Below are 72,089 nucleotides of genomic sequence, written 5' to 3'. Positions count from 1 at the left end.
ACAACATGTATCCCAACAACACATTCAGTACCTGAACTCAGAATGTTTTAGGGTACTTCAGGAAGACAAAAGGAAAGAAGCAGGAAATTACCAGTGCTCTTGTTCCCTGCAAGATCAGCAGTACTGCTGGTATTGAAATTCCCAAGTATGTGTAAAAATTTCCATTTATTTAGCTATCTGTTAAGTTCCTGAACTTTTCTTTGTTCCTTTACATTTTTCCCTGAACAAGTGTTTTCTGATATTCCAGTCTTTACTCATTTATACATCTGCAAAAGTCTTGTTTATAAATCACCGAGATCCCAAGGCCATATAAAATTTTGATGAGATGTTTTCTTGAGGATTCAGCATTTCACCTGAAAGTGCCTCCTCAGTCAAAACTAGGCCACTTCAGTCAATCGACTCTCACGGGGCTGAGACAGCCACCTATGCTTCCCATTTGGATCAGCTTGCTGATAAGTTTCTGCTCTGAAAAGTGGCTATCTGAGAGCAGCTGCCCACCTTCCCGCTGCCCAAACTGCTTCCAGCAGATGTGGCCAGTCAGAAACACGTCTCTGCTTTGAGCTGGTTTAGCGTGGACCTTCCTACCCATGTGTGGTGGGACTGCTAGCATGAGAAATGACTCCCCACTGTAGCCTTTCTGCCCTGGCAAAGCGCCGGACCCCTGCTGACCTAGGAATCAGGTGTCCTGCCATCCCAACCCCACAACAGCACTGAAGAAAATAGCTTTTCACTAAAAGAAATGCAGAAGAGGCCCAGGTCAGAGCTTCGGAAAGCTGCCCAAGGGTGCTTTTCTGTTGCCCTTGCCACTGGTGACTTTGGCACCACCTTTCCCTGGGGCCTCTGTGCAGCTACCCCTGCCTCACCCACAAGGCAAAGCCGGATTTATCTCTGGGAGGATGTGGACACCAACAGGAAGCAATGCTGTGGTGCAATCCTCAACCCAGCATGAGACACACACATCAATAACACCCAGGCAGATGATAAAGGAAGGCACCATAGCTCCCACTCCCAGTCCTTGCCTGCTTCTCCTTGCCAGTTTTTTACCAACTGCAGAACCTGTGTTCTCAAAAGGAAAAGGTATGGATTTTATTGCTTTCAGTGGATTGCCAATAGAATTACTTCCTGAGCTATAATTACAGGGCTAAGTTACATCTCTGCAAAACTACAGCATGTCCTAGTGTGCATAAATTTATCAGAAGGCAGAAATAGACTCTGCAAATCCAAACATTTCACTCCTGGTTGTACTTGTAGGGCTAGCACATAGAGGAAACTTGTTTTTACTTATTTTGCTGTGACTGTGTCACATCTTTTCATTTTAAAGTGCAAGGCCTGCAATATTATTTTGTGCAGTCTTATTTTTAGAGTGGAACTTCAAGTATTTGCAGTTGCACCACCATCTTGTGATTTTGATTTCATTTTTGTTTAATCTTTAGCCAGTATATATAAAAAAATCCTTTGAAGTAGCCAAATGATTCTTCTCCATGTGTTGATCTGGACATACAATAATCAGAGACAGAGAGCGGGTGAAGACGCTGGAGTAGAAATATAGTAGTAGTAGTTTGCCACTATATACCTCAGGAGAGACTCTGCTCAGGTTTTGACTTTAGTTTTACATGCTTCCCCCACACTCCAGGAAAAGGCAGTAGAAGTATGAGGACCTCAGTCCATGAAGTCCTTCAGTTCCCCCTACTACTGGCCTAAGACCCAGCAACAAAATCCTTACTATAAGGTCTGCCTCACTTGTGCAACCTTCTCTGTTTAGTCGTTTATCTGCAGAGAGCTCTACTCCAAGGCATTTCCGCAATGTGTCAAGTGATCAAACCCATAGCGGACATCCAAGGTGTGACCGTAACAGCAAGAATCGGAGGCCAGCCCAGGGCACATTCCAGCTGTGGAGGGGATGGCTGATCTGGAGCCACTGAGCTCCACTCATCCCTCAGGAGATCAGCAGGGATCCTGCTCCCTGCCTTCAAGGTCCCACTGCTCTCCTCCCCACCGGCAGCAGTAAGTCTCCCACTGATGCGACGGGTGGCAAGGATTTCGCTAGAACAGCGTGTGCAAACAGAGAGGAAAAGGATCAGCTCAAGGTGGATAAGCACGGGCTGCAGCTGCTCATCTGCAGCTACTACGGTTAGGATTCAGGATCAGGTGGACCGGTGGTATTCTCTGTGTCTGCTGCCTCTCGTAAGAGTGCCTCGAAACCCAACCACCCGCTGCATAAGTACTCCGCAAATGCAGAAACATGCCGAATAAACAGCTGCAGCTCCGAGGAAATGACGCCAGCTAAATGGATTTTCCCTTTGCTTAGAATAAAAGTGTAACTAAGGAACTGTTTGGATTAGAGGAGAGCCCGAAATTAATGGTTCTTATCTCATTTTCATCTCTCTCTCAGACGATCATGGTGCCCATGGCACTGAAAGATGCGAGATGGTTTTATATTTCTCTAAAGTTATCTTTCATACTTCAGAAAGCCTAAAAATTCCCACATGCAAACCAGATCACACGAATGTGGAAAGTAAAGCACTGCTTTACCTCCACAAACAATGCGTTGCTCAAGCTGTGATTTTCACTTCATTCTCATGCCAGAACAACCTGGAAACAATTTATTTTGCAAATACAGTCATTAAATCATAAGTGCAAGATAACAGACACTAGAAATAAGTGTTGCTGTCCCTTATAGTCCAATTCAAATTGACTTTAAGTATGTTAAATGACTTTCAAACTGCTATGAACATAACTATATGTGTACTTCAGGCATTTAAATTTCCCCTTGTGACTCACTCACAGAAGACGTTATTCTTGAGCAAGATTCTGTGGGTTTCTACCGCAATGTATACACATTCCATATTCTAAATACAGCATAAATGTGAAGGATTATAAATCAGGCAAATTATTTGTATTTCAGCATTCTTGTTGCTGCGCTACAGAGCGCAGGAAAGGACTTTGGCATGGAAAGATAGCAACGCTGGGTCACTCTGCAAGCACGGCGCGGCGGTGCTGGTGCTGTCAGGAGCAGCCTCACGCACCTTCAGCCCCCAGGATTTTGTGTATGCGGAGGGTGTGCTCGGGTGAGTGAACCAGATTTGAAGACTAGCCTTTCAACAGGGAATCTCGTTTCTTGATACAGCTACCATTTATGAGTGAAAATGTCCTGACTCTGAAGAAACTTGAGTCCAGACTATTTTTATGAGAGAGAGGCCAGCTGGGCCTGGAAGAGAAGAATACCAAACGAAAGTTGGGATGTCACATTGCAGTAAAAGTGAACAAAAACTGTAATGAGCACTTAATGGATGCAGGGAACTTGGTCAAAAACACGCAACTCGTGATCAGCTATGGAGACCTCACAAAGGAGGAGCTCAAGTTCAAAACCATTTTACTTTATTTAGATATTCATCATCCTGATGATTTCTTCGGGTGGCATATACAAGTATTTGCACCAGGCTAACCTGCAAACCTGATCCCTTGTCATTTGTGCTCCGTCTGTTCATTAAAACTGAGTTAGTGTGAAAACGCTTCAAAGTTAACAAGGAACCAGCTTAGGTTATTCTGGGGAACTTGTGTGGGCTGCAGAGCAGAATATATACAGCACGAGTCCAGAATTCAGGAGCTCTGGGGAAAACTGGGACAAATGTATTAAAAAAACAAGGCCGAACGGGACTAAATAAAAATGTGATGTTTCATTTTCTCGATGGTGGTGGAAATAGCTGCATGTCCCATAAGAAACTGAGGGTTTCTTTCCTCTTAAGCACATGGTAGATATTGTACCATCAGGTAAATTGGAAGGCCTCTTAAAACACTGCGTAACCTAACACTAAAAGTTCCTTTATGTATGTTAACATTGGGAATATGTCAGAGAGAAAGCGGGAGATATTGTCCTGGTAACTGATGCTGTTAATTGTAACAATATATCATTTAAAGGCTGGAACTTGGTATTTGCTAGGGAATTTTTTCATGGCTTTGAGTTCTCTACAGCTTTCTAGTCTTCTGAACTGCTGATACAGAAAATTCCCCTCTGTTTTTGCCATAGCCCCAGTGAGACAGCAGATAACAATTTTTAAAGTGCAGTGAAGGTCTGGCTTTACTGTCAGTCAGCTGTAGCAAAAAGAGGGTAAGGGAGGGCTTTAGAGAGAAGCTTGCAAAATTACAGTTCCTGGAAAATGTGCACGGTTTAAGGACAGAAAATTATAAGAAGCTCAAATATTTTCTGGCTTTTGGCTTCAGAGACAATGAGTTTTGGGCTACCTTCATAAACATGTGTGCAAAAATCCAAGTAGTAAAAATCCCAGATTATTGTTCAAGTTACATATTCTAAACAATTATGTTTCTCAGACTTGGCCTTTTCTTTTTAAAGCAACTGGTCGTTAGGATCTTGAGAGTCCCAGAAAAGTGCATTAGCTGCAAGAGCACCTCCCTTTCCTTTGGCCTTGATGACTACAGCCCTAAATGAGATATTTTAATGTTTGGAGCAAATTCTTGATGCAGCATAGTTAGTACTCATGAAAATTAAGAAAATGTGATCAACCAAGAACCACCTCTTCAAAAAGGTGGTCTTAATAGTAGAAACAGATTTTTAAAGACCCACATCTGAGGGACCTTTGAATTTTAAACATGATGGTCTAAAATTTACTAAAGCCCTGCCTCAACAGTAGTGAATAGTGAGCAATTCTACTTACTTGGTTCCCTGGGGGACCAAATCACTCTGGCACAAGCTACAGGTACTCTGAAATAAATCAGCTTACATCTACCCCTGTTAAGGCTGCACTTGGAGCCTTTCATCCCTCTCTACCCTGAGTCTTCCAGTTCTCCAGCACTTCACTTGCTGAACTTCACCATGTTAAAATTCCCAATTCCCTGGCCCTTCCAGCAGTTTAAGTTGCTGCAAATCCTGCCTCCTGCAGGTCCTACACACCTACAGCTTCTCCCTCCTGAGGTTTTATCATACTTACCGTCCAGAGGCTTTGAAACTGCTGGCTTCAGAAGCTTAGGATTTTGATAGTTTGCTCGATTGCTCTTTTACAAATACCTGTCTTAGCTCATGCTGTGCTTCCATCAGCCCCTCCACCCTTTAATTACAGAGAAACACTTACTTACTAGTGTGCTCATTAAGCAATACGAACTTCTGTAACACATACAGAGGAAAGAAAAGCCATTGAAGATCAGCTTAATATGAATGTATAAATACAATACCTCTCAAATACAGTATTTACAAAGCTCGGTCACAGCTGCAAGGACAGGACTGCTCTGCAGCACTATCTAGTGAAACTAAGTGCACTTTGCTTGCAATCAAATTGCACGTATTCGGGCATCAGCTATTGTATCAGCCCAGATACGGTGCAGTCTTGGCTTTGGGCTGGGAACACATGTTCCAGGATTCACCTTGGGCCATAGGACAGCACCACTATGCAGTTATTCAAGGAATGATTCATATGTGCCTGTTTAGAAGGTGTTTTTCAGTCTAAGCCACGTTTCTCATTTTTGTACTGCTGCTAAAGATTCCTGGTGTCCAGTGGAGCAGTGCTCCAGCACCCACTCAGTTCGGTAATCCTGCAAGGCAACGCAGCATTTAACAAGTATTTCCAAATGATTCAACAAAGACCAAGCTGACTGCTTAGTATATGATCACAGCAAAAGGGTTTTTCCGTAAGGAGGGCTTGGTCTTACATCCTTTTCCTGCTGTATCACGCTGCAGGAGACATAAGTGATACCCTGGAAGAAGGAGCAGAAGTCAGGCTCACGTTTGCCGGCCGCTCTGTGGAGGGGAGAGCGGCAGCCGCCGGCCCCGCCGCTGCGGGTACTGCGGGTGCTGGGGGTGCTGTGGGTGCTGCGGGTGCTGTGGGTGCTGGGGGTGCTGCGGATGCTGCGGATGCTGCGGGTGCTGGGGGTGCTGCGGATGCTGGGGGTGCTGTGGATGCTGGGGGTGCTGGGGATGCTGCGGATGCTGTGGGTGCTGTGGATGCTGCGGGTGCTGGGGGTGCTGCGGATGCTGGGGGTGCTGGGGGTGCTGGGGGTGCTGCGAGTGCTGGGGGTGCTGCGGGTGCTGCGGATGCTGGGGGTGCTGTGGATGCTGCGGGTGCTGCAGATGCTGCGGGTGCTGCGGGTGCTGCGGGTGCTGGGGGTGCTGCGGGTGCTGGGGGTGCTGCAGATGCTGCGGGTGCTGGGGGTGCTGTGGGTGCTGTGGATGCTTCGGGTGCTGGGGGTGCTGCGGGTGCTGCAGATGCTGCGGGTGCTAGGGGTGCTGGGGGTGCTGCGGGTGCTGGGGGTGCTGGGGATGCTCGGTTCCCAGACATGCCCTGCCCTCTTGTGGTGTCCTGCTGGCCTCCCGCTGCTGCATTTCTTGCTGCCACCCTAGGAAATGAGTGGGGAGCCGAAGCTGGCAGTCGTCCCCAGGCATGTGGCTGGGAGTCAACATAGTTTCCCTTGATTATATCATTATTTTCCTTTTCCTAGCCCTTTCAGATGGCCCCAAAAAATCCATTTTTCTTTCCATATGACAGATGTATATCCCTCTTCTTTCTCCTTATTTCTCAGTCTGACTTCTTTTATTCTTTGGCTATCATCTTGCTTGCTTTTATTTTCTTCAGTGCAATTTTGCCCCATCGATTTCTCTCACCACTCCAGGATTTCAATTGACTCAATTAATTTTTTTCACAGGATTTCTTTTTTATTTTCTCTCATCCTTTATACCTTTTTGTAGCTGTTGTGTTGCAGTATGTGTGTCTCCCCTTGCTGCCTGATTTGCAGAGGCACACTTAGCCCAGGTGCTTGAGGGGAATTATCCTGTGCTGAACCTCATTTATAGAGACCTGCTATACAGCCGAGTGGCATGAACGTTTCATGGCATTTCATGTACAGATCATAATTTCAGCAGTTCTTCCATGTGTTAGCAAAGATTTCCCATATTTGCCAGGGGAAACATGTTGGCTGCAGCAACAGCTATCTGTGCTCCAGAGAGCACAGAAAATCCCCTAGTAGGACAGGGCAACAAAACAGAAGCTGCAGAAGGACTCCCAGGAGGACCAAAGTGCCTCCTCTTGGAGCAATCTGTGGGCTGGAGGGAGAGAGGACCAAGGTTCACCAGAGCACAGCTCACGCTGGAGGTGTTGCAGTTGGGGACCTTCAAGGGAAGCTGACATGGGTCAGTGGAAGAGGATGCCACATTTTTGGTGAAGAGATGTGAACCAGACTTTCTGGGTGCCCCGGTGCCCCGCTCTTAGCAGCCAGGTAGCAGCGTTCATTGCTCTCTCGTGTGGTTTCACTGTACTAGAGGAAAGGGTTCATCCCCCGCTCTCAAGTTTCTGAAAAGACAAGGTGCTTGGTGTTTGCCTGTCCCATTTCCATAAACACAGAGCCAGAGACAGGACATGGGGCTAGTGGGGGCCCGGAGATGCCCGGGGTGCGAGTGGAGGGGCTGCGGGGCCCTGCCGAGCTCTGTGGTGCCCAGGCTGGACAGCACGCAGCAGCAGTCCTCGACTGCTTGCAGGCCTGGGCTTAGCGTGGTCAGAGCAGGCTGATCGTGCGTCTGCCTAACGTCTGTTTAACAGCACTGAATAGTCCCTGAATGAGGATTTGGTAACTGCTGTTCTCAAAGAGGACCTGAGAGAGCAACAATTACTTAAATTAAGTCAGTACGGCCCCAGAGTAATCTGTGTAAATAAATATATATGCTCTGCGTGTCACCATGAGGGCTGAGAAAAGCTGGGAATGACCTAAATAATACTGTGCGCTTGTCTGACTTACCAATGTGTTTGACAAGTTTATTAACCAAGAAAAGGAACCACTGAAGTCTGACACATATTTTTTTTCTCAACCTCATTTCTAAAAAAATCAAAAATTGAGGGGGGAAAAAATCCTCTGCTAGACTGTGAGCAAACACTCATGGGTGAGACCGCCGCTGCACAGGAGCGATGCAGACAGCCCCAAAGCTTGGCTGTTTGGGAAATCCCAACCATCCCATGACCAGCATGCATGGCAGTGACATTCCCGCAACTGGTGCCCTCGGTGGAAAGCCCCTCGCGTTTGCAAGTCACCTGCAGCTTAGGGCCTTGGCACCTATCCAGATAACTCCTTGGAGCTGCTGCCAGGCTGGCTTTGGTCTTCCACTGCAAAGCTCTGGGTGTGGCACAGCCCTTCCCTTTTCTCACTCCCCTTCTTTATTAAAATAAAGTGTGTGAGATGCACTAAGTGTGCAAGACATGCCGCATGCCACCGCTGCCCTGTACCAAGATGCTACCACAGCAACTGCGACAGTGATAAGGAAACAGTGGTTTTTAAAGCTCCTTGAGTTGTACTTGCAGGGTTTTCCTCCAGCTCTTCCATGCGTGTGGCCGGTAACCAGAAGGTGGTCACTGGGGGCTTGTCTGCAAGGACCTGTTCACACCAGACACTCGACTGAGCCTTCGCACCCATGAGGCTGCGTGGAGCAGAAAGCCCCACCAGGGTGCCACCACTCCCTTCCCAAAGCTTCAAGGCATCATCAGAGAAAGCCAGAAAAAGGTGGTGGCTTTCAGACTGCTGCTCCCGGCCACAGGGCACCGAGCACCTCCAGCCCCACTGCCACCACGGGTCAGGCTGACTTGCCTCGCAATCGTTTTAAGCACCTTTCTGTTGAGTGGCGCAGTGCAGAGAGCCGGCAGCGGCCGCACTTTCCTGGGTGCCGGTACGTGAAAATTAGGGCTCCTCCACAGGGCACATGATGCTCAAATCAGCCGGGCGAGCAGCTGGCAGGACACAGCAAACCTGACACAGGCTTGGCAGCTTCTCCAAGCTGACTTCATCGATAGGTAGCTGCACTAATAAAATAATGCCACAACCCCCCCCCAATTTTCCTGGGCGCACACAGCTGCCGAGATGGGCCGGCAGCGAGGGCGGGTGCCCGCCGATGAGGATGCCCAGGGCCGTGCAGCCTCCGGGCTTTCGCCACGAGGATCACCACGTGTGACTGCAATAGGAAAAGTCTTGCCACACTTGCCTTTTCGTTTCCTTTCCACGTGTCCGTGGCACAAGCCATTCCTCGGGCTGGCCACGAGATGGTACTGCAACACCGCCGAGCGCGGCAGGATTACAGCAGCCCGCTGCTCACGAAAGGGCTCGCCAGCCGGAGTAACGCGCTGCGGCACAGTCCTGCCTCTCCCTTTACATAAGGGCATTTGGCTTACTTGGAAGATAGATTAATTTCTTGGCAGAAAGATACGTTCAGAGCTGTTACAACTTCACTGTTTATCTTCAGTTTATTGTGCTGAGGCATACAAACCCATGCACTGGATTCAACAGATAACATCCTATCATTTTCTGTGTAAACCACAAAGTCTGTTTTTCTTAGCAGGAGACTTTATTTTCACTGTGTTTCTTCTAGCCAGCCAACATTCTTGGCCTTACTGCACAAGGTCTTACAGCAAACACATTTAACATTCTTCTGCAGTAGCAGCGAGAACATTTGGAAAAGACCCTTTCCTCAGTGCCTTTGGACCTGGGAAAGCTGCATCTTTGCCTGATTATTTTTGTTCAGTAGAGATAAGAGTAACTAGAGTACACAATGTGCACTTGCCGAGCTCTTTGTACCGAGCCACTGCTGTGTTTTGGCAAACAAGAAAATATGTTATCTTGATAGCAAGTCCAATTTCTTAGCAAATCACTGTTCCTGGGTTGCAGGCAGCTCAGTACTACAGTGAATAATAACAATAATACTGAATTCTTTCACGTCTAGTTTTGTCAACAGAAAGGTAAAGGGAACTAGAAGAATTTGGGATAAGCCCTATTGCAGGTAGAGATTTCCTGCAGGGGCAGAAAGAAGGCACTGAACGGTGGTGTCATGGAGCCGGGTCCTGTGATGCTGATGTGCTCTCTGCTCCCTGGCTAAACGGAGGGGCTCTGCCACCCACAACAGTCCTTGCAGGGCTTTACATTATTCAGCAAAACTAATTTTATTGTATTCTGTGTCACCAGTTCAGTCCTGTCTTTACAGTCTGGATTAGAAAGCAACAGCACTAGCTCAAAGAGAGATGCCCTCTTCACAGCTAATTGGCTACTTCTTGCTATTCGGTCGTGCTATTATCCAATGGTAGAAAGCTGCAATTTGTTAAACTGAGAGATCATGTTTTGGAGCTCACGAGAGAGTTAAGACCCAGTAGTGGGTCTTTGGAAATGAAGCTGCTGTCACTTTCTGAAGGACCACGGGCTCTGACACGTCACCCACCTGGCCTGTTCCTCCTGTCTGGGGACGTCCAGCCTACTGACCGCTGCCAGCTGCGGTCACCCACACGTGGGCATCACCGCCCGCCTTTCGCAGGGAACCTGCAGCACAAGCCGTACACGCAATTCTGATTGCATACAAATGGGCAGAGAGAATTTCTCCGACAACTTTGGATGGAATGAGCCTGCTAGCCTAAATCAGAATGCAGTCCCAAACTGGTGGGTGTGACTTGCTCATGCAATGAATCCTCAGGGTAAATGATAATGACAATAGATTCATTTAGCACTGGTAAGATAATATCATCAGGTCATAGTTGTTGTAGCTATCAACTAAATGGCAATCTTTGAACACGGCAGTTCAGTTTAATAAACTTTCTATTTAGAACCTCTGGGGGAAAAATCAAAACAAAACAACACAACAACAAAAGCCTGATAGGTTTTTGTTACCCACTTTTCCTGACCATACAATGTTTATTGTAATTCAGAACAGATTTGCCAGAAATGTTTAGCGTAAATAAAGTGTTGCTTGAAAACATTACATTTAGAAATAGTGCTGAATTCGATTTATGCTGTTATATATTTTTATATTAGTAAAAAGCAGCACTTGCTTCTCCAATCCCTTTTGGTCTGTAAGCATTTCTGAACTGGAACTAATCACAGCTGGTGGTCTAGAACTGCTTACTTAAACCACTTATTTCAGGCTTTCCGAATGCCAGACTGAATCCTTTTTAAGCAGCTCATTTCCAATCAGCAAAGGACCTAATAACAGACGTCTCTTATAAACCATCACATCATCAATCACGTTAACTTCCGTGAAGTGTTCAGGATTCATGACGTTTTCCGTATTACTTCTCACTTAGAAAACACGGGTGAATAACATGTCCCCATGGAGGAGAATGGTGAAAAGTTACCCGTAATATTTGTACTTCTATTTGTGAATCTGTCTGCAAGCGGTATTGTGGACAAGACACAAGCTAGCCCTTGGAAGGAAGCTACCGGCAGCGAACATTCCCATTTTTCTGTTCTTCATTGCTGGCTACAGAAGAAAAACCCAACTTCAGTAGACTCTGCTGGCCAAGCTGACCACGCGAAGCCCCATGCTGTAGCTGACAGTGACTCTAACACAAAATTTCATAGTGATTTTAAAATGCACATTTCTTGGCAATGGGATACTGCAGAGTGATTGTGTAAGACCCAACAGAAAATGCCAAAAAATAAAAGCTCTTCATGGCCAGCAATGGACTCTGCTTCACGCCATTATGGGTTTCCTGAGAAAACATGTGACTGATAAGGAATGGATGATACTTATCTGTATTTACATACAAAATACAGAAGACAAATGGATTTGTTACACTAAACATTGTATGCAGCCTGTTTAAATTTGTCATTCATTCTTACCTGGCATATGAAATTCTTCTTTTACAAGAACTGTGGTTAGGAAAGTCCTTTTATACTGAAGATATAAACTAGGCTTGCAAATCTATGCAAGTACAGTTATCTCCATTAAAGTCATTTGCCTTTGTCTTTGTTTCAGAATTAAGGAAAGAGAAAAACTTTAGTGTGAGTGAATACTGCATTTGTGAATATGCTGACAGAACAAAACAAAATTTTAGGTTGAATTCAATTAAAAATTTTAATGACTAAATGACACTGATAGTTTGAAAGAATGAATGAATAACATATACTGAAAGTGAGATTATAAGCGTAACTGCAGGAGACTGATGCTAGTTCTGTGTTGCAGCATCTTAGAGAAGGTTAATCTTCAACATCCCAGCAGAGTGCAAGACGTCTCCTTCACACTCCTGCTTTTCCACTCTTCTGCTGGGGTAAAAGAAACTGGTAAGCAAGATGCTTTACATTCTCACAAGGAAAATGTGATATAACTGTTGTGACATGTGCTGACTGAAGGTGAGAGTCTCATCTCATCCATCGGTTTCTCTTTGGAATGGGAAAAATGTAAATATCCACGCACAAAAATAGAATTTAAAAAAATAAAAACTCCTTTAAACACTGTATTTGTGGCACAAAATTTACATATTATGTCCTCTTCCATAAAAAAGCATCATCAAAAAGAACTTGTGCCAGTTTTGTATTAAAAGGCCTATAGAAATCTCTTAAAATTGCCTTCGTTGTTGGTAGCATAGGTCCCAGACTTCGGTCTTCAGGTCGACGAGTGTTTGATGCAGGGCTCTTTGTAATCAGAGCTTCTTGTTTCTCACTTAGAGGCCCTGTGGTAAAATAGAACATTAGCTTAGTATATTTTCTCAAAAATGCCTATGCTAAAAAATGACTAAATAAATACATTTGCCAAGAGAAGACAAATGTATGTTAGCAGAGATGATGTTTCAGAATATTGAATACAGGTTTAGGTTTGTAAAATAAATCACAGTTAACAAATACAGAAATAATATGTTTTCCTTTCATATTAATTAATCATCTCTACAACAAGCAGCATGAATCATTTTTGGAGGAAAAGATTGGTTTTCAGAAAACAACTGTGACATTCACTATAACTTTCTGTCCCATAAAACAATTATTTTATGGCGTGAGTTGTCAAACATCTGCTAGAGTGAAACTCCACTAGCCTCACTCATGGCTCGTGTAAGGCTTTTTTTATACATATATATATTTTTATTTTTTTTGTGTGGTATTGCTCTGCACCTACGTTAAGTCCACGACAAACAAGCTCTGGTTGACTTCCGAGGCACTACTTCATTCTGCATAGTAAGATATATCTCTCCACTATAAGTGTTTTTTTTTTTTAATATCATCTATTGGACCTTCTAATAGCAATCCTCTCATAAGCGTACTATGGGAATATGGGAATTTTAATTTTGTTTGACTCAAAACAATACGATTAATGTATCTTTCAAAAACAGATTCACATGCTTCTGCTTCCTCTTCTAATCGAAGCAACAATAATGTGGAAGAGGGATCACATGACTTTCTGCACTTCTCTCAAAGCAGCCTGATGACACCTACCTAGATCCAGAAACTGGAACACCATGTGCATGGTATATTTCACATTTGATGCATGATCCTCCAAGCGAAGAACTAGTATCTGATCTTTATCAAAAACAGTCAGCCAGTCCAAAAGATACACAACGTAAAGACCCACCTGCAACCTTACCTGTAAGCAAGACAAACAAACCAAAATTAATTCATTCCCACATTTGAGCAATGACAAACTAACATTCACCTCTGTCTCCTGAAAAAAAAATCTCAAATGCGGTTTTTTGAGGGACTATTAAAATATAAAGTCTAAAAATTCTTTGACCTTCGTCTCGTTTTCAGCACCGCTGAAGTCAACCTTTGCAAACGCCCCGTCCCCGGGCAGCGGAGATCTCCTTTCAGCGCAGGCCCGAGGGCAGCAGCTGCCGCCGGCTGCAGCGCGCCGGGCACGCGGCGCATCCGCCACCGGGCTGCGCGGAAGCTCGGCAGAGCGGCGGCGGGGCGCTCGGCACGGCCTCGCCAGCCTCCTCGGCGTTCAGCCCAACCGAGTCGGCGAGGAGACGCTAAGAGCTTCCAGCTACTGCATTAGCAGCACTTGAAGGAGAGGTGCTAAGTCTTGCTAGCGTCCTCAGGTCCTGAGCAGGCAGTTTCACAGCTTTCTCCAAATTGTCAGGGAGAAATAGCACCTCTTCCAGTGACAGCAGTCAATACCGAGCAGTTTCTAAGCTGCAAGAGCGGGGCAGCTGCATCGTGTTAATGGTGCCTCGTCTAAGTACTGAGCGAGACAGCCAGCTACCTGCGGCCAAGGAGGACAAGCACGCACGTGAAAAGCCCATCTTTCAGTCTGCCCTGATCTAATCTCTGTTACTTTTCTCCATTTTACATAATAAATCTGAGGCATGAAGAGAGTAGGTAGCCTGGTGTTCTTTAAAGTCCAAGCTCTGACTGTGCTTATAATTTTTTTTTTCTAAAAGTCTTCACGCTCAAATGAGAGAAACATGAATCCCAAGTTGGAAGCATCCTTCATAAAAGAGACTTAACATCTTCAAGTCACATTACTACAGGACTGTGGAAGTCAGGTAACAACAGTATCTTATGCTTTTCACACTGCACTGTGCAACTTGGGTTGATACCTAAGTTCTACTAAAATGAGACAAATTATCGGCAAATCATTATTATCGCAATGTGTGATTCTGACACATCTTGGTGGTTTCTTGCAGCAGGCCTCCGTATTCAGCAAACTTCTTTTTCTACTTATTATGTGTCACACAAGCAGCTGACACACAAGATCGTTTAATTAGATTTAAACATCAGCCTAGTCTGCATTCGTGCGGGCAGGAGCAGCAGCCGCGCAGAGCCCTCCACCGCCGGTCAGCACCCCGCTGGGCGAACGCGCCCCTCGCTGCTGCATTCTGCCTTTCCTTCCCCAGGAGAGAGCGAGGCGGGCGGGAGACACGGGGCGGCCGCACGCTGCGGTTCGGATTGCAGCGTTTTGGAGCACCTGCGGAACACGGGCTTGGAATCATTTATAAACTATTCACCAGAAACGGGAACTTTATTTTATCCCAGAAATTCACTTTCAGTTCTCCTGGGATCAACAAGGACCTTCACGTTCTTCCTTACACACTCTGTTGTACCGACTCACTTTTGCTGCCTACTGCTCTTCTGTCTCCTCCATAAGCCCTGATGCGTCTCCCTTGACATCAAAGGGCAGCAACAGGATTTCCCAAGCAATCCTCCCCTCCATAAAAGCTTGCCTCTGGCTTCCTTTCCCTGGGTAATAGGCTTTTCACTGATTTAAGTGAGGATAAACATATCTTGCTGTACCGGTTAATAGCTATCATTAGTAACAATGTCCACGACACTCATTTGCCCTGTTTCAGGAATACATTGACTATGAGCAAAACAAAGATTTTTGTTGTGGACAAAATTAGCAATCTAATGAGCTCACAGGGGGGAAAAAATATCTCTGTTTTTTCAATATACAGCAAACTCTGCACCTAACAGATTATTGCTTGGCTGGAGCAGAAGCTGAAAAAGCCACCCCGGTCAGCGTTCATGTTTTATTACAAAACCTGCGTGTGGCTTTCCGGAACGACGCATTTTGAGCACGCGTCACCTATTTGTCCAGAAGGTATCCTCTTCAGAGCGCCGTCTCGGGTGACGGACGAGGATCGTTCCTGCGCCGCAGGGGAGAGGGTGGAGGAAACCCCGTCTGCGTTCCTCCCTCCGCGCTGGAGGGAGCGCGCGTCGTGGCAGGAGATGGGTGGCACGCACCGCTGCGCCCCTCGGCCATGCCCGGGTTAGCCTGGCTGCCACCGGCAGGCAGCCGCTCCAGCCGCCTGCCCGCGTAAGGGAGAGGGACAGGCTGCTCGCCGCACGACTGCAGGGATCGAGCCTACCTAACACGCTCTTTTACGGCTATTTTTTTGACCAGAGGAGGCACTACTGACATTAACTTCTCCCCAGGGACCTCGGAGGAAAGCATTCCCCCTGAATCCTTTACAGCTTTAACAAATAAAATAGGATTCGATGCCAAACCGACCAGAGTTCATCCTTCAAGTCAACCTCTTCCATATTACTCTGCAAAAGGCTTTTCTCTCCCCCTCAAGCAAAACTTGAAATCCATTCAACACTAAAAATTTGAGTTTTTGAAAACTGAGCTTGTAGTACTTCCCCATGCCCTCCGCCAGCATTTTCTGTAATTCTTTTTTTTTTTTTCATTTTCTGATGTGCACAATTTAAAGAAAAAGGTTTTATCTGGTTATTGGTAGTCTTTTCTTGCAAAAGAATATGTAATTTATTCTGATTTTGAGGCAATTTTGTACCACAAAGATCCTTGCGAGAGCTACTTTTTGGAGAGGTCTGCAAAAAGCTTACACATTCAACTGTAATCTTCACTAAATGTGCTCTCTATACCCTTGCACAATAGAAAGAATGTATTATTACTGCTGGCATTCATCAGGGAACAGACTGAGGAGACAGCTGAGCCAGTACATCAGCTTTTACATGCTTGCATATATATTTATGTCATCCGCTTTACAAAAGAAAAAGGAGAAAGTTCTATTTCTTGGTATTTACTTGCACTGTGTTTTGCTATATAACCTTGACACAACCTAACATTACATAAGTAAAGAATTAAATGTTAAAAGGAAATACGCACGGGCATGGCGTTGTTAAGAGTGTTGTTGTAGACACAGGCTCTCAATGAGTAATCCAGCATGCAATTTTCAAACAGCTGCAGTGATTCTGCCACTTTTTCATGAAAATCTTCTGCAGATTTATTAGCGCTTGCAAAGTATAGATAATCGGAGTACAATCTGTGAGTGAAATGTATAAGTAAATGTTAAAGGAAATGAAGGAAGAACTATTTACATGACAATGAAAATAAGTCACATTAATTGAGAGAAGTGATACGTATCTGTGCACCATTACCCCACTAACAGCCAGTTCACTCAGTGACAGAATTTTTTCTTCATTTTGATGAGGTGTTCAGCTTAATCATCAGTGACCCAGGTGAAGGGACAGAGTGCCTCCTCGGCAAGTTTGCTGATGATACCAAGCTGGGAGGAGTGGCTGACACACCTGAGGGCTGTGCTGCCGTTCAGAGAGACCTGGACAGGCTGGAGAGCTGGGCAGAGAGGAACCTCATGAGGTTCAACAAGGGCAAGTGCTGGGTCCTGCACCTAGAAATAACCGTAGGCACCAGTACAAGCTGGGGGCTGACCTGCTGGAGAGCAGCTCTGCAGAGAAGGACCTGGGAGTGCTGGTGGACAACAAGTTTACCATGAGCCATCAATGTGCCCCTGTGGCCAAGAAACCCAATGGTGTCCTGGGGTGCATTAGGAAGGGTGTTGCCAGCAGGTGGAGGGAGGTGATCCTGCCCCTCTACTCAGCCCTGGGGAGGCCTCATCTCGAGTACTGTGTCCAGTTCTGGGCTCCCCAGGACAAGAGAGACATGGAGCTACTGGAGAGAGTCCAGCGTAGGGCTACAAAGATGCTCAGAGGGCTGGAGCATCTGCCCTACGAGGAATGGCTGTGAGAGCTGGGCCTCTTCAGCCTGGGGAAGAGAAGACTGAGGGGGGATCTGATCAATGTGGACAAGTACCTGAAGGGAGGGTGTCAAGGGGATGGGGACAAACTCTTTTCAGTTGTCCCATGTGACAGGACAAGAGGCAATGGGCAGAAATTGAAGCACAGGAAGTTCTGCCTCAACGTGAGGGGGAATTTCTTCCCTGTGAGAGTGACAGAGCCCTGGACAAGGTTGCCCAGAGAGGTTGTGGAGTCTCCTTCTCTGGAGATCTTCAAGGCCCGCCTGAATGCAACCCTGTCTAACATGCTGTAGGTGACCCTGCTTGAGCAAGGTGGGCGTGGACTAGATGATCTCCAGAGGTCCCTTCTAACCTCAACCATTCTGTGATTGTGTGAGTTTTGGCTTAGAGCAACATCCACTCCAGTGAGTTGCTAAACTTCATCCCCTCTCTTACGTTCAGAGTCTTTTGAGATCAGGGCCCTAGTAATGGTGAGCCAACACAGTTCTCCCAAAGGCAAACTTTTCAAATATATATACTTCTATTTTGCATTATCTATGAGTAGTAGAGCTGGTCTCGACTGACACTGGGACCTCGGTATATTAGGTGTTCCACATTGCTATGGAAAGAAGCAGTTTTCATCCCAAAAGCCTTACCATCTAAATCGAAAATAAAAGAAGAATGAGATTGGTAACAAAAAAAGTGATTTTTGTGTGGTCAGCAAACTGGTCATCCTCAAAGTTGGAAAACACTCCTGATTTTCCAGTTTTTGCAGAAAGCTCCATCTGCTCACATCGCTTCTAGGTCAACTTTTAGTTAAAGCTCCCAACTGACAACTTTCCATGTCTTTTCTCTTTTTTCTAAAGCTCAAACGCTGTAATTAGGTGGAAAATTCACACGGATACAGTAACAGGCTATGTTGTGCTACAGCCTACTGCTATGTTGCCTAAGCAATCCCACCTCTATTTTATGGAGTGAGGATGGCAGGATTTAGGCCCCATGGGTGCCTGCAGTTGCAATGCAGCAAGAAAGCAGAGTATACAGCGTCAGGCTGCTGCTGCGAGCAAGAACCACCAGCAGCAGGAATAGCTGGCGACAAAGTATCTCTCCTTTCCATACTTTTAGCGTAAGTTTTTCTGTTGCTTAAATAGCACCAGAAAAAAGATGATCTAAAAATGAGTCCATTTGGATGGGGAGGTGAAGGGGGCTACAAGCAAATAACAGATTTATGTTTATATTAATCCCTGAAACCATGGTTAGAATCTCCCAAGAAAAATATAGTTCAAACAGAGACAAGTGAAATGCTCTAACATGGCACAAATATAAGATTGTGAATCATCTCCTGAACATGGGGGGTTTTCCCCTATTTGGGCTTATAAACTATGATCAGAACCCCAGCAATACTATGGGATTTTGGCGTCAGTTTTATACCAATTGGAAAAGAGTCAGGCTTCTACCGTATGTTTGCAGTACAGGTACTACAGCTCTGCAGAACCCACCTCTCAACACAGATTTCCAAAATCCTGCATCTCTCCCTCCCTGTTTCAAAGCACACAAGTGTCTAAGACATGACTGAAAAAAATCAGTCGATTAAGGTCTCATTTTATGGCTGCAATAACCTCTTGCATTTCACTCACTTTTTTAAAAAATTCCTTTCAATATTTTATTAAACGAGAAAGTCTGCTCTCTAGATTTCCACAGGTACTTTAAAATTCATCATTTAATTTAGAAGGTTAGGCCTTAATCCACCAAAGCACTTAGGCATGGGAATCGCCCCTCTGCACTCATTATTTATGTTAGTGTTTTGCAAGAACAGGACACTAATTCCCACATGAAATAGTTGAACACTCTGTGTTCACTTAAAAAAACAGGAAGAGAAAGGCTACATTTGTTGCAGGATGTTTTCAATTCTTTTTTTACACATTAAAAATAAAATAAAAAAAAAAGTCACAGAAAACCATAGCAAATGAAGAGGCAGCACCCAAGGGGGAGCAATGCCGTCTGCGGGATTCACCGACTAAGAAACACGAAGACTTTATTTCTGCTGATGCACAAGCCAGACGTTTAAAACCAGGTGCCAGGAGAGAGAACACTGCTTGCAAACACTTCGAAGCAGCAGGCAGGAGAAAGGCAACCTTCAGCGCTGCCCGTCACCAGAGACGCAGCTAAGTGCCCTACGCTGGCTGGGGTCCAGTTCTTCCCAGCCGGGCGATCCAGGCAGGGCTCTGCAGAGAAATGCCCTGGAGGAACACCCAGCTTGCTCAGCAAACTAGCTGCTAGGTGGTCGGAGATGGCAGCTACTGACCTGCTGCCTGGCATAATTTAATGTGTGCTCTGGGAGATTCAGCTGCTTGGGGAACAGAAAAATTGCCTCCCTCGCTCAGGTTGCCCATTTAACAACATTCTGCCACAACGCATGCCGCGTACTGTAAGCCTGTTTGCTCTGGGTGCTTTAAGAACTGCTTAAAAATGTTTCTCTAGCCAATATTTGTATCAGTTATGTTCTATAGATATTAATTTAATGCTGGTAGACTTTAAAATACTAAATCCTTTTACTAGAACTTCGAAAGTTGACTGTAAAAGGTAAAAAGTAAGAAGTTACCTTTATTCTGTTTCTACAAACAGTAGGAGGGAAAAAGAAAACAGTTTTCTTTAAATGAAAAAACTCCATCTCAGAGCATCGAGTGAGTATCAGGCTCCAAGCTAGCAAGCCTGCAGGGGGTGGTGTTGGCCGAGAGAGCAGCACGAACCCTGGCCCACGTGCGTCCTCCGCAAAGAGCCCCCACGGCGCTGGCTGTCCCTGCTCCTCTGCCTGTGGCCAGGAGCCAGGGAAAAGCCAAGTTCAGGTAAATGTGGCAGCGGTAAAGCATGCAACAGGCTTTCCCATAGCAGAAACACATGTGAACATCAAGATTGCCATCTCCTAACAGCAGCTTTGCAGCAAGCATGCCCAAGACGCAGCCCAGCTCGTCTGGGAAAGACGGGATGGGGCTGACGGGGTCCTAGAGGAGAGGTCCTAGAGGGGAAGGCAGCCAGCAGGCATCGCTCACCCGACGGGCCCGAGCTCAGCTTGTTTAAAAGCTTTAATCTGACTGCTTATTATTTCTCATCACCCATTAAAGTAAACCCATAATTTCAAAGACTTGCTGACATCGTATGGAAAACTATGTACTTGAAGAGAAGTTCTCCCTCCGCAGGGCAGCTGAGACTTCCTATATTTCTTTCCATCTGTTTTTAATTCTGGGGACATGTGCACGGAAGTAAAACCTTTGCTGATTAGGATTTCAGCTGTTCCTGCTACTTGAAGTCATCGCCCTCGATCGCGATCCCTTACGGCTAAGTAACTGCGCCACGGCAGCCAGGTCACCAGGCGAAGGGACAGGGGACGAGCCGCCCCGGACGCGTTCGGGCGCGAGAGCCACCGGGGCAAGCGGGGCAGCACCCGAGACGGCGGCGCTGCGGCCCGGTGCCCCCACTGCCCGAGGGAAATGCCCCCTTCCGCCGGGCAGGGCGAAGGGTCCCGGCACCGGGCCCTTCTCGGCCGCCGCGAGGACACGGTCCCGCTGCCCCCAGCCCGCCGGGGCTGTTTTGCTCCCTGTGGCTCACACGAGCTGCAAGCAACAGGGGCAAAGGGGGTCACAAACCAACCCACCGTAACTGCGGCACGGGAGACGAAGCTCGCCTTTTGCCTCCTCTTCACTACAGCTGGCAAAGAGCAACCCCCACGCTGCGGTGGGGCGCTAAAGCGATCGGGGGATTTGTCGGGAATTTGTAGGAGGAAGCCGCCTCGGCCAGCTCCTGGCCCAGGAGGAGCTCGCGCTGAGCATCCCTGCAGGGCCAATACGAAGGGCTACGAGAGGAGGAAGGGACCGGTCGCAGCCCCCTGCCCCGACCCTCGTGGAGCGCAACCACTCCACCGCAGCGGGCAGCAGCCCGAGGCGTTGGCTGTGCGAGTTCAAACGCTCTGGAGAAGCTTTGCATTAGTGGTGCACCAGATATTTCTAAGATTAAAAAATGTTTGGGTCATCTGCTGATGCTGGAGCTATTTGCAGTCTTTTAATCATTTTAAACAGCATGCCCCTCAAAGACATAAACCTCAGTATTGACTCCCTTGAACAGGAATTGAGGCATTTCAAGGGCCACTTACGTTGAGTCTCGTAAGTGCAGCACCATTCCCAGCCCAGTGGGCCCCGATGGCTGCCAGGGCATGTTAGCCCAGGTAACAGAGCTCTACTAGGTACGGCCACATATCCCTCTTGAAAACCTCACAGTTGAAAGTTCCAAAGCACATAGAACAAAAATCCTTTAGCGTTCATGTTATAAACCAAATAATTCTGCTAAACACTGTGTGGACATTTAGTTGTGCCCAAGTGAGAGAATAAGGTAGCAGTAAGAAAAGCAGTAAGTAAAAGATTTGCTTGCATATTTAGCAGCGCAATCCTTGCTCACCTTTCAACAGGATCTCTTAGCATGATGATAAGTTTGGCATTTGGTTGGAAGGCATGGATAAAATCCTGGATTAAGAATGGAGGTTCTCCATTTGTACTGTTGTCATAAAAAAAAATCCAAGCGTTGTTGTCCCACATTGTTGAGGCACTGGCCTCCCCTGGAAGTTAAAAACCATTTCTGTTAATAACACATTCCTTTCTTTACATTGGCATGTATGCAAATCGTATATCCAGACTCTGAACTGCTGTAGACTACTTAAGAGTGGCACTATTAATTTTATCATTAAACACACTTTGCTGGTTCTTACAAATCCAGCTAATTGTTCTGCAGAGCTGGAGGACTCTCATTGCCTACCACTTTTGTGACTGTAGTGACAGTTGAGGCGGGTTTTATAAAATTTCACCAGAACTATTCCTATCCACTAACCACAGTCCTTCCTGTTAGCGGTTAACACATGCAAATGTATTTGACTGGGGCTGGAACTGGCTGCCCAGAGTTTCTGGCCTGTCCAGCCCCAAGGCAGAAGGACCAGCTACCTTCCCAAGACCTTCATGCTCCTTGCAGCATCCTTAGGCTACATCCAAGAGTTCTTAATTTTCCTGATCTCAGAGAAGCAAGCTCCTAATGAGTTATATAATTTGGAGCAACCTCAGCAGGCAACCTATTCCAGTGCTTCACAACCCAGCTAACTGGACAGGTTTTCCAAGCACATAGTCTACATTTCTTGCTGTAATTTCAAGCCCTGAGTCTCCATAACCTTCTATATACAGCCTCTGCTTCTCTACACTAAAGAAATACAGTTCTTTTGATCTTCCCTCACACGTCTCTGTTTGGTAGACCTCTGATTGTATGTAATCCTCTCTTTTGGATTCTCTCTAATTAGCTTGCACATGATGACCAAACATGACCATAGCGCATGTGTAAGCAGATGTTCTTATCTGAATTAAATAAAGGTAATGCACTCAGACATGAAGACCATCTTCTTCTCACTGCAAGCCAGTGCCCTCCACAGAAGTCACTTCAGCTGCGGTCAGCCACACCACTGCAGTCTGTGGGCAGCACAGGAGCAGGGAAGACCACAGGCACCCAGCAGACCACGTACGGCTGCGCAGGCAAGGAAGGAGTGAGTGCCATGGTCTCAGCATGCCCCAGACCTCCAATTTGCAGGCAGCAGCTCCCTGGGAGGCTTAGACGGACACGCGTGGGAGGCAGCGGGTCGCCGTCACCGGCCCCAGGCTCTCCACAGTGTTGCAGCTACCACGGGATCCCAGCTATCCACCTCACCAGCCCTGCCGACCGCAGCACGCTACGTGAGCAAGTCAGACCCTCCCTCTCACCCAGGAACTCCTCAGCTAGTGAACACACGACAGAGTCTAACTTCTACTCCGACTGTGCACAAAAGCTTGCTTTTCATACGGGTCCTTCTTAACGTGCACGGGACTCAAGGGGCTGTTCTAACACGGTCAGCCCAGGACAGCCTGGTTCAGCAAAGGCAGATCTTCTCAGAAGAAGATGACTGTTAAGGATTAGAAAGGAAATGTAAACTCTGGCCTCTGCTGACCACAGTTTTAACTTCCCAAAGCAGCCAAAATCATTAATATCTCCAAAGAGAAAGCACTATACTGAACATGCAACAAATTAATCATGCTACAGGAATTTTTTTATGTCAAATTACTGCAGCACAACCAAAAATGTATTAATTTTTCTTATAGACTTGAAGAACATATGACTTGCTAAGTTGCCTACAGAGTGCATGACCTCTTTATTCTCTGATTAATGGACTAAAATCCTGTTGTGTTTTCACACATAAATGCATTTGACTGGGGCTGGAATTTATCATATTAATGATCACATATAAACAAGTCCTTCTCAGAGTGCCTCAAGCTAGATCAGCATGTCCCTCTTTGGCTCATCTCTAAACAGTCACTGCTTTATTTGGGAAAACACAGTAATTACCCACTAAGTATTAATATCCAAAGAAGCTTAATGATTCAAAATAACATGATGAGCTAAAGAAATGTTTATAGCTTTAATTAGATTTCTCTTTCTAATAATGTGAAATAAGAAAAGGCAGGATTCTAAGCAAATCTTATCTTCATATAGCATGCAGATTCACTTTACATTAGATTTCTTTTTTTGTTTCAGGGCTCTTTTGCTTTTTAAATCAGGATTATAAAACTGACTTAATGAGTATAATCATTCAGAACTTTTCCTATAAACTTAGTAAAAAAAGTAAACATAACCTTAATGCTATAAGAAATGAGAAGAAAAAAAATCATGAACTCTAGGAAAAGCTGCAACAGGAGGTAAGTAATCAAAGATGTATGTTGCCAATTAGATTAGTGGATTTAATTAGCATAAGCATTTCACTCAAGAAAGGACAGGACATATTATTGTAAGCACAAGGAGAATACACAGATGCCCTTGATGGCAACATTTTGCAAGACCTCATCTTTCAAATTTTGTTCAGTATTGAATACTTAATAAAGCAAAATGATCGACCTAAGCGGGGGCTGAGGAAGTATCAAATGAATGTTACTGTAGCCGAGACTATGGTTTAAGCTACATAACACAATAGGTTAAAACTTTGGCTAGAATGACACTAAAAATCTGATTCGTAGGGTAGTCCCTCTGAGGGCAGGCAGCAAAAATCTTGCCTCTATTTTCTGTAGGATAATGACATCAGGTTTATTTCAAAACTCTTTTCAACAGAGAACTGTCTATTTTGCCCAAGAAGCATTTTCATGGAAAGCATCCAGTTTCCCTGTAAGATTTTTAGGTGACAGAGTAAGCATGGTAAAACAGTGAAAACTCGCTCCCCCTCAATTTTCTGCTTTTAGCGAAAAACAAAAGTAGAATTGGAAATTCCTTCTGATGTTTCTCACTGGCAATAATCTGATTCCACCCTGGAGCCTGAGAAGAGCCACAAGGAGTTGCGTCTCTATCACGGCAACTGTCTTCAGCCTGCTACAGATTTCTGCGACACCTATTTGTAAGCAGCAATACCACTACTTATTTACTACGCTTGGGACAAGACACACATCGTTGCAGCACTGGAACCTGAAGTGACAGACAAGGATCCTGTGGCTATAGCCAAACATCTCTTACTGAAGACAAAATGAAAATTATCTTCGAAGAAGTCAACAGAATCCTTTTTTTTAATTGAATGCTGAAATTTATCACATTTACTGCTTTCTCTGGCATTTTCTAAAGAGACTGACAACTTTTTAAGCCAAACAAGTCACCATCCTCCAGGAAAGGGCAAACACTTATGCACTACCCAGAAACAGCAGAGAAAACTGGCATGAGTGGACCAGCGCAGTGAAGCATTCATACACAGGAAAATGCCCCTCTCCTGAAAACGCCTCCAACCTGGAGACACAGACACGTGTACTGCAGAAGCAGTATCTGCCTACCAATAATGATGCTGTTCATCCTGCCATTTTCTTTTGCTGCTTCACTCTGTAGCACACCCTGAATCTGATGCGCTGCTAAGTCAAACAGATCAAGGTAATCTTCCACTGGGTAGCGATCGTGAAATCCGTCCCTCAGACGAATGATTCCTAAAAAACAGTGGAAAGAGAAGTTAAAAATGGCAGGGCCAGATTAACCGATGGTGTAAATCAAGACAGCTTCATTGACGTTGGTAGCACTGAGCCAGCTAACATCAGCACAAAATCAGACCCATGGAGCGCAATGTTCAGATAACAACGAAGTCGCTGAGATCCAAGATACTATACGATTAAGCCATAAATTCACACTGACAGGAAATAACTTGAGGAGTTCAGCTTTATAGTTCCTGCTGAATAACTTGCATTTATTTACTTCTAAAATTAGCTTCTGGAATTAACATGGAAGATCAGATTCTATTTTCATTTACACCAATATACAGTGGAGTAATATCAGACTCATGCTTGATTTAACAGACAGAGAAAAGACTCTGCCAAATATGCACTTATCAACATGCACTTACTCAAATCAGAAAACTGGAAAATCATTCATATGTTTATCTTCAGAAGTATGAAAACAAAACTCCCAGAGAGTTCCCTGCTTTTCTCCTCTCTCTCCTTCCCTGCACTGCAGGGTGTTTCAATAGGATCAGCCTCCTTCCCGCATTTCTCAGCATCTCAAGCCACGTCTGTGGGGTTTTATACTCCTTTTCCCTTTCCTCTTTTCTTTCTACCTGTAGTCCCACTTCACTTTCTGTAGCATGTTCTCCATGCCTGTCCTTGCATTTTGCTTCTTACTGTAACAGAGAAGTTACAGAGAAGTTACTCTCAAGTGGGGCAAGGTCAAGGACAGCAGTAGGAAGGAATCAAGGTGGAGCAGAGCTAAAACTTTAGAGCAGGACCCCTCAGCTCTCCCTTTCCTGTTCCTCTTGCTTGACTGCATAACTACCACAGGTCCCACAGTTCACAGGGTTGCCTCCCTTATTTCCTAAAGTAGAGCTAATTATCCCCAAAGTAAAACCTTTTTGCATTGTACTCCTTTAACTCTTAATTATAACAAGCATTTAGAAAATGTCTAAAATATCTTAGAGTCAACTGTATTAAAGACAGGAAAAAAAGTGGAAGAACTCATTTCCATCACTAGTTTTACAACTTTATGTGTACATACTAATGTACATACAACATTGTTACACAAAAAGACATCTGTTTGCTTCTCAAATTAATTTTATTTTCTGTTAATGAATATTTAAAATATCTATGATACTGGTGATAAACAAAAACCATCCAACAAAGATTTCATTAATATTTAGCTCCACCAACCAGAGCTACAACGCTAATGAAACTTCTACCATAAAACACCATCATATTTATCGAAGGATATTTATATTTATATTTATATTTAAGGACTGAAGCCACCCACATTTCAATTGCTGATACTTGAATTATACATGTAGCAAAGGCTTTGCATAAAAAGTCAGCATTACAAAACTATTATCACTACTCTTTATATCTTCCATGATAACCTAACTGCGCCTCTTCTTGCTTTTCCAGGGTGTACACACTGGGTTTTATTATATTTTCTAAATTTTCCAAACCACTGCAAATGACCCAAATGAAATGTACATTACTGTGAAAGTTTTAATGCAAAATATCATTAAACAAAAGCAGACTAGAACATACGGAGCATCCGTAGCCCAAAAGTTTCTGAAGTTTTAACATCAGGGGTTTCAAGCCAAACCAACACAGAACACAGAACCCCAAATACACACAAGGAATTTCAAAGTTTGACAGAGACAAGAGCTCTGGATGCAGAGGTACGTGTTTACTCACCAAAGCGCTTTCTTGTCCACCAGTGCGGTTCCTTGATGGCTGAGAACCGAACATCAGGGTGCAACCTGAGCCGGTCATAAAGGTCCGTCGTTCCACACTTGGGCTGGCCGATAATGTAGAAACGGGGAAGGCAGCGCAGTCGATAGTGTTTGTTCTTGTAGTGATACAAGTGGTTCCAAAATACCTTTCTGAGGTAATCAAAGATGGTGCGAAAACGCTTTGAATACAGTGCATATGAGTTTGTGGTGTAAGGATCCGTGGTTGTGTTTCCTCTGTACTCTTCATACCAACACGGATTCTTGCTATTTGAAAGGAATTTATTAGGAATTACTGAAAACATCTGCAACATAAAGAACAACAATTTCAGTCAAGGCAGTAAATAAATTAGTTATATTTAGTTATATACTTTATACTTAGTATACTTATTCAGTTATTCATTCAGCGCAGAAAGAGAACACAATGGAAACAATATGTGGATGTTTTTAATCTTATTTTTTAAATATAAAGTTGACCTAACTTACTGCTTCTGATGACACTGGACCAGAGCCTGTGCAAAGACTTGGCCCAGAAGAGTATATTCATAAATCCATTGATTTTAAGGCCAGAAGGGACCTCCATAATTCACTTAGCTCCTCTATAACCCTCAAAATCAATTTTTAAAATCCTAGTTTCCAGGGATATGATCTTCCTAATATTTGAGCAAACACAAACAGACTCCAGCAACCTTTTATTTCATTAGAGCTTTCACAGCAACAAGCAACTATGCCACAGAGTTTTGTTAGGTCTCTGCAGGCTTCTCACAAGACCAGTTTTTAACAATAAATCATGGAGGCCTTGGAGTGTCTCCAGCTGCACCCTTGAGGCTTGTTAATTTGGGCAAGCCAATGGTGGTTATCCAGGAGAAGGAGAGAAGGGTAATGGAGTGGGAAGGGGTGGGGGGAGAGAGAGGAATCCGGAGGCAGGGCAGGAGGGAGCAGCTACCCAGTACCTACATGTGGGTTATACAGAGCTTCTCAGCACATCATGCTACCTGGCGACATGCTCCAAACAACCACCTCTGCGAAAAAAAGTAAGGGTCTCACTGGGAATAGCGCTCTCGGACTGATCTTCAAGAAAGCGGCTCTCTCTTCAAAATCTAAAACTAATTTTCCATTTTATTAACCTGTGAGAGAGCTCACTGAACTATCATCATTAGGGAAAAACTGAGAAGCAGTTGCAAATAAATCTCAGCAACTCTCTTCCAATCCAATTGATCCAATTTAACTTAAAAAATAATTGACAATTAAAACCCTCTGGTTTTGCCTCACCTCAGTGGGGACCATGTACTGCAGGTGTGTGCCCAAGCTCATTCTTTATGCTACAAGGGCAGCAAAACTTGGCAGCAGCAATCTGCTGAAATCTGTAGAGCTAATTTAAGAGATACTGAAGGCAAGATTGCAAAAGTAACTATTATGAGGACTGATTTAGCTAATGATGTAATAATCGGATCATACTAATTTCCCATTTTCATTCTGAAATACAGGGTTTGCAATGATCAGATTCTCAGAAGGCTTTCTGGTAATGAGCTATTAGAAAGCTCCTTTCTTCTTTATCAGTTAAGATGACTGAAGAACATGACCGACTGAGAATGATTTAGAATGGGACAAGGTAAAAAGGCAATGCATTTGTACAGCTGACCTTGTTTCAGGTGTCAAGATCATTTATATATCTATTTTGCCTGTGACTTGGAAGGATGTGATTATAATATCAACTTTTCAGGCAGTGTAAATCAACACATGAACATCAGAGGAGCTGCACATTTTTTTCTCAGTAAAAGATTGACCCAGAATTCTTGGAGTAAACAAGTAGTCAGCAGTGTCAGACAAACTTTAGTTTATACTTACATGGGGCTCCTGTTTCCTCAGCTCTTCTAAATCAGGACGCTGTCTTGTTACAAACTCTATCTTTGAAGTAATAGTGTCAATAATTAATTTAATGCTTGGATAATCCTTTACGTATGAAACATTAATTTTAGAAGGCTGGTAATGGTCTTTCACATCAGCGAGGCTTTCATTGTCCATTAAGCTTGGATTGCTAGTAAAAGCTCCGTAATGGAACGGCGACGGTATTAACAGCAGCCCGTGCTTGGCTCCAGTCAGCACGTAGGATGCCATCACTAGGGTCATTATAACCAGTCCAAATATCAAGCTGCATAGCTTCCCCTTCTTCAAGCAAAAAAGTCCATTCCAGCTTTCACTGTGATCAGTCCTCACTTCCAAGACTGCAAGCAACTTCATCTGCTTGCTGTCCCGGAACGAAGCGACCTTATTTTCTCCTTTGCAAAGAGGACACTTCTGGTTACTGTGATTAGATCCACGGCATCTGAAACACTGCCTGTGTGAGTCATTTGGTAATAAATGTATGCAACAGTTAATACAATGCCTCATATTAATACTGTTAAACCACTGTATTAATGAGACAAGCACAGCCATAAAAATATTTCTGAAGCGCACATCTTCCGTCAGTCTGAAGTTACTTAATTCCTTGAGTGAGTCTATGAATACTTGGCAATGCAAAAGGTCAGGTTCAAACCAGAAGAGTTAAAAAACACTCTAGCAGTGATATATATCATATATAGGAAAAAAAATAGACATTCTAAATGGACGTACTATGGATGTGTTTTCCAAGAGTTTGGCTCAGCAAGAGGAATGTGGTGAAGTAAGAATCAGCTACAAAATTGGCTCAAGTTTTTCCCATTGAACAAAATGAGAAAGAAGAATCATTAGGTATTGTGAAAATATGCAAAAAATAAAAAGAACTCATTGTCCTCTGATTTATGCTGGAATAGGCAAATGGGGTAGAAATTCCTGGTTACTCTTAAAACAAGCAGGTTCCAACCCAGACTGTTGCTTCTCGGAGTGTCATCTTCTTAGAGATAGCATCAAAGTCCTAAAGAAACAAAAACATAGATACAGATATATGCAAAACTATTTTTGAAAACTAAATAGGGGCAGTCGAGCTAGTGCCTGTGGAGGATGAAATGCTAATTAATTAAATTATTTTTCAGATGAAAATTGATTTGTGTTGTAATTAGCTGCACTAAACCAGAAAACCATCTGGTTGGTTCATGGGGTGTCTAAATGCCCACGTTCACTTTTTACTATTTGAATAAAAATACATTTTCCAAGTCACCATAATCAAAAATATGAAATTTGAGAGATGTTTGGCAATTCACAGTTACCAATTTTAACACAAGTCCCAGAATTTTGCTATTTTGCCTTTAGCTCTCTCGACATTTCTTTTGAATTCTGAAGAAGCAGTGATATAACCCTAGATAGTAACTCCTGGTTTGTTCCTATAGAAATGTCCATAAATACCAATTATTTCAGATCTTGCATTAGTCATTAGTTTTCTAGCTGCAATTCTATATGAGACACCAATGTCCTAACACGAAATTATTTATATTCTAGATGTTTCTCCCACCTAACACTGTTACATAGTGGAGAACTGCAATTGGTGCAAGCAGCTAATGTCCAAGTGGCCATGGGAATGACAGGTTGAGAAAGGAGGTCTTCTTTCCCCAGAAGCTTGTAGTTAGTGCTCAGAGGAGAGGACGTGAGGCAGGCTCTCCTATCAGCGTTAACACTTCTTTTATATCCAAAAAGAGACATCTGTGCAAAAAGGGAAGTTCTGCCATGGAAGTTCTGCCATTAGCAGGTGATAAAAGCCAACATAAAAGTATTTCCAAAGTATATCAATACAGATTTTTTTTTCTTTCTCTAATAAGCTTATTCTATAAATCAGCTGAGGCAGATATAAAACAGCATAGTCACTACTGACTGTATTTAAAATGAAGGGAAAGTAATCAGCATAATACTCCTCAAAGAGACTAGTCTTTGGAGCTTCTCTAAAGAAGTCTGAAAGACTAGGTATGTCATATGTCATATTAAAACCAGAAAAGCTATGTTTTCATATACTTTAGTTATTCCCCCCAAAAAATGAATGCCCAAAAGTAAAAACAGAGCAGCTGCAGAAAGCCAAGGAGAAAGAAGGATCCAAGACTTAAACTAACAGAGAGATCTCCAGGTCTCCAACAGATAATGACAGCAGCAGTCACTGCAGAGAAGACCGATGAGGAAGGGAAGCTCTGAAAACAAGCAAAACCTTTCCATTTGGCAAGACAAAAGTGCCGGTGGCAATAAGGCATTTAAGCAAAGGTTTTCACAGAGGAAGCAAAGGCGTCAGGAGGAGCTTGAAGCACTGCCAGGGCAGATTCGGACATGATCCACCGAGGTCATCAAGGAAATCATGAAAACCCAGATAGTTACCCAAACGAGACTGTACAAAAGCAGGACTGGAAATGAGGGCCCTGGCAGTCAGGCAGAGGTAAGAACATTAATTTTCAAGTGTTTGAAAAGAGCTATCAGAGATACACTAACAGATATAGAACACAAGACCTGCATAAAAAACTGCATAAGCTTCCTAGTCCTCTGAAATTTATGTCCATCTGTATATTAATAAAATGGACTGGAATTTACTGAACTCTTATCAGGTGCTGACACTTCTCATGAAAATCTAATATAAATATTTTGAACTTGAGGAAAAATCACATTAATTACATCTCTGACAGCTGAGAAAAATGCTTTAATGGGAAGCAGATCCATGAAAAAAAGAGAAATATGCTCATGCTACAGTAAAGCTGAGATCTTCATCACACCAGTCATGAAAGCGGATTTAAAGTCTCACCAGCTCCCATAACCGCCAACTTATGCGTACGCACCACAACAGGCTGTTTTATTAGGTGAGCAGTTGGAGGACCTACTACAGGGCAATATGACATATTACTCAGCTTATAGAATAGCGAAGATGGTCTTTTTAAGCCACTAGTTGCAGACATACCATTTTAAATTATTTCCCCCCATCACGTTCATGTAATTAAAAAAAACAACCGTAATAAATACATAAAAGTCAGGATGTAATTCCCTGCTGCCACTCCCTCCCTTTTCTTTACCAAGAAGTTTTAATTAAGTTTAACTAATTTAGTTTAATTAACTAAGTTATTAAGTTAATCTTTTACTACGAAATGAAGGACATAGTAGATGAACTGTACAGCAGGAGACTGGGATCTTCCCCCAGTGTAAGTTGCCCACGTTTCCTGACTTGCCCACCTAAATTAAGCACTCAAATTTATCTTATCTTTGCTTCTTTCACGCAACATTTTCAGTAGTCCTAATCACACATTTACTTTACCTTTTCTGTATTTCAATGCTTAAGTAGAAGGATATAAATTTTGAACAGAAGAAAAACGATGAAACTTGAGTTGGTAACAAACAATTTATGTCTTTTTTTATTTTAGTTGCAAAACTGCTGTCAGTTCACTGGCAGAATATTACTTGCTTTAAACAATCAGCAATGTCTTAGTATATTCTTGAATAATGTAGCATGTAATTTCCTCTTGTTGAGAGGCACGGTGAATTATTTATGATCATGCCTGTACGGTATTTGCCTTTATGTTGTACGTAAATGTATACCAACTTTAACCACAAAGCAGGAACCGGCATAACCTTTTCAGGCTCCTTGGCCAAAAGGCAATCCTCCTTGTAAAAATAAGCGTTGGCACTCTCAAAAGTCACAGTATGGGCTAGATATTAAAGACACACAGAGCAGAATGGGGAAGAACCAGCCTAGACGTGCAAAACCAGCGAAGGGCGCCCGGCAGAGCCCTCTGTAAGAGCCCGGCTACAAACCTGCTGAGCACGGAGCAGCCCCACATTGCACTCGCTGCCATAAGGAGGGGCAAAGAGACAAACTTCATCAAAAATGAGAACAAGCAAGATGTGCCATTAGTCGCCCGTATTTTTGTACTCCCTCCAGAAAAATTTTGAAATTTTGTTTCATTACTTTTAAATAAACATTTCAAAAAATTCTTCCCCTTTCACCTACAAAATTGTAGGGGAAGATTGCAATCAAAACGACTACCAAAGGAAACTGCTTTCATATGCTCAGTCATGCAACTAAATTTCTCCTCCGTGTAGTAGAGAGAGATAAAGCAGATGGAACTGATTATACACATACTCACACGATTTCTGTACATCCTGTTTTTCAGGTCTCCAGTCTTAACATTTAATGTGCTTTCCCTTTTTCATAATTCTTTAGAATAAAGATAAAATAAAAACGTCTACTAGTACTCTTAATTCTGTATTTTATATTAGCCTCGGTTCTTTTAAATTTATTCAGCTCTTCCTGATACCACATGAAAGAGCAGTGTGCTGTTAACCTATTATAAACACACTTAGAGTACGCCTGTAATACATTTCCCAGCTTGACATACAGCAGTGTTTCTCTGTTTGATGTCAGCGGAGCTACATCCCTTGCTTCCTCCCTTCACACAACATAATTGAAATGTGGGACTCGCTGAGGCCAAAGGGATAAATGCATTTAAAAGACGCTAGACAGCGAAGGGAGACTAGACCTATCAATGGCTACTGTCCCAGTCCCCAGAAGCTAGAAAGGTGTGGGGCTGGGGAGAAATCTCTAAACACCTTTTCTTATGCTCTTTCACTAAGCACTTGTGACCAAGCACTGCTGGAGGCAGGAGATCAGGTAGCGAAATCTGGGCCCGTGGAGCCTCCAACCCAGGAAGACCGGACTTACCGGGCAGCCTGCAAATACGGATGTCCAAAACGCGTCAGAAAACCCACCCCAGGGGCCTAGATATGATCTCTGCTAAAATGTTTTGGGTGATAGATATCATGAAGAACAAAATGTACGTTGGATTCATGAGGTACATTAAATTGCTATTTATTAATCACCACTTTATAAACCCAATGAGACATAACACAAACTGCAGTATTAAAAACCCCCGTGTATTATGGTGGCGCAACATTAGGTTAGCAACTTCTATCTCGACCTCTGGAAACGTTAGCCCTTAGATTCGCAATTCAAATTATTTTGTTCCCCTCGCTTTTACTACTCTTAGAAGAGTTTTGCATACATTAAATGCAAATCTTCTCTTTAACATTATGTCCAGAGACCCCATGGGTGCCGCTGTGCAAAGAAGGAGCCTGAAGTGACGGGGACAGCAAGAGGGGAGGAGCCGGTGCCTCAGCCCTGCAGATAGGACCCACAGCGCAGCCCCCCAGCACTCGCCACAGCCCAGGGAAGGAGAAAGCAGATGCAGACACTCGGGAGCCCCGAGATCTTGCACAGGGGTGGCTTTCTCTTCTCCTTCTTCCTAGCAACTATTTGCAACGTAAGCATCTCTGCTAAGTCTGAAGGAAGATGGGATGAAGCCAGGCCCAAGCACTGCAGCTATACAAAGCCATCTTACTGCAGCAGGCACAGACTGAAGCAGCTTCCACGGAAAGGCTCCGTGGGCTCATGGAACGAGGATTTCTTCTTTCTCCATGCATTTTCCTAAGGCCACTCATGCTGGGCTTCAGGCTGAGGTTTTGTCTGCTGACGTGCTTATTACAGCTGAGAAACGGGGGCTTTCCCCCCCCAAGGAATGCTCTTACTTTTCATTAAAAAATCAAAAATAAGAACTGTTAATATGTGGAAAAACAAGACCCTGTTCTTGTTCTCTTGTTTTCGTGTTAGGGGAAGTTCTTCAGCTCCTGTAGCTGCTGTAACTTCTGCCTGTGATGGGAGGCATCTGCACCAAGAGAAGATACCTGAGCTGAAGTTTTGTCCAGAGCAGGCAAGGGGAAGGCGGAATCATGTCCCCTGCAGCCTGCTTTCCCTTCTTTCTTTTCTTAATTCAAGCTACAGAGATTATAAAAACAAGGATATGCACCATTAGCAAAAAGACAAAAATGAGGTTATGTGAGAGAGAATATTCCTGGATCTCATCTCTTCACTAGCTTCCAAAGCATATGGCTCCTAATGTAGGATATCTAATAATATAATAATATAACATCTAAACTGCTAATGCCCTTCTTTGCATTTCATACACGTTTTATCCAACGTTTCCTTTGTTTTCTTTCGAGTGTTTTCACTAATCAGGACTACCTAGCTCCTTTCCATGTCAAATCAGGACAATTTCTGTAAAGATCTCAGCTTGTGCTGCTAATGTTGAAATGAAATGAAATGAAATCTTGAATAAAGTTGACGCCACATCCTCTCCTATGCATCCAAAAATGAGCTTCCCTTTAGTAAGGTTTCACTGGCAGGAGCTCCTGTGCAGACAGCGTAGGAATTAGTCACAAGAAGACGCAGGACTCCAAGCGACATTCAGCCCGCCACCACATCATGAAATGCTCCCCGTGACGCACACGGAGAGGAACAGGGAAGTGCAGAGCGAGGTTGCTCAACTGAAGCCTCCATAAAATTTTCATATTAAAAAAGAAAAAGCAGTATTAAGCACCAGTGCTGCACCAGCACATAATCCCAGCTCCCAGCCGCCCCCTCCCATTTCCAGGCCACCCGCTGCAACGTGGCCCGCAGCAGCAGCGGCGGCGGCGGCAGCTTTTCGCTGCGCAACAGCCGGTCTGCATCCTGCGCAAGAGGCACTTACGGCCTCCGACAAGCAAAAGCTCCGCAAAGCTTTACCATCGCCTACACCGACTAGCTAGCAAGCTTACTGGAAAGGACAGCAAGCTCAGGAAACGCTCTCTCTCCTGCTTATTGTACATATTTGGCTTATCAAGTTGAAGTTTTTGGAAATAAATCTTGCCTGAACTCGCAAACTCTCATTTACTTCAGAGAAATCCAGGAAGCTGCCCCCCCCCAAAAAAAAAAAAAAAAAAAAAAAAAAAAAGATGGGTCAATAATATGAGAATCACTGACCTCCACAACCTCATTAAAAAAGAAAGAAAGAAAGAAAAAGCTATAGCAGTGGTTTTGCAAAGCTACATGACTCATTACCTAGGTCAGCAACCTCCTGCAGACCAAAGCTGTGTAAAGCTCCTTCTACTTACTTTAAGCAAAAAGTAAAATGCAGCTCCCAACAAATGATGTAAAAATCTCCAGTTTTAAGGCAATCACTTGAAAAAATAATAAGTTATATTTTAAAAGCTAGAAAGCGTTGTTATAGCTCATGAGTACACATTCAGCCTGTTGAACAGGTACTGAAAAGTCATTCAAATCTCAGATATTCTTTAAAAGGCCCCAATTTTGTAGTCTTTTACAGTCAAAGAAAACCTATTGAATCACTACTAAATCAGCAATCTTGCCTACATAACTGTGGCTTATTCCATAACACAGCCAATTTCCTTCTCAAAACCCAATCCAATGGGCTCTGCTCCTTACTCCTCAGGATCCATCCAGAGGAAATGCAGATACGGAGCAATCTGCACCCTCTGGTTGCATCCATCAGCCAAATCCACCACAATCAGTGCAACAGCAGTAGTTTCAATCAACTAAGGAGCTTTTACAACTTTTTAATAACTTTTATTATTTGTCCTGCAATGCTCAGGAAACAGTTACTGAGCTTAAATCACCAGTTAGCGAGGGCCAAAGCACTGCCTGAATAATCCGAGTACTGGAGGCGAGGCGAAAGGAGGGGAGCAGCAAACCACCACGAACGGGCTGCAGCACAGTCACGCCTGCCCCGAAACCTGGTCGCGCCTTTGAAGGCTCACGCAGGTTCCTAGAAATGATTAGGCAGTTTCGCACACTCCTGACACGCCACGATTGCACGGCCTGATTTGTTGTCATTGCTTGATTTGCCTTGAAAATAGTTATTGAACTTGATATTGCCCCTTTTTAAATCAAACTATTTTGTAATGGGGAAAAAAAAATCAGAAATTTGAACCACTTTTATACTGTTTTATCTCTGTATTTCAACCCAATTTAAATCTGTCTGAAATCAGACCCATAATTTCTTTGCGTTACTTGCAGAATAAAAAGTGTTTTCAGACTGGCAATTAAAACAGGCCCAGAGAAAGCAAACCCTGAGCCTTCTAGTAAACTCCAAACTAGAGCTAACCCAGCAGAAAAAAAGCTTGGAAGATACTGGCCTGGTTCCTCCTCATCTGAAGATAGGGATGAGGTCTAGCCAGAAGCTCCTCCCTGGGGGCACCTGCTCAACAACCTGGTTAAGTCCTTCCTCCCCTCTGATATTTTCTTCTCACTTATTTATGAGGATAACTTGGAGCAGAATTTAGCCTCCGGTACAATAGCTTTTCAGCTCTTAATAAAAGCTTGTTCCCTGTGATGTGTAACATCTCCAGCAATTCATCTTTTCACTTCACTTAGCTTCTATTCATTTCACATAGTGTCTTGCTACAGAAACAGACAGATTTACACTGAATATGAAAAAAAATTGCACGCTGTAGGAAAACGTAAATCTTCACATAAATTACATCAGTGCATGTCTCCTTACAGGAAAGCCATTCTTAGCGCAGTTTCAAAAATCACTATGCACAGTCAAAGTTTAATATCTTTTTTTTTATTACTATTCTCATAGTCATTGTGAATAGCTTCCCAATATATCCTCCAACGTCCTTGAGCGTCAGCCCACGAAACTGGAGCTAATCGGACGCACCCATTCCATCCGGCCCACAGAGATTCCCTTCCCACAAACCTGGAGCCAGATTGAAAAGTTCTGGGAGTCAGAATAAAGTCAGAAATTACAGATAAAAACAGCTATAGAAGGTAAATTCCCACATTGAAAGATTTAATATTCTTTAAGCTGAATTTGCTTTTTTTTTGTATGTAGCAAGAGGAAACACACTGAACAGTTTCCAGTAAAGGTAAAGGGACGATCCAAAATGCAGCTGCTAGCACAGACAGTAGAAGGGATAAAACCAGCCTTGCCACAATCTTTTTTTTTTTTTTTTTATTATTACTTTTTTAAAAAGATCAAACAGTCACTGAAGTTTAATTACCAACACAGGGCACCACATTACTTTACAGTAATAGAAATTCTTTTCTATATGCTCTCTTAAGGAATACATGACACTTCCAAGCCACAAATGTACAAAACTGCTGTTAAAAGGACTAACGCAACGGGGAGAGAGAGTGTCACGAACCATGAAGGCTGACTCTGTTATGAAGTGCTTCCACTCCGGATATTTTAAATCAACAAAATCCATGGGATTTGGGGGCTGGCAGGTGGGAAAGACTATCGTATATAAATATAGCTCCCATATGCCCTGCAGTCATGCTGTAATCAAAAATAAATAAGTACTTACCTTGAGAAAACTCCAGAGGCAAAGAATTGGTCTAGTATTGACAGCGTTCACTTATCAAATGCAGACTATTTTTCATTATGCATTTTCATCTGACAGCTGCGTGTCCTGCTTTGCTTCCAGCCTTCACCGTCTCCTTCACTGTTTGAGCCTCTGGACAGATACTGCAGTAATTCACTGAAACAGCCCTTCTGGAGCAACTCATTCAAAGGAGATACAGTCTCCCCTTCGTGCAAAGCTTGGCTTGGTGAGGACCACAAGCTTTCTCTGAAGGCAGGGAACTTGCTCTGTGTGGTTAGATCTGCACCAAAGCAACCTGCCTATCTTGCTCGTCCTCCAAATCTGCAGCCGAGCACCACATTCAGCATGGGCTGGGGGAACCTCAAAGGATGTAGTGATTACAGGTCCTCTGAGCCCACTTGTCTGCTTGGGAAACCCTTGCCAGGCTTCTTTTGGGAGAAAACAGTGTTTCTGAACAATAATAGGGCAATTGAGGATGGAAGGGACCCCAGGAGGTGTCCACTCCCACCTCCAGCTCAAAGCAGGGTCAGTGGTGGCATTAGACCAGGTTGCTCAGGGGTTTATCCAATTCATCCTTGAAAACCTTCAACTTCTTTGAATTAGCATATTTTTTTAAGTAGCACATTGCTTCTGCAGGTTAATTCTCAAATAACGTTGTTTGTATCTGCCTGCACCAATCAGAGCTCACCCAGAAACCTGCCTTCAGGTCTCCCAGGTATGCTCAAACAAAGCTATCTAAATTTCATCTAGCAGATTCTAATATTTTAATTGGATGGCAGGATATTAAAATATTGCTTGACTCCCCAGGCTAGCACTATTTTGAGGATCCATTTGCCCTTTTCCATAGTGCTGTTTTTGCAAAAGGATGATGAGAAATTTGTCTTTGAGCTGAAAATCAGCCATAAAGATCCACCTAAGAAATCCAGAAGTCAGAAGAGCTGAAGTTTACCTGTCCAGAAACAGATGCCAGAGATCTGCTTGCCACGCTACACTGGACAACAGTGAGTAGCCATCCTAATGTAGCCACTCTAGACATGAACTGTGCCCTTGGAGTGCACATTTCTCCATGTTGGCTACATAGTGAGAACAGCGTGACTACCTCAAATCTAGGCATCCACCACCTACACTTCTAAGGTTAGGCAAGATGAACACCACAAGGTCACTGTGCTGGAGAAAAATAATTCTTGCATTTAGGGTGCCAGCTGATTCTTATTCTAAGAAGAGATGCAGAGCTAGTGGAACAGAGTTGAATTTGCAGGAAGACAGCCTCCAGTGCTGAAGAGTTATTCTAAGCATGGGTCTTTGCCTTTTGCATTGGCTACTGGTCCAGAACCAGCACATGGGAGAAAAAATGGTGCAAGCGTATTGCCAGTTGTCTTGCCAAGCATTTTCAGCTTTGGCTTGCTACAAAACAGTGGGCATCAACAGCTATGTTACTCTGATTACCATCTTGTTCTTTTTACACATTTGATTTCACTAGATTTTAGCAGCTGCTACCTCTAGCTGATTTAAAGTGAGAAACATATTCTTCCCACCATCTGAAATCTAATACTTTCTGCCTCTGCGCAGATGATATACATACAGTACAAACTGCTAAATCTCGTGGGTTTGGAAGATCAGCTGCTAACTTAAGGATGTTTTTGAAGGATGAATACTATTATAATGAATAAATAGAATATGCAAAACTTAATGACTTCAGTGCCTGTTTATCCTACGGTTTGGTAAAATATTTTTGCATGCAATAACACAACAAAATGGTAGCAGCTAGAATTCATTTGATATACTTTCATGCTTCAATAAACAAGCAGTCTTTCTGAAGGGGATCAGTCAATGCGATACTTAATATTGCTTTAAACACAATATTAGTGTAACAATTCTAGAGCCACGTATAAGCTGACAGCTGTTCACCTGATTTTTAGTGACTGAAAAGAGATTTTCCTCCACATCTAAATTGAATTTTCTTAAAAAACTTTGCTATCTTACGTCCACCATCCAAAATTTTTCATTATGACTCATGTATGCTACCTTCTCCACGAGATGTGCATTAAAATGGATGGAAAAATGTATCTCATCTGTACGTAAGTACTGTGCAAGTACTTTTGCATGAATAGGGCATTTCATCTTTCATCTCCTGCTGAGTGGGTGAAAGGAAACATACACAGCTGCTTCCTGAAAAGACAAACTGTTTGAGTATTAGAGTCTGTCATTAAAGTTTCTTGTAAATTCAAACAAAAATTAGTCAACAAAAACTATTCATTGATGCCAAATCACAACCGTGGTTCTGTTTTGATACTTAAAAAAAAAATGTGGTTCCAAACTTAGCAATAACTTTTGTAAATGTTCAACAACTTAAATTCTTTAAATTACAACACAGCAGATAAAGTCGAGCCCGCTAATATATCAAGAGACTACACACTGCTTCCAAAGCAGGGCAGGAGACCAGGAGTTCACGGAGTGGAGAACCCAGAAAGGCCCAGGTGTTCCTTAAAAAAACGTGGATTGGTTACCTCCTGTAAGAGTGGTACAGTATCAGCAGATAAAATTCCTGCAGGTAACCTCTAGCTACATCTAATGAAGCCAACCCTTTCTGATGGAATATATGGCTTTCAGCATCTTAGAAAAAAAGTGTTTATTCTGCATAAATCAAGCAACATTTCTTTCTGAAGTCGTCTACTCTCTTAAGTATTTAATCTAAGGCTTAGACTGTACTATTCATCCTTGTCATCTGCTTTTCAACTACACAGAAATGCAATAAATCTTTCCTAACCAGCTTACAAGATACTATCACTCTGAAGAGGTTTCTGCATGGCTACGCTTTTGTTTTTCTGTTGCTAATAATACATAGTTTTATATGCCGAGCACTTACTTGATAAGGAGCCTAATGCTCTTTCATAATGGATTAAACACTCGTTATCATCCTCTCTCATATCTTTAGATCATCACAGCTAAAAAAACAACACTTGTACCAAAAACTTCCGAAGAAATTTTGAATTCTTCATTTACTGATTTGCACTATTACATGAAATAATAGAGCATGCTCCGTTCTTTCGCCAGCCTCCCAAGAACCCCAGTTTGTGATCAAACTTCTGTAACACGATAAGATCTAGCCCAATAATCTCATAACTGCACTAAGACCTCACTTTACAACAGTAATAAGAAAGAAAAGTCATGCTGTGCTTGGGACTGACCAACAACCGGTAAAGAAATACTTGAATATCCAGAACAGTAATAATAAGATAAATCTGTTCCTCAGCACTGGATCACTGACTCCCTGGACTTGACGGTGCATTTCCTACAGACTTTGCCTGAGTTCAGTCTCAGTGAAGTTGTTTTTCCCTTGGAAAGATCCCAGCTGCAGATACCCATGCACGCTTTATGCCGTGCTTAGCCAGACTATAGCCTGCAAACAAACAAGATAAAAATCTCAGAACATTCTCTACACAATTTTCGTGGAAAGAAAACACAGAAAATAAACCCAAAGACTCTGCACGATGATGAATGCACCAAGAGAAAGTTGGCACGTGCTGTCTCACACGCTGTCTCTTCTGCAATGTACAGGCACCATTTAGCACAGCAAACTAGACAGTCTCTATTTGCGGCTCGGTGGCAAGCTAATAGTTTTATTTTTTTTCCCAGTGTAGATATTACTCGGCTTCTGTTGCATGAAAAACAGAGAATGCCTCTAAGTAACCTTCTGCTCTTCCTGCACGTAAACTGCAGAGGGCTCAAATCTCACCTTTTCAAGCTTTGTATTGAGCAGCTGAAAAAACATCCCACTTGACGGAGTTCCCACATGTGAGCCAAACGCACAAGGTGACCCATATTCACCCTGGCATGATGACCACCTGGTGAGTGCCCAGGGAGGGCTGGGGCCAGGACCCCCCTCTCCCTCATCCAGGGGACATACATTCTCCAAAGAGGTTTGCAGAGGGAGAGTTTTGTGTAGATGGCAGGGCAGCTGCTCTCCAACGCTCTGCCCATGCAGGATGTCTTCTCCTTGCTGGAACCACAGCATGTCCCAGGGTGGCGAGGCACAGCTCAGAAGTGAGCAGGGGAGATGCAATGAGGTTTTGTTTTCAAATGATTGTGCTTATTGATACGTAACTTGGTTCTAGACAAGAAGAGCTAGTCCCTTCTAGTAGGATATAGTGGCTGAAGTCAGATACATGCCACTTCTGGAGCTGTCACTCCACTTCCTGAAACAATGCACAGAAGAAACCTAAAGTGACACAAATTAGGCTACAGTTAGCAGCCAGCTTTCCAAGGGCAGATTTATGACTATTGATGATAAACCAAAAAGCTTAGTTTCTAATGACAGAAAATTTGAGATAGAATGCTAACATTATAGAGAGCTACTGAGGCACCTCCAGGAAATGCCCTACAAAATACTTCGCAAGGATTAATGCATCTAATCAAAAACCATCCCCAGCAAAAATGCTCCTAAGTATTGAAATGCATCTCCATCTCTTATATTTCTCTGTTGCCAATATCATTTATTCTACCTCGAGCCAAAGACATGAATCTTTGACTTCATGAGACTAATGTAATAACTTGGTTTTGCCTCTTAATGTGTTCAAGGCCTTCAGACACTCAGAAGACTGAGATGGCATCAAGGGCATACCGATGCATTTGGAGAGGATCGTTCCTTATGTGAAGTAAACTATGAATTCCTTAATATAGGTCTGCAGCAGGGACAATGCCAAAATAAAAGCTTAATAATGTGTCTTAAGGCTAGGAGATATGGCTTCCAAGCCCACTTATGGCTTCTAAGCGCAGCTATACTAATATAAAAAATAATGCTAAAAAAACACCTAAAAACATCATCAGTAAGTGACAAAACCAGCACTCTAGGAAAGCAGTGATTGCTTCTCATAGAAGTGACACCCACATACTGCAAAACAACAATAAACATACATGTTTTATGCAGATAATGGTACAGAACAATGATTCTGTTATAAAATATTTGTCAGCAGGACAGCAGTCTCCAGAATTGGCCAGCTGATGAATCAAACTGCGGTTCTGCGGATGTCCTGTGCTTTAGTAAGTGCCTTGCAAGTACAAAGAAATGTGAAAAATGGATCCCAGGTTGACTTATTCTATGAATAATACTATTGAGCTATTCCTATTTTTAATGGGCAACAAAAGGAGCTTTGTGGTTTCAGAAATAGGGTATTGTACAACTTAGTTAAGTACTAAATTTCCTTTAATGCTTTTCACCCTCAAGTATGCTGCTAAGAAACCCTCACCAAAACCAATCGTGGGAGTCCTTCAGAAAATTGCACAAAAATAAATAAATAAAGCTTTGCAATTTTATTCAAATAGAGTTTCTTAAGGTCACTAGAAACATTTTCTTGAAGGAGTGAAAAACAAAAAGAGAGAGAACTTTGGTGCAATAAGGTACCAAACAGATTGCAAGGCAGCTCAGCTGCAGCGCCGATTTGACCCGGACACGAGGGCCTCTCATGTGAGCGTGGTATTGAGGCTGACAGCCAATTTGGTTGATTTCTTTTAAAATCAGTAACTTTTTTCGGTGCTTTCCCCGTGGAAAGCCCCCAGCCTTTGCCAACATCATTTTTCTTCCAGTTCTCCTCCGGTATGCTCTTAAAAGGACTACGACAGTCTCACCGCTGTTTATTCACATGGAAAAGCTCTCTAACTTGTAACTTTCTGGCAAGTTTAAATCCTGAAAAATGTTTTCAGGACCCAAAACATTTATAATCAAAGCAAGCACCTTCACAGTTTTGGAATAATCTATTAACTCAAATCATTTCACAGTTCTTCTCATTAAGTGAAAAAACAAATTATATGCTGATAAAATACTTCACTGCATGGCTCAGTGTTAAAAACTGGATTTTGATAACAAAAGCAAATCAAAATAAAACCACACAAGGAAAATACAGATCTCCTAAGTCGCCAACCAGAAACCTGGGACTTGAGGGACTTGGGACCAAAATCTGGATATGCGTCATACCAAGAAAGCCACTAGCAATCCAGTTTCTAAATAATCCTCTGCGGCAGGCGATACGGCACCTGAATTCACCCCAGGAACCATTAAAGGACAGAGTCCCCGCCGCCCCATCTGTCAACTTAGCATCTCTGGTAACGGGAGGGAAAACCTTCCTTGAGCAGCAAGGGGCAGATCATGAGCCGCTGGCTCTCGCTGCGTGGCCTCGGTCTGCTCCCTGAGATCACTTGTCCTCTTTGGGATTGGGAAAAACAGTTTCAGACTGGGTCCCAGGTGTTCTTTTTCCACATTCGAGCTATAACCCCATCCACCTACCTATCTTTAGTTACATTTTTCTTTGAAGAATTTAAAAAATGAGGACGAATGGCACAATTCTATAAGTGAACGCCATTTCCTAAATTTAGAAGTGGGCCTTCCCCTCTCTACACATACTTCCACCTTGCTTTCCGACCTCCAGTACTTTTTGACCCACCTCACTGCTTTTAACCTTAGCTGAAGATGAATATACATTTAAGCTACATTTAAGCCACTGCTTAAAGTATCTCTAGCGCTTCCGCAGTTCATAACAATAAAAGTGTCCTTTCCATAAACTGTGCTTTCACCCATTTGAGAATTTAATAAGCCTATTAATTACTTTTTACAGACTGAATTGCAAAATGTTACTGCTGACATCTAAGATTCATATCAAATACAAACCTGTCTTATCTGCGAGACACAGAGAGAAGGTGGTTATTAATCATGACGACAAACAGCAACAGTGCCCCACACCTCACGTTACTATTTTTTATCCTGTATGTACCAACGGTTTATGTTTCCCCAACACAGTAGTGCACAAAAGAACGGACATCTGGTGGCTAAATGCTGGAACGTAAGCAGACAAGTCATTGCAATGCTAGTAACTGATTCTGTGGTTATTTTTTTTAAGTTTACTGCTTCTTAGTAGAGCTTTGGGGAGGTTTTCTTCATTTATTTTGACATAGATGTTTCTGTGACTCTTAGGCACCATGATGCCTGGGAAAGGTGAAAACTTCTCCTACCTAATTAAAGTGGGATTGTCACATGCACATCAGGGAAAAAAAAGACAACTACAATTCAGCAGAGCACAACATCACTAAGATTTAGCCAAGCAGCTCCAGCGAAAATCATACAGGCCAATGCTGCAAGAAAATCCCACAAAGACCTTTGAAAAGGAATTCCTTAAATTAATTAATATCAAATCAGTTTTCTCCAAGTTGTATTTCTTTAGGAGAGTTTTAATTAAAAAAAAGATGCTGTGACTTTCATACGGAGCTTGCCAGCATCCTGGTGACAGGCAAGAAGCCTCTCTGATAATTAACACACATATGGTCAGCTAAGGCTAAAACTACAAAATTTCTAGCACAGCAAGTTTAAGGCTCGTAATACCAATTCTTTCAGTAACAAATGTTTAGGGGAAAAATCTGTAAGTATTATCTAGGAGAAGGTAGATGAAATATAAACAGACTCTAAGTATTTATCAGCAGAGGAAGTTCAAAAATATCCCTGGGAAATAAGGCGGATGGCAGGCGAGCCCAAAGCCATTGAGTGTTCTTCGAAGGATGTGCGAGGAGGAACTTCATTTGCAGTTTGACATCACACAATAAAATTAATTCCTTCCTCTTATTCAATTGCTGCATGAAGATCCCTGATGCCAGAAAGACAACACTACAAACGTCACTGAAACATGCTGCACTTTATACTGAAGACTGTCCAGACTCCTACAATGTTTTAATGCAAGACTTTATGTAAATAAAGAGTTAAGCCTTGGGGGTTTCATCACTCTTAAGGCCTAAATACCCTTCTCAGGAATGACCCCCTGCATATTCAGCTTCCCTTAGCCTCAAAATGGGCACACAGGTACTCAGAAAAACGGACCTTTGGGCTAACGTAACTCCTGACGTGTTACTTCAAACAGGACTGTTCTTCCCTTTCCGCACCCCGCCGTCCGCCGAGACCACCGAAAGCTCTCGCTGCGTGACCTCCGCCGCACCCACAAGAAGGCTTTTTAAGATCCCTCTTCAACGGTTTTTAAATCCTAGCACGCCAAATTCAGCAGGAAGACTTTTCACTGCCTGTTATGAAGTTCATCCTGAGACCTGCTGTCTGGAGTGAGCACAGCCTTTACAGCGCCTAATTTGAAAGCCCGCAATTTATTGCTAAATGCAACTTCATGATATTTGATATTTCACAATTATTTGTAATCTTTACAGTTATACAGTTATATAAAGGTTATTAAAATACTACAACTTAACAATTTTTAGTAATAACATTTGGAAGATTCTTGTTTCAATACCAGGGAGATATTTTCAACATTCAAACACGAATTGTCTTTAAGTTTCACTTTATTTTCTAATACTGAAAAAGCCTTAGAAGATTACATTAGCAATGCACCCAGAAAATAGAAGAATGCAACAAAACTAATTGTTGACAGTTATACAGTTACTTGTATTTTCACAGTACATTTTCAAGCGCTTTCTTCGTTTATTATCCAATGTACTAGTAAAGCAAGATAAAAACCTAGAAGATCAGATAGAATTATTATGTCCATTTCATGGGTACCATTAAAAATACATATATCAAAACTCAGCAGATGGTTTTTATGCATTCCACTCTACTACACCAAAATGAGTTATTACAACATTGTGACTGTGACCTCAAATACTATACACAATACACACACATGCACACGCACAAAACCAAGAATACTACATTTTAAAAGCTATGTGCAGAAACAAGCAGCAAATGATTTAGAAACATCTAAGAGAGATATTTCACCCAAAGAATTACTGAAATCTGATTAATAAAAGGAAGCGGTAAAGCCTTAAGCTACAAGCTACACATTATCAAGATCTAGCAGCGTTAAAAATACTGCAGAGTTACAGCAGATTGCTGCTTAGGTTTAACTGCCTTACCACCACAGCCACACATCTTGTTCACATTTATAGCGCAGCTTAACTCTACCAAAACTGCCCCAAAACTGCATTTCGAGCAATAGCTTGACTGGGTGGATACAGAGCGAAGTCCTCCTTTGTACGACAAGTCACTTGAGGTGCTGGACCAAAGCTTGCAATGTCGGAAGAAGAGGCACCTTTCGCCCATTTTCATTCGGAAAACATTTTCAGTGCCCGCAATTTTAAGGAGAGGTGCAAAAGCGAGGTTCTGATCCCAATTACATCGAGGAAAACCCAGACCGGAGTTGCTCTTGACCTGCCCTAACACAAGAGAAATCCACGTGGGATTGATTTTCACAGATATCAATATATATTCCATTTTACTATCCTGCGCATTTTTAATTTTTCTGCTCTGCTTAGCAATGCTCAAAAATCTTCTCTGAAGAGTTAAACTCAAAGTATTTAAAACACCCTTACATTAGACAAATCAATTTTTCTTTCCTATAATGAGGCAGCATCAGCTTGGGTTCCCATCGCCCTGTCCAATTCACCCCGCGCTTCTCATTTCTTGACATAAATAGCTTTGCAGAGTAATTCTAATACTAAATGTCAAGATTGGTAGCAGCTTCCTGCTGATTTATCCTTATCTGTTCCTCGGGCAAGTTAATCCTCAATCCAAGATATTGTTTTCGTAGTTCTATAATTTATGAAATTTTTCATCTAAATTATTTACATTATGAACGGCTCCTACGCGTCGCCCACAGCCCAAAGCAGTGACACGCCACGCTGACGTGCTCGAGACTGGGGGTGTTTCGCCTTTCTAAATGAGAGCACGCCGCCGCGTACCCCACGCCGTAACCGCTGCTCGTAGCCTCCAGCGCACGGCACGTTTTACCCAGCGCGACTTAATCACTTTAACCGGCCGCTGCATTTGCCACGGACAGAAGGTTACGATCCGGATTTCGCGGCGTTTTCCCAGGCTACAGCTCTAGAGAGCCACGAAGCGGAGAGTCCCTACTCCCGAACGGCAGGCTGGCGACCCGCAGCCTGCTCGCCCCGCTCCCGGAAAAGCCTCGAAATGGCTCCCACGTTCACTCTATTTCACGCATTTAAGGCAAGCCTTGTCTATGTAACTCAGAAGACAAATCAGCTAAAATCCAAGAGGCTGGGAAGCAGTATTAGATAACTGACTTGATGGCCTTGCCAAAGAGTGTTGTTTCTAAGAGCTTCTAAAGGATTTTCAGGGGATGTAGCATCCCTGGGAAGAGCTGGCACACCGGACAAACACACCTCGTTCCATGCCATAGTCTCCTAATATTCTGTTAAACCATCCCTCTCACTTTCCTCACATTTCTAGCTTTACACATAAGGTACCAGTCAAACGGATTACTCCTCCTTCCGTGGATTAATAAATTCTGGTATTCATAGGCCATTATATCCTAACTCAGGCACAGCAAGGTTAACACTGAGTTCTGACATTTTCCTCAAATCATGTATGAAATCTTCCAGACTCCTGGGGGATTTTTTTTTCATTCCTTTCTTGGAGTCTCTCCTATTTGTTGGTATTTTACTACTAATGTGGTGCCAGAACTAAAGTACTTTAATTAAGTGCTTTCTCCCACATTGCTCCAAAATCTGAATTTTAACCGGACACGTGGAGCACAAAATGTCCTTACGTTATCATCGTCATCTGAAAACATCCTGAAATCATTTGCAATCTAAGTATTGCAAACTCGCATCTAATGTGCTGTCCCCTTTCCGAGCGCTCCTCGCATGCTACTCCTTCCCCCGAGGCTGCAGGTAAGTCTTCATTACCTATATATCCTATGGAAGTTTGCATTTTTTAAAAGCACTTCTATCTGCTTGTTGTCTTACTGTACAGCTATGGCCCTTGCACAGTTTCGTCACTCCTGCTTGCTCTCCCAGTCCTTCCTAGTCAAACATAATTTGCAGCACTATGGCCACCACTATTTGAAGGGAAGGCCCTTACGTCCGTACTCCCCGCTGTCCTGAGCAGTTACCAGGCCTGCCCATACACTGACACTTGCACACTTCAATCTCATCAGCTTTTCTAATTTTATGGTACGTTCACCCAGGCTGAACACCACGGTTTCGTACAGGGTAAAGCACCTCTGTGAAATACACCTCTCCACGCCAGAAAGCACGAAGCAAACGACAAGCGTCAGTTTTACCACCTTGCTACCTGGGTGCAGATCCGCACCGCGCAGAACCGGCACTGCACCGCGCACGGCAGCCGGCTTCACACGCAGAGCCGGCCTAACGAAACACACGTCTAAGCCTAGACAGACCTTCTCCCTTCCACCCCGGCACGAAATTGCAGGGACCGCGCTGCTCCCGACCCCTCCACCACCGGCCAGGCCCGTGCCCGCAAGCCACCGCCTGAAGGGAGAGACCCAGCAGCGACCTGCGGGACCGGGGTGAAACCACCGTATAAACGGAGAGACCCCGGAGCACCTCTGAACGACTAAACGGCACATTTCCTCGGAGCTGCAGGACGTACAGGCTTTAAGCAACCGCAAGGTTAACTTAGACTCGGGGGTGGGGGGGTACCTCGGCACCCGTCGGAGGCTTGCTTCTCCTCTGCCGAGAGCCGTACCCGGAGCAAAAGACCACCACAGTTGCATGTTCTGGCTTCCAAAATCAACAGGTCGTTTAGGCAACATCGGGCCTCTGCTGCTAGCTTATCTCTGGAGAAAGCGTACCTGAGCAACCTCAAAAACGCAGACTGCGATCCCAAGAGGCTTTCCAAAGTGCCGCTCCTGCGAGCCCGCGGGGAAGCGCGCAGCGACGGGCGGCTCTTCAGCAGCGAGGAGGCTCCGTCCGCCCCCGGTCGGCACGGAGAGGGTGCTAAGAAATCCTTGTTTGGGGCTGGGGGTGGTAGCGTCACGTTTAGTAACACCCTGCGAACTTCGGAAGAGTTTGCTGTCCTCTACTCAGCAAAGTGATCTTAAATATAAACAAATACTTGGGTATTTCAGTCCTGGATTGCTGCCCGACTTCAAGAAACACGTGCAACGAGCACTGAAATCACAACGGCTACAAACGTAATCTGTGAACCACCTGGCTGGCACAGCATCCCCACCGCTGGTTGCCTATTAATATCAGAGCAGAAAGAAAAAAGTCATCACCAGCGTCGCTCCCAAAAGCTTCGGGACTGTTGCGAGGTGCTTGCAGCGATGGAGAGGCAGAGGAGGACCCGCCAGGCAGTACGGAAACGGCTCGGGAAAAGCTGGGCGCTTTCCACGTACCTGTGCTCAGTCTGTCCAGGCAGCTTGTGATCTTCTAGCTACTTTCAAGATTTCATCCATGAGTGCAAAAATGCACTCATACTTTTTTCTTTAATTTTACACTTACTAGCCTTTTTCCAACAAGTAAATCAGTACCACTGTGTAAATATCTATGACTATTTTGAAGGAAATTATATATATATATATATATATATACATACACACACACATATATATACACACATATATATATAAGAAGAGATAAAAAAAATCATTGCAAGATTATGCTCCTTCTAGATAGAACGGCACAGTGGTTGTGTTGTATAAAATACTATTAAAAGATAAACAGTATCCTTTTGTATCACTTTGATTATGCCTACTAAACCCATCCTGGCTATTGCCGCTGGTGGATTATGTAACTCCATCATTGCACTTCAACCACATGAAATAATTGAAATATGACAGTCTGCTTTAACTTCCTCATTTATATATTTATCTACATTTAATTTGGCAAAGAAGATAAAATCCATTAGTGTCTTTTGTTACATTAGCAGAATTAAGTGTTTTGTCATGTAAATCTCCACTGTTTAGACATGTTCCTGTTACAAACCCTCAAATAAAACACTCTGAGACTTGTCTTCCTACTATAACTTCTGAACCATAAAATTATTTTGTTAATTTCAGAACTGAGTGTTGACTGCACTTATAGACATGCGATTTAAGTGGCATTTAAAAAAGGCTAGTTTCACTACTACATCTTCACACAAGTAGTTGCTTCTTTTCTGCATTCAAATTGATTTTCTTTCTTTTGGCATGTGAAGAGCCAGATGAATGCTTTGACTTAATGCCCAAGAGTGAGAAATGGCACCAGCAGCAGAGAAGCTCTTAGGGCAAGAGACATGTGGCAACATCTCGATCACTAGCAAAAAAAAAAAAGCTTCAAGAAAACTATTCCATAGTATTTACTGTACACACACAGAGGTATATACTATATGTTTATATATATATTAATACATACATGTAGGTATGTGAGGTCACAAAATTTATATATATGCATTTATTATCCACACAGGCACTTTATATATAGAGATTATATATATATATATATATGTATATATGTAATGTTGTGACCTCACATTTACGGAAATCTCCCTTTCTGAGTCCATAGTTAGTATCAAGCAAAGTGCAGTTCAGTTAGACATCTATTTACACAAATGCAAGCATAGGATTTTTGGTCAAACCTTAAAACTCTTACGAATGTTTACTCTTGGGGAATACTTCCAGTGAACTTTGAATTTCCACCTGTAACTTTCTCAGCTGAATACTCTGCTTTTTTGATGAAAAACTACAAAATCACATGGCTGTTTCACAGGATATGATAGTGATTTTTGCTAGCTAACAATTCAAGAAGCGAAACCATTCGTGTGTCAGTTGCTATTAACTCAAATCAATGTGAAGACATCTTTAGCCCACAGAGCACGGACTAAAAGAGTGCAATTATATTTTTCCACACCCAAAAGTTTGCTACTTCCTTAGATGCTACCCTCCTAGAAATATTACCGTCTATCCTATTAACCTACAAATCCAGCCGCGACCGAGAAAGCCAATTCATTGCAGAGTCAGGCTGTAGTACTACAATGAAGCAGCAAGGGAAAAAAAAGAAAAAAGAAAAAGAAAAAGGAAAAGAAAGACACCACCAAAGTTCAGCTGGTGAATTGTTGCCACGATGCTCTAACCATAATAACCCCTCACTGAACCCTGACTGCATTCTCAGCGAACGCATGCCATGAGGCTATTTTTAACAGCCAGCAGCTCGCGTTTAAGAAACCCCCGTCTTCATCTAAAAATATGCGCTGCTGAATGGCAGCGTCCATCCACAGTGTACACGCTGTCGGAATCAAACGCATCCTCCGACACAGCGGCCTCGCGAGTGCCTCCAGCGCGGCGGGTCGGGGCGGGCGCAGCCCCCGCCGCCGCCGCCGCCGCCGCCGCCGCCCCGACCCGCCGCGCTGCGCTGCGCCCGCAGCCCCCCGCCCGCGGCCCGCAGCCCCCCGCCCGCGGCTCGCAGCCCCTCGCCGGCGGCCCGCAGCCCCCCGCCCGCGGCCCGCCCGCGGCCCGCCGCCCGCAGCCCCCCGCCCGCGGCGAGCCCCCCGCCCGCGCTCCGCCGCCCGCAGCCCGCCCGGGCTCCGCCGCCCAACTTCCCGCAAAGTCCCAACTCGGGCAGCCGCCTCCCCGCCGGCGCCCACCTGCCTCCGCCGGCTGCCTCCCGCTCCGCTCTGCCCGCCCGGCCGGGAGGCAGGCGCGCCCGGCGCTCACCGTCCTCCCCTGCGCGCCGCCTCCCCCGCCCGTTCCCCGCGGGAGGAGGAGGAGGAGGAGGAGGCGGCGGTGGGAGGGAGGCAGGCAGCGGGGAGGGAGCCCGGCGCCGCTCCCCCGGCGGCCGCCCGCGCTGCGCAGCCCGGGAGGCGGCGCGCTGTCGCCCGGCCCCGGCCCCGGCCCCGGCCCCCGCCCCGGCCCCGGCCGCGCGGTCCCCGCGGTCCCCGCGAGCCCCGGCCCCGGCCGGGCAGCCTTAGCCCGGCTGCAAGCAGCACCCCGAATTGCGGCCGGGGGGCGGGCGCCAGCGGCAGGAGGCCCCTGCGCCGGCCAGGCCCCTTTCCGAGCCGGAGGGACTTTCGTGCTAGCTTCCTTGCAGACCCCGTGCACTGCACGCTGCAAGGGCCCCGTCTTACCGGGGTGACAGCATAGACTAAGAAACCAAAATCTACTTAATTAACACAAGGTTCCTTCTCAGTCAAGAGAATCCTACCTTAGATGCATAAATATATGTGTATATGTAAATACGCAATCAGCTCATTAAGCCACCCACCCACATGATACATACCTGTACCCTCCGTCGTGCAACCCAAACAGCTTTCTATAGGGGATTAATGCAACGCGTGCAGTCCTAATCATATCAAAAGCTGTCGTGCGGGTGTCTGCACCTGGTCAAGGTCTGCGTGTTACCCAAGCAGAGGACGAAAGCCCTTTATGTATTGCTCTCCTAACAGTAAGTGAACCAGAGGTGGCCCTAAATTTGCATGTTTAATACTCAGAAATATTAGGGCAAAAAAAAGTTGAGATGAAGAAGTATGAGCTAAATACAAAAAAAAGATTTGAAATGTATTTTCACGAAATTATGAAAAAGATAGGAGGACATTTTTCTTTTATGACCAGCTCCAACTCTGGTTATAACTTTCAGAAGCATCTAAATCATATATAAATTTTGGGGAGTCTCTTTTGAAGTGGAATAATGTGTAACTTAATAATAAAATGGAAAACAAGAACTTCCAAATTGCAGATCGGGAGTCAAACAGTTTAAGGATTTCCAATGGGTGGTTATTTACCTGCAAAACCAAATAAAAATAACTAACTCTACATGACTGACTTAGAAATGCACACATCCGCAGCTTCCCTACGCCACAGTGTATGTAGGCTCTAGATAGATCAGAAAACCTCAGCCCAGGTCACATGTGAATCCTACCTAATTCTAGGCTAAAAAGTCTCATGGAATAAAACACTTGACTGGATGAAGACTGTGATTTTTAAAATATTCACACAAATTTATGCATATCTGGTATTTCTGCTCTGGGTTAAACATGCTGCCCTTCAAGAGCTTTACAGGCCTTCTGAATAGCATTCATGCCATGTGAAAAAAAAAAAAGATTTGAAATATATTTTCATGTAAATGTGAAAAAAAATAGAATATTTCCCTTTTATGGCCAGCTGCAGCTTTGGTTATAACTTTTAGAAGCATCTAAATCACAGGTCGTAGTTCCGTTCTATCCTTTATATGTATTTTTAAAAATTTTCAAAGTGCCTTGAAAACAAGACCTTTCATTCCCTGGGGAATTACCTGCTCATGCTATTCTTCACAAACCACCAGCTGAAGTAAATGTCTTTACTGGACTGACTTCGCAGAGGTGGGATCTGTTCCCTAAGGCATCTCTAGACTTGATCCTGCTCTTGCTGGAAGCAGGAGTCGGACCAGTTCCTGCAGGCGGCAGCTCGAGCTGCCCGACACTCCATGGAGGTTGTGTCTACCCATCCCACAGCTGCCAACAAACTCTCTGCAGCATTGCCGAGAGAGATAGGGAGGGACGTATAAAATTTTTTGTTGTAATAAATCACTTTCCAGCAACTAATTATGTTATCATGGACAATTATAATCAGGAAAAGCACAGCAAGAGACAGTCATTAAAACTAAGATTGGAATTTAATTCTCTTGGTTCTGGATGTTCAGAGAGGGAGGAAATGAAGAGATTTCAATGCAGAAATTACCGTAAAGCTGTCTCTAACTAGATCGGTTTCCATCAAATGTAAGCTCCTGACCTCTCTCTCGGTAGATGTGGTTGCTGCTGGTTGCCATGCTCATGCTCTGCAGCATATAAAGGATCATGTCACCTTTTAAACAAGTTTGTACATATTTCCTAGCTCCGGGCAGGCTTGTCATGTAAAAAAGATAGGAGATCCCGTTTGTAGTGTTAAGATGCAGACACGCAGCTGGCAGCGCAAATTGGAGACAGGGATATTCTTTTTAGCAGTCTGTTCTCCTACTAAAATATTGTTATAATTCCTGCTGGAATTAATGGAATGTGTATGTTTTAGAGAAATGCACCATTACTCTTGTTTTTACCATGTAACCTGGCAACAGGCACATTCCTAAAATACAGATCACAAATTTTATATCTTATACCCCTTTGGCTCTGGGTAGAGGGTGTATCAACCTTCAAATACTGCAAACGTTTTTTGCTGTGTTCCCAGCTTGCCGTTAGGAGTGATGTGTCTTGGCTCACATGTTGCTGGACCACATCTGGGAGTCCTTGTTCAATGTTTAATTGAGGACAATGGGATATTTCCTAGAATAAGCCAAAATTAATTCTGAGAGGGGATTAAGTAAATGTGTCGGGATATGGTCTTCCAGCAAACGCTGTTGTTAAATTTTAATGGTGTTCAGAGTCAGCTTCCCTTTGCCTAATACCATTCTTTTATTCCAAGTCATATGTCCTTTAGCACCCTAAATAATTCCTTTTTATTTGTGATATTTATGTCCTCCAAGTACTTGTTGAAGGGTATCGTTTCCCTCTTAGTCATCATTTAGCCAAGTGATACATATTAAGTTCCTTTAATCTTCACTCATAACTCAATCCTTCCAGACCCTTAATCATTTTTATTGCTCTTCTATGAATTCCTTCCAATTTGTCTACTTCTCGCTGGCAGTGAGGTGCCCAGAATTTAATGCAGTATTTTAGGCGTGATCGCCCTGCAGCAATGCAAAAGAAGATGTTACCTCCTGCTACTTTTATCTACCACCGATTTAACAATGTACTGGAGTCATGAACTAGCTGGGAATCAATTAAAATAGATTTTCAGTGGTTCAGGGCTCAGAATTACCCTAATGCTTCTGCAGCGCTGCATGCAACAAGAAAATCTCGAGCCGCCTGGAGCCTGCTGCTTTTGGAAATACACGAGTTTAACACCGGGGGTGGGTTAATGCCTTTAAACCCGGCGCACGCACAGCTCCGCGAGACTCGGCAGGAGGGCGCACGAGGAGGTACAGCTCGGGAGGCAAACGGGGAAGGGCTGGAGCTGGCAGCGGGCGCAGCTCGCGCGTGCCGCTCGGCGCCCGGCGGCGTCTCCCGCCGCGCGTTGGCCGGCCCTCGCCCCGTCCGTCCTTCCCGGCGCGGCGTGGGCCTCGAACGCCGCGGGAGCCAGCGGCGCGGGAGCTGCGCCGGGCTGGCCCGGCCTCCTCACTTGTTCCCACGTGGAGAAAGAGCCTTTAGAAACCCACCACACATCGAGAGCTTTGCCTGGAGAAGAGCTTGAGATAAGAAGCGGACGGCCTAGGAGAAGATGCTCCAGGACCTCCCAAATCCCGCGCTGTGAACGAGGAGGGAGGAGTTCTGCTCCCGGCGACGCTTGGTTTCCGTCGCGGACTAATCTACTCCCCTCCGCGGCACACATTTCAAACGTCCCTGCCCAGGTGCACGACGTATGTTAACGTGTTTCCTCCCCGTGCCGCTGGTCGGGGATTGTAGGTCACCGGGCCACCGCGCGTAGGCTCCGCTCCTCGGGGTTTTTACTTCCATGTCATTTGCTATTCCTCCTCCAGCTCCTGAATTCAAAATGAAGCATTTAAAAATTGATCAGAGATGTGTTCTGACAAGCACTTGGATTATATGTGCACCTTATCTCCCTTAACTAATTTTGACCGTCCTAACTACCTCAAGAAAAATCAGATTAAATGGATTTTATAAGCTGTTTTCCCTTCAGACTCTGTTTTTCCCTCCTTTCCATCTGTTGCTCCTCATTCATGCGTAAACCTAAGTTCCCTGCAAACCCCAGCCCCAGCAGGGGCTTCAGTATTGAAAACCCAGATTAGGCCCGTATATGTGGCGTGCAGCTTTTATGTGTATAAGTGTGTGTGCAGCCAACTCTTTTCTTATGAATTATCCACATTTTGGGAAAACATTTGGTATTGCTGGGGGGAAATAAAAACAATAAAAAACCTCCCCTTCTTTTAGCCATGGAGCATGCCTGTTTCGAATACCGAGGCTGGTGAGTTGATGCTGAGGGCGTCGGGCGCGTGCTCACCCTATAGCTCCCATTTTATATATTTTAAATAGCACTGCTGCTTATTGCGGCAGGAACACTGCGTGCGGCAACAGCAACACCGCGCCCAGCGCTGCCCTGCTTCTGCGCGCGCTGGTTTTTAGCCCTGGGGTCCCAGACCCCGCTCAGCTGCAGAGAGATGAATTTCCGAGCAGGTTGATGCTATTGGGCTTCGTTTTAGAACATAAAACTGAAGTAATTTAACTTGCTAGATGTTATATGAAAAGATCAAGATAGACAAACTCTTTACCTTCGAAGTTATGAAAACCTTTAATACAAAGATAAATCACATATACTGCTGGCATAATAATAAATACTTACTGCTGGCATAATAATAAATACTTTCTTCAATTGTTATTTTTTGTGCTAATTTCAGGAAAAGTGAACATTCATTCCCCTCTCCGCTTTTTCTTTTTTTTGCTAACTCACGCTTCATTACAGAGTTATTGCAATTTGCAGTCATTCTGTCAGTACACCTGTAATGGTAGAACTGATAAACACTTTCTGATTTTATAATTTTTAACAACTACCATAGCGGCAACAGAATTTTGATTTTAGGAAGAGCACCAGAGATGGCAGAAAGCAGAAAGGTGAAATTTGGCCTCCATCATTCAGGCTAACGATATAGCGTGGGAGGGATGAATTTCATCCCCATGTTATCTATTCTTTATATATTTTTTTTGATAGGTTTTTGCCCACATAGTTAAAACCTTGTGATACTCGCATCTGTAAGAGTGCTCTAGTTTCTGCTAGTGCTGGTTGCTTCCTCCCTCCTGGAGCCCGAAAGCTGGAACACAACGGCAGAGCTTCTGCACACAGCTAATGTCTTGCTGAATCAGGCAGTTTGGTGCAAAGCCAATTTCTGTGACTCCTGTGGTCTCGCATGAGAAATTACTTCTGTTGAATAGGCGTTGACCGTTTAATATACAGCGCTCATGACTCGCAGTATATTCCAAGAGCACTTTGAGATATTCTGATACTATTTCTCTGTATTTTTACAGCCGAAATATACTCCCCTGAGATTTACTCATCTTTGCTTGCTTTCTCCCATACACGTTTCCAGAGGTTTTACTGGGGGACAGGGAGAGAGTCTAACCATTGCAGGCAGCTCACTTAATTTAGCACAGTCCTGTGCTTTCCAGCTCACCCACCTGCAAAATGGGAATAATAATAAGCACTTAAGGGAGGGTGTTCACATGTCTAGCTCGAGACCTCTAACGCGAGGCTCGCTGGAGGCTCAGCGGAGAGAAATAGCTGCTAATCCGGATGCACCGAATCGCCTGCTAGAGGAGCCCGTTTCTCTCTGCTGGCCAGAAGGGGACCCAGCTGTCAACTCAAGCACCCCTAAGCGCGGCACTTCGGCTACGTGCCTAAAGCCAGGCAGAGTGAGCATCCCCTCCAGTTCCTTCATCCAGCAGCCAGCCCCACGCCTAGCTTTACCCTGGTGAATAATCTGATTATCTCCAGCAGCTTTCCACGGGTGTAAAGCTGAGCTGGCTGCAGGACGAAGACCTTACCTGCCTCCGGGGATACAGTGAGGCTGGGTGAACTGGCGTTTCAGCAGCACTTTGAAGGTGCCAAGCACGGTGGAAGTGCTGTCAATTATCAATATGGGCAGTGGTGAGTATTCATTCGTATTAGGATCCGATCACCAGTAAAGAGCCCTGCATCTGAGTCTCGCGACTGCAACTCTGTGACCTTCAACAAGTCACTTCACTTCTCTGGTCTTCATGTTTCCTGTCATTAAGATACCTGCCCCACTCTTGAGTGTGATATGAACCTTAATCAGGTTTAAAAAGAGCTTTGAGAACTTCCAGTGAAAGTGAAATACTAATGTGAAGCATTATTTTAACACAAACAAGCGAGAGCCTCGCCTCTACACGAAGAGCTAGAACTAGTGCCATGAAGCACTTTGATGGCCTGCAAATTTTACCCAGAAATATTAAGGACAGAGAAACACATTGAGCCAGTTCTCCTGCAAATGAGAGCCAAGAAGGACTGCTAGGGAGTTCAGCTTTGGAAAACCCACTTCTCTACTGCATTTCCTCCAGTTGCACAGGCACACTGCCCGCTCGTATACACAAATGGGTATTTAAGCATCACTTCTGGGCACAAGAATACAATTTGTGAGTGCATGGCACAGAGAAGGACTGGCGCAGAAGTCTATCTCCGTTTCAGAAAATCTCCTTTTGAGTGGTCAAAGTCTTTCTGTTGATTATGTGAATATTGCACATTACAAATGATTTTCATGTCCCAGAAACTAACATGCTTTGCTGAGGAACCCAGATTAAGACTTTCCTCTTTTTATCATCACTCTGTTCGTTAATGATTTGGCTTCCCTGGCAAGGAAGAGAGATGTTTATTTTCCTTGAATATTTCTGCACAGTAAAATTATCATGGTAGCTGTGGGCAACTGGTGCTGTGTTAACTTGCCAAGGTTATATTGTCATATTTAATCACACCGGGAACCTGGCCACCTTCCTTCACACCTTTAGTTGCCATGATACCCTGTGATCATTTCTAATTTATTCAATTCACTTTTATGCTTCAGACAATGACTGTTGGCTTCTAACCGCTTGAGAGCGTGACAGCAAGACAAAAATTAAAAAATGGCAGTGACAAAAAGTCTAGTGAGAGGCCTTAGTCTGCATTTTAAGGGCTATCGTAAGTCAGAGTGGTTGAGAAAGACAGATTAGCAGTGCCGGAGAGGTGAATGTGCATGCTGGAATCAATACATTCCTGTAAAATGCATCTGCATTTCACTTGTAACTAATACGAATAACACTGTAATAATGATGTGGAAAACAGGGCTATTTTCATAGCTGGGTCAAGCTCTTGCGCCATTCATAAAGCTCTCCAGAGGCCATTTATCTACTTACTACACATTTCCACAGTGATACAGCCACGTTTTCTTATTTATGCCTACCACCTGATTTACATTTGCCAGTCAGAATAAGAGAAATACATAATTCTGTTCTAGGCTCTCAGGTGTAATAAATTCATCTTCATTGTGACTCTCTCTTGACTTTTGTCACCAAGGGTTTGCTGATACTCTCCACCTCACGTAAAGCCCAACTACCTTCACCTAACTGGAAAAAACAAACCCAGATATCTGAGATGAAATGAATTACATGTCCGCATGAATATACTATTTGCTTAGTCTTTATTATTACAGTCAGTCTTTTGGATAATGCAGGATGATGCAGATTCTCTGTGAATTCGACCACATACTTCTCTCCACCAAGAAATTACATTGAAGAAAGCTGCATTAATGCAATGTCAGGCTTGAGGTTTGCCATCTGCCAAGCCAGGAAATCCTAACATTAAATTCACTATCAGAACCAATGGTTGGCTGCTCTGCAGTTGCCATCTGTAGTTTCTTACATGATTGTTTATTCTGTTAAATTTATATCTTGGTGTCTAAAAATGTCCATGAACTATAAAAGCAAATGAGCAATGTGATGGAGTTCAGTGTAGTAAGGTCGATAACTTTAAAATTATCAGGTTTTTAGATGTAAAAATCTCAAGGCTTAACCTCACATAAACTTTATATTTTAAAATTTAAAATATCTATGCTTAGTATTTGAAATTTTGCAATATCTTTATTCCCCTTGACCGCACTTTCAGCAATTTGGCTTAAGTCTAACAATGTACCATATGTTTGTGAGCTTTTTGTTCAGAATGGATTATTCTTTCTGTTGTAGAACATTCTACTACTGAGTACAAATTGCTCCTATAGGAATTTTTAGGTCAGTACAGTATACACTGTAGTAAAATTAAATAAAAAGCTTTGATGCTCAGTTTCATGTACTCCTACTCTCAAATGCAGCCTCCATATTAACAAGAAAAATGTTTGGAAAATCTATTTACATATGCAAAAACCCCTGCATTTGATGATGTACTTGCAGGTGACTTTTTTTTTTTTCTTAAAAAAAAGTGTGAAGTAGCCCTCTTTGAGAGTTAGTAAACTTCTTTTGATTGATTTATTTAATAAATGAGTCCTGCAGTGCATTTGCTTCCATGAACATGTCTTCTCTGGCAGGGTGTAAGCTGAGGATCTTATCCACTTGTCCAGGACTTCCAGCGGCTCATACCAAGCACCTGCAGAGACCTTTGGAAATCTTAGACTTGTCTCTCAGAGCAGGGGAGATGGAGGGAATGGACCCCGTGTATGGACCCTGGAAGCCAAACAGACGTATGGTGTCTTCATTCACCGCAGTACTCATGGGCTGCAGAACTACCCCGGGGGAGAATTAGGCCCCAAAAGATCCTTTCGATAAAAAAGACTAGTGATCTGTAATAGGAAATAAACACTGTATCTTTTTCACATATATCTAAATTTCTACTGTATCAAGGTTACGGTTAAGTTTATTAAAATTCGCTTTTATTTACACTATTGCGAAGTTTATCATTAATGTAATAAGTGTTATCATTCTTATAACAATAAGTATTTATTAAAGCATATACAGCAAAAAATGATAATATGATGGAGCATTGCAAAATAGAATTACAAGGGATCCCTTAGGAAAAATAATAAAGATTTCTATCTCTTTATTCCTCCTGACAACTTCACAATTAAAAAAAAAGAAAGAAAGAAAGATAACAGTGAAAATATGAACTCGCCTATCAGAGTTTGGAAGTGCTCTGAATGTTTATCTTCAAAGAGAACTGGAGGAATCCATTTCTAGAAACTGATTATTGCCTGCTCTTTGAGTTAGGCTCTGTCTTACTAGTTTTGTTTAATGAAATCGGCCGCTGCCGATTATTACCTGCAGCTACAGGAAAGTACCCTCCTCGGGCACAGGCTGTCGTGAGCGTGTCACGAGCTCACTCTGGGCTGCGGGGGGAGGTCTCCTGCAAGGCAAAATTCACCACTCCATTTTTTAGTTTTCCTTAAGGAAATAAGATGATCTAGCTGATGTGACAGCCCTGATTAAAACCTCAGCATTTCCACCCCAAGTTTTTTTTGCTTTAGTCCCCACCCCTTTGCATTTGCCAAACGTTGCGTGTTGTCCTAGTGAGGGCTTGGTCCCGGGTGTGCGGCGGTGCGCTGCCCGCCTTGCTCCCGGGGCAGAGCGGATAGCGATCTGCCCGGGCCGCGGGGCCGGCAGCGGCGCAGGGGTACCGCCGTCCCGAAACACGGAGAGCGAGGGAGCCTTCCTTTCCGTGCTGCGGAAGGAGCGCGCGGACGCTGTGTTCCCCGCAGCACAGCTGGAGACTTCCTCGGGCAGCAAGCAGCCTCCGCTGCCAGGCGGCCGCTGAGCCGGGAGATCATCCGGGACGGAGAAGGGAGGAGCTGATCTTTTCAACCAGCCACCAGCCGCGCGATGGCTCCTGGTCCTTGCTGCCGGAGGAGGGCTAGTAAGGCGAGCGTCGATAAACTGTCTGCGGCCAAAACTCAACAGACTCAACACACGTGGCGACCGTGAGCTGCTGCAGCTGACGGCGGCTTGGTTCAGGGCAGCTCCAAAGTCCTCTTGCTTATCCAGGTGACCCCCTTTCCCACCCTAAATTATGAGGGCAGGCATTAGTCACCTATATGATCCTGGTTGAACTGGCTGAAAATTTCAAATTCACCAAAGAAGGTGAATTCTCGAGAAGGCACAATCAGAGAAGCTCCACTGCCACGTCTCTTTTCCTGCTTAGGATAACTGAGTGTCGTTTGTCTCGCAGGAGCTCTTCTCAGAGGTGCTGAGGGCTTTCTGCTCTTTCTGATGGCCATCCATGACAAGGTGGCTCCCCACCAGCCTCAGATGTTGCATGGTAAGCCACTCTGGGGTAAGACTTCCACTTACACGTGTGGGCTGCATATTCGGCATAACGTGTACATAGATTTCTAGCTGTATTTTCAAGGGGTAAGTAGGAAAAAGAAAAGCCTCCTGGGCCATCCTTCTTTTTGCCAGTAGAGTGTAATCTTCATTAGGTGCAGTCTTACTCCTGCCTGGTTCTCAGCACAGTTCACTGATTTTACTTTCCAGATCATGGAAAATAAACAAGCTAGTGGCTACCCACAGCATTTGTATGCTGCATGGGGAATAGACTGGACCAGACTACAGGGCTTAAATCTTTGAGGATTTCAGCTTCAGTGGGTCACGTGTACAGCCTTCCCTATAGCTCTACGCATACTTAACTACCACTAACTACCAATTTTCATAAGTTTCAGCACCGCTGTTGATACCTTTTTCATTTGCACCTTGCAAACGTTGCTCCACTGAATACTTCCTAAGCTCTTCTAGCTTTACTTTTAAAGCTCTGAGTAGCTTTTATTGTCTTTTTCATATTTCAGGCAGTACGTCTAATTTATATGTGAGATGTTACTTCAAATAATAAGAACATGAACACGATAAAGCATAGAGGTGAAAAACCGCAGTGAAATGACACCTTCATTTTATGTCCCAGATGCCTTCACTTTTTCCTTACCATTTGAATTCTCTCTTCTTTTCATATTAGAGACTTAGCTTTGATCCATCCCGGCAGAATCAACAATCTTTTGTAAAAGTTCTTTCCAGGGTGAACCCTTTTGTGATAACAACTTAAATGGTGAGGAAAGAGGATTTGGATTATATGTGTGTGTGACTAGACTACTGAACTCTCAGCCTAAGAAATGAAAAATAAAATGAAAGGAGAGTAATTTTTAAGTTTGACCAGGATGCGGACGGGGTCGGGATGAAGCCAAGCACAGGTCAATACGGTCTGTGATTCTGCAGGGACTGCTGGCACCTTGGAAAATCAAGTTCAGCTCTTTAGACGACATATATTCAGCACTCTTCCTGAGCTCACCTGGGGACCTGCTCGGTTTTCTCTGGGGAAGAAGCGTTTATCAACATTTTCTGCTAGATCCATACTGAGGGAAGCAGCGTTCACCTTAGGCTCCCTACATGTCGCGAAGAGAGCTTTGATTTTTCTCCAGGAAAGAAGTGTGCCTATTGCTGCAAGGACCTCATGTTTCATTGCCAGCTGCTCGGACCTTTTCTCCTCTAGGCCAGAACTTGGCTTGTCCCGGGAATCATGAGGCCAGTTGTTCTGAAGGAAAACAGTAAAGCCTTTCGGACAGTGTGCTGGGAGGTTTTTTTCCACCCTTTTTGTACTGTAAAACATTCTTCCTCCCTAGTCTCCACTTAAGACTCTAATTAGTGGCCTAATTGCCATCCCCATGCTATGCCCTCGCTGACCTTTTTTGGCTTGCGTTTCCAGCCTGCCTTCCCTTGTCAGTGTAATTTGGTGTCACAGGTCTGCGAGGTCTGCGCCACTTCCTCTGTGCACCGAAACGTCTCCGCAGCCGAGCCAGCGGGTATTTTTATTCTGTACTCTGACAAAACTGAGCTGTGAAAGGACTGTGAATTTTCGGCCTCAAGAGGCTCTTCATTAAGCAACAAATAACTCTCGGCACCTACTTGATGCTCTGCTCCTGTTGGCCGTTTGTCCCTACCTGCCCGGTCTGGTGCGTCCGTTCCACCCAGCCGACAGCGCAGCCGCCGGCCAAATCCCTACGAACTCTAGTATGGCTTCTGGTCTTTGGACGTTTAATCTAAAAGCAACAGCACCGTTTTTATCCTTGCTGAATTTGCTTCAAAGACTTGTGCCGCCTCACCGTTATTTTCAGATTGCAGCAAGCAATATTCCACAAGACTGGATCTGTGTGTCCATTTATTTATTTTTGTCCATTCCTGCTGTGCAGGAATAACTTTTTCTGCCAGAAACACAACCATTGCTAATGCCATTTCTGTGCAAAAAAGATGTTGTTTGTGCTAAGCAGAGTACCAGACTTCAATGTATTTTACCGCAGATTCTCAAGCTTAAGATCAGGACTGTCCTTTCCTCGCCTAGATGGAGCTAACCCATTTGCTCACCAAAATGAATGCTGTTCTGCGGTGCACTCATACAGCATCTCTCCCCCAGTGGGGTTAGTCTGGATTTAGTCAGGTTTTCCTGATTCCACTGATGCTCTGTTTCTGATGCTGCCCTGCCAGGACAGCCTGCGCCCGGGTGCCTCTGTCCCATCTGCCCTGTGCACTGTCTCAGTCAGCTCCAATTTTTTTTTTTTTTTGCAAATACTAGCTGCCCTTGTGGCAAGTGATATCCCAACCCATCAGCATGTACATTATTGATTTTCAAGACACAGTTCATCTACAAGCCAACCACCACTCTGGGAGGTATGTCATAAAGCAAATATTCCTTTCCTGCTGAAATGCATTATTAAAACCTTTCCCCCATAAATCTGAAGTAGATAACACTCTCCATGGCACCTTGTAAAATAAGCAATTTTCTCCAACCAAGGAAACAAATTCTTTTTCTCAGTCGTATCTAAACTCAACCAAGATGGTGACAGATACAACATTACATCTGAGTTTGGTTTTGACAGCCTCATACATTTCTAACTCTGTCAGCAAGAATAAATGTATGAAGCTTCTCAAAAGAGCTCTGGAACAAAATGGACTTTCTGGGACCTGATTTTGCCTTGTCTGTATCAGACTTTCTTCCCTAACATTTCCTACCATTTCTACCACTGTTTCATTGCAACGATGAGTGCTTTAAGTGCTCAGATCAGATGTGTGCACATCCAAGGGAGTTTCCTGTTGAACAGAGGGAGCAAGGCTGGGATTAAAAAGATAGACATCCTAGGCTCCCCCCAAAATAATTTTTCACTACCAGAATATGTCAGCCTCAAGCTGACCATATATCATAGCCCTCAAATGATGCCAGGGCAGAAACAACGAACATCTGCCTGCTTCATCCAGCAGCCCCTGCTTGGAGGGGATGTGATGAGTAAGGGGCTTTAGCCACCAGCAGACACCCCATATTCTTGGAAAATTCTTTGAAAATGCTTTCGTACATGAGAAAAAGTAGGCTGCAGTGACACCGGTGAGTTTGGCAACCGTCACTGTCCTCGCTAAGATGGACACGGAGCAGTACCAGGAAGAGTGCTGCTTTGCAGCAGCAGAATGTTTGAACCGACATACCAATTTCGACTGCCTTTTCTAACTTCCAGAAGAAAATGTCAATATTTTGTCTCAATAAGAGTTAACTTCACAATTTCATTTAAATTTTTTACTATTACACTACTGCACTGTTCCTCGATGATTATTGTATCATCACATGTTAACTTTTTATTCCAGTGTGGAATGAGAACAAATTAAGAATTTCCAGCATTTCCTACAAAATAAAACTTCTTTTTTCCAAATAGCTCTAATCAGCTACCAAGACATGTGAAAATAATATCCTATTTTCATCTGCTATGAGTCTATGCAGGCATACAAATTTATTTCTGAGAGTGAGAGATCTGAGATTATTTATTTGAGAAAGCTATGCAATTTCTTTCTCTTGTGTTCATTTCGGGGGAGTAGGCTTAGCAGTTCATTGTTATTTTTCTGTTCTTTGGTGCATGGAGTGTATCTCCCATGTATTGAGCAGCTGCCAGCAAAGCATTCAACATCAACAGACTTCACCAGAGTCCATATGTGACCACAGGTTTTAAACACAGACATTTCCTTTTTCTTTTAAAGCTGAAGTTAAATTCAACATTATTGTGCATTCAAAGAGCAGCCTGAAGCCGAAAATGAATTTGTTTCATATTATGGGTGAAAAATGGCTTGTTCTTCAGCTCAGCAAAGACAGGTTACTCAGCATAAATTCCTCATTAATTCCTCATATTCTTACTATCAATACAGAGCTGTCAATGAGAAGAAAACGTTCTTTTCTTTTCTTCTTTGTTCTCACAGTTCATATGAGGTACAGCCTATGCATTTAAAAACACTTCTATTTCAACACTCAAAAACTAAGGCTTAGATTTTGCAGAAGGCTCCTGCAGTGGTGAAAAGGGCTGGACTGGAACCATGCTGCATAACTACACAGGGATACTGGGCAAATCCGGAGTCACCTGTGAATTCATCCTGCCCAGCAGAGAGCTGGAAAATATTCGAGTACTATATCCAGTGAGTAGATCTACCCACCTGAGCGATACTCAAGAGCTTATTTTTGTTTTCTATCAAAGGAGTATCTTCAGCCATGGGTCTGAAAAAACTATGGGGCACTGCACTAACGTGGAGATGGAAGGGCGCTCTTTGACTAGCTAGAGCAGGATGGTAAAGTACGCTGGGTCTCAGAGCTGACCTCTCGTTGGAGTTGCTTTGCCTTTGATAACCCTTCTAGTAAGCTGCTTCTGTCTGAAAACAAGTGATTCAGTTGTCTGAGCAAGAAAAAACCCAGGACCTATGCTCATGAGAAATGACCCATAGTGTCACTCAGTCCTACTATGGAAACCAATTAAAATTCTTTCATAGGGAAACCATGTTTGGATTTTTTTTTCAGCATGCTATTATAAATAATAGCAAGGAAAAACAAAGTTTTTAATTTGTGAAAACGCTTTGACAAAGTTGTGCCTCATCCTTGTATAAATATTGCTCCTGTAACACTGCCAAGGAATGGCCTTGAACTGTCTACAGCCAAAACACCAGACCTGCTCCCATCTGAGTCCATGAGACCTAAGGATAATTCATGTTTATGGTTGGCATTCCAGCTCTTCTAAAATTGTCTGCGAGCACTTCCTGACTGGGAATCCGGACTGCCTTCCCCTGAACTTCTGTGTAGTGTTTCTAGGGTGGCAAGATTTGCAAGGAGAAATATCTGTTATTAGACAAACTGACCAGGCTGGATAAAATGGACAAGCTTTCAAATAAGCAGTTCCCTTCTGAACTTTTGGGATTGCATGCCTGGGCGCTTATCTCTTCTGTTACAGTGATCCAATAAAAGATAACCTCTCTTCCCATAAAAGCCATTACATCACTTAAACCCTAGACCATCAGGGCTAAAATAACATGGCCACTGCAAAGATGATGACTGAGACAAGAAAAGGAAAGCTTACTTAACTGAAGAAAGATAACTTTATACAGAATGAGCAGAAATTTAATAGCTCTGTTGTGTAATCTGGCTGTATTCCTCATTCAGTTGGTTCCAGCCTTCATCCAAGTGAGGAAAGGAGGGAAATTCCAGACAAAGTCCAATATGAGGTGGTATCTGTAGGAGCCATCTCAACTTTGAAGTTTCCACTGAAGCTCTAGCTCGTATATCTTGCTTGATACAGAACCCTAACTGTTAGGCACAAGGCTTTTTCCCCAGGCTTCCATAAACTTTTTGAGTGAGGGTTCAATTAACCTTCATGAAAAGTGATGTGAGAATAAACAGAAATGGCATGGTTTTGGAAAACACAGGCTGAAGTTTGAAAGCTTGCAGGCATTTTAAGGTTCTGCTATTTCATACCCTATGAGCTTGGAGATTCAAAGATAAAATTAGTGATGGAGTTGAGTGTAAAAGGTCCTTAGGACTAATTTCTTGATTTTGAAGAAGAACTCAGATATTTCATGCCTATGCTTAGTTAAATTATAATCAAAAATTCTAAAAGCCACACATAAGGTCAACTGCTGAAAACCACCTTCCCATTTAAATGCAAGCAGACTAAGAAAGAATCTCAATAAAGCAAAAGCATCTCCAGAATGGGGCTCCTGAGTGAGCACTGAAATCAGTTCTCCAGTTCCTCACTGGTTTGAAAAAAGAGGTCTCTGTACACCAAATATACAGGCAGTACATTCTATTAAGATATCTGCAGATGTTTTTGTGATCATAAAAATCTTGACCATGGAAGGTTTCTGAACATGTCTTCTGGTGCAAATGCTAGGGAGCAGCGACTGCCAGGGAAATTGTAGATACTCTATTATAGCCAATGCTTTTAGTGTATCTGTTAAATGAATCAATAGAAATCTTAATGAGCAGAGCTGGCATTACAGCATCTTCCTGCGTAGAAAACATTGGAGGTATATGAGAATGTTGTTAGCTTTTCCAAATCTTTATCGTTGTCCAGCTACAGAAAAATCTAGAGTTTGGCTCATTGTAACACTAGATAAAAAACTTTTGTGTTTTACAACTCAGTTCTGAGGGTTTTTTCAGAGTTTTATAATTCTGGTGGCCAGAACTATAACACATATAGAGAGATCTGTCTGCAATGGAAATCCACAGGAAAGCTGTACTTAGAAGAGAACATCTTATGTTCAAAGAAAAGAAATGGTAGCTAAACTGCCATCCATTTCTGTGTTTTCATATGCAAGTCAGTGTCACTCATGAGTGCAGTGATATTCCAAAGAATAACTTCCCAAATACATAGGAAAAGGAAGAGTTCATAGCTGTTGTCTTTAAACTGGTGTGCAGGAGAGCAAATGGAGGGGTCCAGCCCACTGTTGCTTCCATCGTTCATAGGTATTATAATTTTCTCATGTAACCTGTACTTCAGGGAATGAGAAAAATAAAACTGTCACATTAAATTAACCTTCCTTGGATTATAGCTGAGTAAGTGTAATAAGTAACATCTTCCTATGAATTGAAAGTTCATATCCTTGTATGATAGACTAGGCGTACCCAGTACAGGACTGTAGTACTGAAGCTACACAAATAGCAAAACCGGTGTAAGATCTGAGTCGCCTGTTTACCCTAAGCATTTTTGTGTCCTGTCAATGGCTTCATTTCTTGCCCTTCACCATCATCTGTGGGCACATCCTCCACCAGAGAACTCTTCCTCCATGTTAATTCAAATTTCCTGTGTGATAACCTGGTTTCCTGATTGCAGGTTGAGCATGTTGCGTGTTATTTTTTGTTGGTGAGAGGTATTTTGACCTATTAACACCATAGCAAATATTCTACCCTTACTGACTAAAAATTAATTGTCATTGTGGACTGAAGTGACACAAAATATCAAAGTTTACTCTGGCACTAGTGCCTGTCCAGAACACACGTTCATCTGGTGGAAGAAGTGGCCCCTCTGGTTTGCCACTGGTTTTAGGGCCTCGTTCAAGACTTCATTTGGATTGTAAATGATTTACGTTCTGTACCCCCATCTCAGATTTTTGCATGAGATTTAGTCATCCTAACCGTGTAGAGTTGTTTCCTCAGGTCCTTGTGGCTGGCTAGACGATACCAGACAGCACGGTCTGGTAAAAAGGGCAGAGGGTTAAAATTATTGGTGACATGAACCAAAAAAAGGAAATATATCTTGAATTGCAGGTGCTTAGATATTGATTTTGTGTTTCTGAGTGTATGAGGAACAGAAACATGGTCCGCACTTGAACAGTTTGCCATTAGAGAGATACATATGCGATTTTTCTCTGCCCTTTATGAGCATACCTTCCCCAGCAAAACCTCAAGCACTGAGGCAGTAGCTTGATGCAGGCAAATCAATCACTGTGCACTATCACGTACTGTATGTTTTATGCATCTCTTTGCCATTAAAAGCGTCCCTGCTAGGAACAGATAGTATAGTTCTATTAAGAAAGCTATTGCTGACAAGCTTTAAAGCATAGACATGGCCTGAGTTCCAAATTATCAGTAGACATCACTATGGCAAACCCATAGAAGTAGTTAAATTATTCTGATTTTCGTGGTCAGGAAATGGTGAAGCAGTGAAACAGTTGCAGGAAAGTGTATTTTACATAATGCTCCTCTCAACCCTGAAACAAAAACACTGGGAATAGCCTAGAGCAGATCGGTGTCTTTCATCCAGTTCCAAGAAAGTCTGGAAACACTCATATTTAAATTTGTTAACCATCCTTTAACCTTTCTCCCTTTTCTTCCCATCTACTGTGGTCTTGCCACATGCAGCTCCTTCCTGTTTATCGGTTTGCTTTCTTACAGTAAAGGCTGGGGGCAAAGCTGCACTCCGCTTCAGTCGCTTCCTGACGGACTTGTTACGAGCGTAAGCACATTGCCGTTCGCCACCGCTCTTACTCCTCCCACTGACACGGCGACCGGCTACTTGATTTTTCAATAGGTATGAAATACTCTCGTGTCACATGTATTGCTTGTATCTTCTACCCTGCGAGCAAGCTCGGTACTTTGCCAGTTTACTTCAGGCCCTTCTTTCATATTGCAGCCTGGCTAACCATTTCTTAGACAAGACTTCTATTGTATAGGAAAAACAAAAATGCAAAACCTTCTTTCTTCATAAAGTAATGGCATTCAGCTCTTCAACTCAGCTGCTTTCTCCTTGCCTGCCTCGTAGTTCCAATTCCAGCCTTAAACATGGGAAAGGAAAATAGTTTGGGAGCTGTATCACTTTCACAAGGCAGAGACTGTGTTTGCACTGAGATCTCAGAAGTAGCTATCCTGCAAGACAGCAGCATCTTGACCCACCTGGGACACCACTAAATCCCCTGGGATCCAGCCAGCCCTGACCATGCAACTACAACATCCAAGCTAGCCAGCTATGTGGACACCCGTGTGGTTTTGGTGCTACCTGCTCAAGCGCAGGGACTGTAGAGCTGGGAAGGATGCAAAGGCATGGGGAGCCCGAGCTTAGCGCGCTGGTGGCAGTGGGCTGCGCCGGGAGCTCAGCTCTATGTGGGAGAGCATCTCTTCCAGCTTGCTTTCTTCCGTTTCTTTCTTCTTCCCACTCCCCACCTCCTCTGTTCTGGTGTCAGCCCTGTGCCCTGCTTTCCAGCGGGCATCTCTGCGCTCCCGGCCAGCACCTGCCAGCCGCTCCACTCGGGCTTGCCCATCTCTGAAAGGCACAGAAATATTTTTCCTCTCTCCGGCTTAGCACGTCACAGCAACAGGGAGTGAGATCTTACAGCCCTCAAAAGCACCTGGTAATCTTAGTTCCTCTCCCCACAAGGAATTCTTGGTTAATAGGGAAATCACCAGTAAGGTCAGACGAGGTGTCCGTATGTCGGACTCTTTCGCTGCAAGATAAAGAGGTACCTGCCAAATCTGTGAGTCACATGGCTAACCCAGAGAGGGGGAAATCATGATCTCATAGTGTTTTCCAAGTGAAAAAATATTTTAATAGGAGCAATAAATTCTTGACACTTGGATGGTATTTGGTGTTTACGAATATTTTATTTTAACAAAAAGTACTTAATCCTCTTAACAAACTCATTATGTGCTGAGTCTCTCATTTTACAAATGTAAAACTGGAGGATGGTGAGGAGTATAATTCTGCCTGGTCCTTTCTTGTGCTTGCATTGCATTAGGAGGGGAGAGTTGGCCCAGAGAAATGCCAGAGCTAATGCGGTGGTTCTCTCCCATCCCCATGCCCTGGCACCACGTGTGTTGGTGATGGACCTGAACACAAGAAGCAATTTGCCAGACAATGCACAAAATGGAATAAAATTTGATCGTCTCTCTCGGTTAAGTGTGCTCTGCCAGGCCAAGAGAAGCGAAAACCCACAAAAACCCACCAGGATATTCGCTGGCTGAGTTAAGCTGATGTAACTCAATATATACGAGTCACACACTTTTGGAGAAAGAGAT

The 72,089-nt window shown here is 43.7% G+C and overlaps 1 protein-coding gene across 1 annotated transcript; it reads right to left on the bottom strand.

The window, feature by feature from the left end:
* Positions 1–11,802: 11,802 nt before the first annotated feature.
* Positions 11,803–52,502, bottom strand: CHST15 (carbohydrate sulfotransferase 15). Its single transcript, XM_062579948.1, has 8 exons — positions 52,400–52,502; positions 28,783–29,827; positions 26,900–27,239; positions 25,037–25,183; positions 21,621–21,777; positions 16,304–16,460; positions 13,171–13,318; positions 11,803–12,416 (listed from the first exon to the last, which is right to left on the bottom strand). The coding sequence occupies exons 2-8, from the start codon at positions 29,368–29,370 to the stop codon at positions 12,226–12,228; spliced, it is 1,728 nt and encodes a 575-aa protein (XP_062435932.1). The 5' UTR covers positions 29,371–29,827; positions 52,400–52,502; the 3' UTR covers positions 11,803–12,225.
* Between the last annotated feature and the right edge of the window lie 19,587 nt (positions 52,503–72,089).

This window comes from Rhea pennata, chromosome 7 (genome assembly GCF_028389875.1).
Source record: "Rhea pennata isolate bPtePen1 chromosome 7, bPtePen1.pri, whole genome shotgun sequence".
Classification (NCBI taxonomy): Eukaryota; Metazoa; Chordata; class Aves; order Rheiformes; family Rheidae; genus Rhea; species Rhea pennata.
Note: the sequence above shows the minus strand (reverse complement) of the source record. Positions and strands in the feature narration are given on the sequence as shown.

Bases quoted from the DNA above. Each gene is read 5' to 3' on its own strand.
- CHST15 (XM_062579948.1), bottom strand. From the start codon at position 29,370: ATGGCTGTGCTTGTCTCATTAATACAGTGGTTTAACAGTATTAATATG. The intron at 27,240-28,782 runs GTAAGTATAAAC...TTTATGTTGCAG, and splicing joins TGAGGAAACAGGAGCCCCAT to ATGTTTTCAGTAATTCCTAA. The intron at 25,184-26,899 runs GTGAGTAAACAC...ACTGTTTTTTAG, and splicing joins GTGGACAAGAAAGCGCTTTG to GAATCATTCGTCTGAGGGAC.